Source organism: Mercenaria mercenaria, chromosome 7 (genome assembly GCF_021730395.1).
Source record: "Mercenaria mercenaria strain notata chromosome 7, MADL_Memer_1, whole genome shotgun sequence".
NCBI classification, from domain to species: domain Eukaryota; kingdom Metazoa; phylum Mollusca; class Bivalvia; order Venerida; family Veneridae; genus Mercenaria; species Mercenaria mercenaria.
The window spans coordinates 87,787,494-87,859,582 of NC_069367.1; the positions used below are offsets into that span (position 1 = coordinate 87,787,494).

Genomic DNA, 72,089 nt, shown 5'->3' on the forward strand with positions numbered 1-72,089 from the left:
AAAATATGTACTCGAACGAAAGGTGCCGAATGTATTTACGTGTCCACTGCTTTAATACCAAAGCGTTCTGATACATTTTAGTTTACAACATAATTATAAATTATTATATTTAATAGTTTAATTAAAGAACACTTTTTAGACGCCCATTTTGAAAAAAAGACAACAAAAAAGCGGATATATATTATGGAAATGGTGATATCCGTTCATTGTTTGTAAACATTTTCGTTTCCGGACCCTAAGTCGCTAAAGCTGTCAAATTTTTCAGGATAACTAAGCACCACTGGAGGGGGCAGTAGGTCAAAGATCAAGGTCACAGTGACATTTTAGACTGAAAATGGTTTCTGGACACTCACAAAATATAAAGCTACGGCTTTCAATTTTCACAAATAATTGAGTACCGTAAGAGAAAGATATCCACTGGTTCAACACTTAATTTCTGCTGTGTTTTTTTTTCCAGGCTATATGTCATGTAGTATTTAAGCTACAGCTGTCATACTTTACGAGATGACAAAGCACTACTTGAAGAAATGATTAAGTAACACTTAGAAACTATATATTCCATTTGGTCAATAGGTCAAAGGTAAAGCTCACAGTGACCCAGATACTGGAAATGGTGTCCGGACTCTGATTCATTAAGTTCAACAGTACGGTTTAAAACTTTATACAATGATGGAAAGTCCTTACTGATTTTGGGGTCAGGTGCTCAAAGGTCATGGTCAAAGGGACCTGATTCGAATTCTGGTAACTGTGACTATAAGTCACAAAGTATATTAAAAATAGCAGTACTTGAGGAGGATCCCTATTGTTTTCAGGCTCCATATGTTAATGGCCAGGCCACAATAATTGGAAGACTGAAATGGTTTCCATATTATAAATCATTAGATATAACAGCTATGGCTGTCAAACTTCATACAATGAATAAGTACCACTAGGGAAAGTTTCTTATTTCAAAAATACACAAAGGTCTAGGTTACAGGGATCGTTTTTACTTTCTGTGAACTATCTTGAAATTGTCTTCCTGCACTCCCTTCTCCATAACCTACAACCCATCTCAAAATACATTTGTTTTAAAGATCCATTTTAACCGGCCTGTCCTAATCTGCATAGAGCAAAATGCGTATCCATTTGCAAGTGATAGTACTTACATTCAACTTTTGTCGAAGCATCTATCTCCTGCCATTTGTCGGAATTCAGGTTGTCTATAAGACTGTCAAACATCTTGAGTAGTCTGAAAATATAAAGTAAGATCATATACAGATCTATACCGTGACAAAGATCTATACCGTGACACCGTGACACAGATCTATACCGTGACACAGATCTGTACCGGGACACTGTGACACAGATCTATACCGTGACATAGATCTTTACCGTGACACAAATCCAAACCGTGACACAGATCTATACCGTGTCACATATCTATACCGTGACATATATCTATAATGGCACATATCTATACCGTGACACATATAGATCTATATCGTGACACATACGTCAAACTCAATTTTACTTGTTGCGTTATGACAGCGGACGTTCATGTGCATGGTACGGCGATAATCATATTGTTTCACAAAACGTAAGTACATTATCCTTTCTTTGTCATGGCTTGATGTTTTATTAAGTTTCATATTCACCACTGAGAAACTACCCGTGTGGGAACCTCAGAAAGAAATCTGTATAGATTCTCAGATCGTGTCTTCCGTTATTATATTTCATCAGTATAGTGCAACTTTCAAAATGAAAAAGGTGCATAATATTTTTTACATATTTTCACTTAACGATGAGGTTTAAACAATGACAAGCAAACAGCAGGAACAGTCACATTTCAAGAACCTCTCACAAGCAAAACCTTTGGTAGTTTGTGTATGGATGTGTAAAGGATGGTCATTTACACAAAATACATACACAAAGTGAACAACCAGACCATAAAGAAACAAAATAGATAAATATATGAACTGTGATCTATGATATTTACTCGTTTCTAAAGGCGTTTGAGAGCAGTTATTGACCCCGCTGTACAGGTTCGTTGGTTGGTATGATTGGCGTTGATAGTCAGTTAGCATAGATCACTCCGATAGTATGTATGATAAGCCAAAACATGTCAAAGCATTGTGCTATCAACGAGACGTAAGATACAACTTCACAACAAAGCTACCCATTTATCTCATACCAAAGCTGTAAATTGTTTCAAAGCAAATGTCAAATTCGTGGCACCAACTATGTTTAGTCTTACAACACAAATCGCTTTTCATAGACTTTCGGGCGCAATATGTGACATTACGGCAAAGGTATACATTGATTACATGACAGTTTCAAAGCAAATGTCAGTTAGGCGGAAACATTTCGCGTCTTAGATTTTTAGAACAAATGTTTACATATATACAATACCTGTGTTGTCGAAATATTTCAAACAGAATGTCACTATGGTGACACTATCATATCTCAAACTTCTGTTTGGTTTTTATTTTATTATATTTACACCATTCATTTTTGTCACTACTTTACGGTGACCAGTAATAGATATGGTAGCTCCGGACTAGGCTGGCATAATCTCTTATTATTTCATATTTCTAAGAAAAAAATGGTTTCCATTCTACGATCGTTGTAGTCTTTATCACAATATTTTCTAACTGAAATATTGTTTGCATACTAACTTGCAAAAGCCATTATTGTATTATCACTACATATTTTGACCCAGCCATTGCAATAGCACATTTACAGCTACGTTAACTTCCTGTCATGATAATCTGAACAGAATACTCGTAATTGAATCATTTCTACAACAATTTGTCATAGCGTCCGCAGGAAAATCTAGCGAAATACATACAAGTTTACTTAGATATAAAACTTCATGTCTGATAATAACATTAAAACATCATCAGGTCTTCACCAGGATTTGAATCTGTAAAGGAAGTCCGTGTTTAAAATGGAGCTTTAAATTCATTACTATACTCGCGTCACTCGTTGGCTTTGTTTTATTACTTATTCCACTAGTATGTTTTGAGATGGATCAGTCAGTTCACAACTTGTTGCAAATATCTTTTTAAAGATTCTTCTTGTTTACACTTTCTTTTCAGTTTTGAATTGTTTTCTTACCCCCAGGTTATCTTGAGCTTTCACATCGTTTATTATTGTGATAGTCTTATCAGAGCAGAAACCACACAAACTTTTGTTTACACATCTCAAAAAAATATCAGTATTCTGACAGTGATAAAAACGTATATCGAATTCTACTTTCGCTGCTGTGTAAGCTGGGAAAGAAAGTTCTTATTTGTAGGACTTCATCCCCAACACCATTATTATCATTATCATTTTTACTGTTGTCCTTATATTAGTGATATTGATTTTAGAACAGCAATAATAATAACTGTAATGATTACGGTAATACTGATAAAACAATAACAATTATTGTCAATAAAAATACAATAAAATCATAACGACAATGGCAACGGTCATCAATTTAATTCACAATTGGTTTTGATTATTGGTTATGTTTTATGAGGAAACAAGGTTCTGTAAGACACAACTAGCAGAAAAAGAACCTTTAACTCGTTCATAAGTATTTGTAGTAAAATTGATTCATTTGCACAAACGCAAAATTGCTTACGTTTTAGCCTTTCCTACAAGACGTTCAAACTAACGTTCACTGTCAAACATTTTATAGGATACGAACTTGATAATGCTAAAATTCCACGGTGGAATAATTCTAATAGTTTGCACCTGTCGGTTCATTAAAAAAATCTTTACTACACTCATCACTTGAAAGTATGTTTCACATTTTTGGGTTACAAATCCGAGTTGACAGTTATAAACAGGCATTGTATGACCTACATTGGTTGCCAGTGAAAGCATGAATTGAGTTCAAGATACTTTCTTTCATGATTGGCAGAGCACCTATATATTTAACAGAACTGCTTACAAAGTATATTCCTAGTAGACAAGGTTTGAGATAGTCAGAAAATTCTGAATGTCGTTATGTTGTTCCATACAACAAGTGCAAAACATTCAATGATAGAAGTTTCTGTACTACTGGTCCAAAACTGTGGAATGAACTGCCGTTAGAACTATGCAAAAGTAAATCACTTGACACAGTAAAAAGAACTTAAGACTCTGTATTTCAGAGACTTCGTGTCATTGTTTTAAATTTTTTGATAACTGTTTTATATGCGATAACAACAGGTCATAGTTTTTAAATTTTTGTAAAAGGTTTTAAATTTCGACATTGATGATTTCAAGGTTTGTTTAATTAAACGTACTTGTTGGTATAGGCTCTATTGGTAGGGTAGTGTGTAGTATATCTTTTTTTCAAATAGTCTGTGATGGCACCATTAACCAGGGGGATTGAAGCTGTATATGCGGCCCGTCTGGGTGTACCATGTAAGGCTCTAAGCACTGGTATTCGCAATAGGGGTAAAATGACCTCAGGGGGAAGGGTGCGGTCATGACTTTTTGTTTAAATAAGGCTGTTATTATTGTTATTATTATTATCATTATTATTATTGTCGTTATTATTACTGTTATTACTATTCTCATTATGTACAACGCCATTCAATATGACATTGTATAGAATTAGGCGTTTAATCAAATTATTCAATTTCAGTATTTTTTATCCGATCGACTCTCGTTTGGCCGAGAAACGAACAAAAATGTGAAGGGGACTCAATGACAGTCATCCACTCGTTCGTATGTCTGTCTATAACTGAAAGTATTAGAAAAAATATACATATGCCATGCTTGTGATATCTGGCAAAACGTTTTACATTTACATAGATCTACATAGCCCACCAAAACTTCACATTTTAAAACAACTGATTCCACTTATGTTATAATAATTTTACTTTTATTTTCATCTTGTCTTACCTATTACGCTATTATAACTAAAGGATTAAATTGGATTTTTTTTCTCTCTCAGCCCATGAGAACTGGTTCAAAATTGTGTTTTAAAAATGTCTTTTAAAATCTTCTCATTTTGGGTGGTATTCAGAATCATAACAAAAGCTCTTTTGTATTATTCATCTTTTCCGTAAAGTAGAACAATATCATTTACATTTTACCGCCGGTTCATGTAATAGGAACATCTTTATTTGTCAAAATATCTCTGTTGTGGTGTTTGAAACATTTTGAATTTTAAAACTATCATGATAAATCGTAGCAATAGGAACATTTAGAATGGTGGTAATAGGAACATCTTCAATTTTCATTAAAATGGGACACAGATGCCCCCACTACATGACATTAAAATGACAATTTTTTCCCAGGTCAGGGGCCATAACTCCTACAATACTGAATGAATCCGGACGCGAAACCTCAGGTGCACAACTGCACATGCTGACCAACATTCCTGTAAACTTTGGTGACTCAAATACTTTTGGAGCTACGCACAACACAACATTAAAATGACCATTTTTTAACTAAGTCAGGGGCCATAACTCCTACAAGACTGAATGAATCCGGACGCGAAACCCCAGGTGCACAACTGCACATGCTGACCAACATTCATGTAAACTTTGGTAACTCTTTTGGAGCTACGCACGACACAACATTAAAATGACCAATTTTTAACTAAGTCAGGGGTTATAACTCCTACAAGACTGAATGAATCCGGACGCGAAACCCCAGGTGCACAACTGCACATGCTGACCAACATTCCTGTAAACTTTGGTGACTCTAGGTCAAATACTTTTGGAGCTATGCGCGACACAACATTAAAATGACCAATTTTTTACTAAGTCAGGGGCCATAGCTCCTATATGACCGGATGAATCCGGACGCGAAACCCCAGGTGCACAACTACACATGCTGACCAACATTCCTGTAAAGTTTTGTGACTCTATGTCATATACTTTTGGAGCTAGGCGCGACACAACATTAAAATGACCAGTTTTTACAGTCAGGGGCCATAACTTCTACATGACTGAATGAATCCGGACGCGAAATCCCAGGTGCACAACTACACATTCTGACCAACATTCCTGTAAAGTTTTGTGACTACGTCAGTACTTTTGGAGCTAGGCGCGACACAACATTCTCGGAAGGACGGACGGCCGGACGGACAAGGCAAATCTATATGCTCCTCCCACCCCCCACACCCAAAGTGGGGGCATAAAAAATGATTTGTTTTTATTTAAGAAAAAATTATAGCAACCCTAGGCCTGTTTTTACACTATTTATACATGATGGGCGGTTAAACGTCGGGCGTAATAATTTCACGAGAGCGCAGATTCTAATATGCCTTTTATAGTAAAATTTAGATCAAGTATGATAGAACGTTTGTTCGCGCATGCATGGTGCCACATGGTAGGTCGTCACGCTCCTTTGTTTATACACGCCAGGACTGGACATTGTTACAAGTTTTGCGGAAAGGTTCAGCTTTAGTGAAAATGATGGCGTATTATTCCAGTATTCTGCAAACTGAATAACCAACTCAGTATATGTGTGAATTAATCAAGACAGTTATGCAATGTGACAAGTAAAATATTTGATGAAAGCGCTATTTCTATATATAATATCGTTGTGATGATTTAAGCATTGCTAGTCATATTAGAACAAGTCAAATGGTTTATCGCGGCCAGAAATTTGTACAAACCGGACAGAAGTTGCGAAATTGTCATTTGTGCAGGAAAGAAGCGTTTACCATAATGTCCAGTACTGGACAGGTATAGTGACCATGCACGGGCACAGCCAATTTTCTCAGAGGGGGTCCGATCCCCTGCCCCCCCCCCCCCCCCCCCACCCTGGAAATTTTGAAATTTAGCACTTCATTTTTTGCATTCTGGGACAGTTTTATGGACTAACCTGTTAAATTTGGGAAAATGATAAAATCAAGCTTTCTTGAAGGTAAAATTCTTATTGCTTTTAGATAAATAATATGAATTATGTCGGGGTCGTATGTAGCAGCAGCCGCATATACTTTACATGCAGTCCTAATGTTGCCTTTTTCGAAAAACATTTTCTTTCCTTCTTGTCTTCTTTCCTTTTTTTAAAGATTTTCCAGAGGGGGTCCGGACCCCCCCGGCCCCCCCCCCCCCCCCCCCCCTCCTTCTGGATCCGCGCATGGTGATATATCATGCTTTCAGTTTATGCAGGTAAACTTGTGTTTGGTTAAATTTCAACAGAGCACAATTGTCGGAACAGTGTACAAACTCATTACTGTTTTTTCAGGCAAGGGTGGAAAAAAGTGGTAGACAATGAAAGCAGTAACATTTTTATTAAAAAAAAAATAAACAATGAGGCAAACATTTCCAACATCTTTGGACGGTTAAAAAATCCCATGTTAAACATACGATAAAGCCCGAAACGCGTGAAAATGTTCCGAATGTAAATCGGGTGAAGTAGGCGCTCTATGTATAGAGTTAGATTATGCGTCTAGATACTGTACCAGAGGGGTCGGTCAATTATTGGTTATTGATTAAACTGGGCGAGTCTACTTACTTATTACTTGAGGATGAAAAAAAATCGTGTTTTTTAAATGTTGCTCTTAAACAAGGGTGGCGGTTGAACTACTAAAAGTACAATTCACAACAAATCGTACGGTATGTTTTATAATCAGTAGAAGCTAGTCGTATTTACGCTTATGAGACCTGTTTCACCCATAAGTAAAGAATTCACAGGTCCACCATGAAATATTTTCCCCAGCGCGCATATACTTCACCTATTCAATATGATCGCGGCGCCGCGATCAATAACCATTCTAGCACGACCCGATTTATTTTCATATTATACAAAAAAGGCTGAATACTGTTTATTATACAACAATTCATTTTTCTGACGTCAGAATTATTACGTCATAGCGTCGAACGGCGTAGCGGACTGTTGTAAAAAAAACCAAAGGAAAACAGGCAAATATTTAATGAATGACGTCAAGGATGACCTTAAAAATCCTCGGTAACGTGTTAGAATCGAAAAATGTACTTCATTTAGTGCTTTGCTGTTGAATAAAATCATTGTTTGTCGTTCAGACGCGTAGAACTATACCGCTCGGGTTGCACCGTCGTGATGTGATATAATTCCTACGCATCTGAACTCCAAACAATGATATTATTCAGCGACAAATTACTAAACGATGTATATATTATTTCTTAATTAAAAAAGATTTTTAATATGTTTTTTTCCATTTTAAATTCAGCCGTCTAGATACCAAAAAAGAGTGTTTATATAGATCTATAGAAAAACTGCTAGATTCTATCAAATTTGATGCTCACTTTATCAGCGGAAAAAACAAGCTTATGTGTGGATCTTACATAATACAGCAGAATTTCGCGCTAAACCCTGCAATACAGTTTTCTCCAATTTCATTTTCTTTCCAATTGTTTTCATTGTAAAAAAAACTCTGTATTATACTATATAATAATAGTAACTGAACTTAAGTCCACACCAAATTGATAATTTGCTCATCGGATTTTTTTTTTGTAAAAAAAATGAGGCGGCGAGCGAAAAAATAATTAATTTTTTTTTTTTTTGGTTTTTGAGAAATCCCCGGGGATTGAGAAAATCTGACCTGCAGACACACAACAAAGCGAACTCGTTAAAAAAGGTAATAACATTGTCAGTACACTGTAATCAAATAATGCATGCTTTTGAAAATGCTGTTAGAAAATATGTAATAAACAATAATTCATAACCTTACACCATACTTATCACATACATATGTGACTTGAATATTTACTGCTATGAAACTGTAGCATTTTAAGCTGACTTTACAAAGCTTTTGATACATCAGATATCTCTGTGAGTGTTACTAGGTCTATTAAAGCTTTTGATTTGAAACTTTGAATAGTTATTTACTGTCAATGTCTACACCAGGAGAAACAATACTCTTAAGTCTGAATCTAGACAGAGTTATGCCCCTTTTTAACATAGAATATTTTTAATTCAGTTTTATATAATGACCAATAGCTCTGTTACTTTCAAAGCTTCTGACTATTATGCCCCTTTTACTGGCAAAGCTCTGATTCAGAAAAATCGAGATGATGTCTTATGTACAGCTCTTTTTCTAACTTTAAATTTTCATAACATATTAAATTTGTTGAAACAAAGTCTCAATTAAGGTCTGAAATGGAAGTTAACGTGCATTAACATTAGTCTACAAAATGATTAGAAAATTTGAAAATCGAAACTGTTCTGAAAACAACTCATAATGTAAATTCCTTACCCACCATCTTTCGTATGCAAATGCTGATCATTTGGACAGTAAAAACAGAAAACAGAAAAGTGATATGCAACAATAAGTATTTACCCTTACCAAAATAATGTAGATTGATGATATCAAATAAATTAGTATGTTTTTCTTCATCCAGTTTTCAATGAAATAAATCGATTTTTGTAGCAAGAAATTTGGTAAACATTTGAAGAAAATGGCGTAACTGCATAAAGGGGAAATAAATTGAATGCAACTAAATAAAAGTGTTATGACTTATTATAGACGATGTGTGCGTAGTATGTATTTATTTTGATTAAAATCCATTTGAGAAAAATCTGGGACTGGAATTATAAGCATTTATACACTTTTACGTCCGTAAAAAGTAGCGCACCAAAAATTTTTGGATTGATTTTTTTCAATGGGGCAAGCGCAAGCCGAAAACAAAAAGAAAAATGTTTTTGTTTTTCTGAAAATACACGTGCGGCAAATCCGATGAACAACTTTTTAATTTGATTAGGCCTAATGTATGTTCTATTCTGTTTTTGATTAATACGAAAATACTAAATGGTGACTTTATTTATAACCCTTTACTGTTACCGTTACGAGAACTTTTCTCTGAAATTAGGCCTGGCTTAATATATCTAAATTAAATGAAGAACGTTTGATATTAGAGCTAACTGGGAATGATTAAACACCTCTTCAACGCCTATTTTCTGTTTGATATTATTTATTTCCAGCCGACAGGAAGTATGGTACCTACAGTGTCGGCTTATTATCGTTGAGTTTGAAACAAAAAGAAAAAAACATGAATTACCTCTGTCTTGTACCGTTTTTTTTTTCTTGTTTTTTGTCAAAGATTAAGTGCTTTCTGCAACATAACGATACATACAAACCTATCTTATTTTTCCCAATTAAGCCCGTCGTAAATGTTCAGTGCTGACTTGTTCTTGATAAGCCCTGATTGTATCTTAGACAATAAACTAGACAGAATTCCCTCGTTATTCATATACTTTCTGAGTGTAGCAGGAAATAATTGTAGTCGCTTATTGCTATAGTAAATAGTTAAACAATGGCTGCAGTTGGCGCTGCATATCACACCTGCCAACTTGTACTATTATTCAATTATCTTATTCAATATTTTTGCATTTTGTTTCGTTATGATTGGTTGCTGTCAAAGAAATGTGCAATTTTGAGAAATAGGTTCAGCTGTGTTTTAATTGAGATTGCAGCGCAAATCTTGAGTTATACTGTCACTGTACCGGCTTGCTATACATTTTAATTAAAGATAATTTCGTTTTTACTAAAACATAAAGACGTCAAAACTATACTGTAGCAATGTATTCATGTTTTGGTAATAGTCTGGAATTATATTCATGTTTTGGTAATAGTCTGGAATTATATTCATGTTTTGGTAATAGTCTGGTATCATTTTACCCGTGTGAGGCCAACAGAAACCTTACTTGAACAATAAAACTGCAGCATATGCGTATCATAAAGTCCGAAAAGGTAGAAAAACTAATAGCCGCAAATTTATCGCTGATAAAAAAAATATAAATGCAACTAGGTCTGTCGCGACAGAAAAAGCTTGTTGAGGAAATATTAACTTTCTACTTCAGATGAAGTAAAGTGTAGAAAAATACTTTTAACGGAAATAGTTTTTTTTATATTTAAATATCCACTTGTCTTGCAATTAAGAAAAGTGTGAGTAAAAAGAACAAAGAAGTACCGGTTAAACTATATCTTTTGTACATTTTATTCACTGCTAATCCGGTTGCATAGCATGCTTTTCCATCAAATATTATAAAATCTTCATATTCTATCAAAACTTAGAAATTGTTTATCTGAAAGTACACGCGAAAATTCTCAACTGCCTAGTATCATAAATACATTGTATTAGGTATGTTGGTATTAACATTTTACTGCTATCAAAAGCAGACAGTGAAAGTTTGAGATTTGAAAAAAAAAATGATATAAATGACTCAACATATATTTTACAAATCTAAAGAATTAAAATTAAAGTCTTACCAAAATGTGATAAGCCGTTGACAGATTGTAAGCCAGAGACGTAATAAACGTTATGTACTTTATCAAGAAATATATCCGCGAGCGTTCTTTTTGACGCTATATCTGTGCGCAATACTACACGACTGCCAAATTCCCGCCAAAAACTGACACTACTTTTTCTGCTGTTTCTGACTGCGCACTGACATGAATACCAGTAAAGATATTCTGAACAATACATAAACTAGTCCTATACGTTGATGATAACAAAAATATTTTGGAAAGAATTAAGCCCTCAACAGACGGTAGGTTTTTATTGTACAACACCAATTAAATTTAAGATGTACAGCCAAATATTGTCGTGTGTACGATGCTATTCCTTGATTTCGTAAATCTTAAGTCTTGACTTACAGATAAGGACATGTTCTATTTCGTAAGTTTTGCCTTACGTACCACCCACGTTGACAAGCAACAAATTGGTAAATAATTAGTTGATAAGAGGCAAGTGAATGAAATACCAGAAACAATTGCTCAAAAAATAAACACAAATCTGAATATAAAATGGCTCCAATGCATAATGGAAAAATGATGACACTGAAAAGTTAAATGATTTGAGCCGCGCCATGAGAAAACCAAGATAGTGCGTTTCCGACCAGCATCCGCGCAGTCTGGTCCATGCTGTTCGCTAACGGGTTCTCTAATTGATCCTGACCAGACTGCGCGGATGCACAGGCTGGTCTGGATCCATGCTGGTCGCAGAGCCACTATGTTGGTTTTCTCATAACGTGGCTCATTTGTGTCATGCGTGATCAAATTCATGGTACATAAATATATTTTATACATAAATATTATTTTTTATTATTAATGGTTACATTCTTTTCAGTACCTGATGCACTATGTTTACTAGGTAAATCTCTGTGATTTATATTGGAGTGGAATACTGTCTGAATGTGAAAGATGTACAATTTTAAAATTGTACATCTTTGAGATAATTAGTGTTGTACAACCAGAACCTGGAACAACTGATGCGGGGACTGGAATGCGGCATTTATCTTATCTTTTGCTGTCGTCCAATCGAAGCGTATGCCGTAGGTTATTCTGTTATTACTCACACACTTACGCCTTATAGTTAACTCGTCCTTTCAGTGAAAATCTGGGAAAGCATATGTTGAATTTTTTGTTGAAAACAAAAAAAGTTCTGTCATGAAATTATTGCCTACATCTGTTTTTAAATGGAAAATATCTACATTAATGTTACATTTCGCCCTGTAAAAATGGCTAAATCTAGGCTTGTCCTACCCAGAGAGAAAGATGTCGTTTTTACATGATATTTGCCTTGTTGATTCAGAGTGTTTAGAACAATAAAATTAGGACATATTTTAATGAAAATAGCAAGTCGAAACTGTAAACTGTCGCCTGAAAATATTTGTTTATGATATTGCTTTGTTCTACACCATTTAAATGCGTGTTAAACCTACAACAATTTCGTTTGAAACATTCTCTGCGTTCAAGAAGAATGTTTGTTTTTGTATGTAGAAATCGGACATTATAAACAGTAATTATAGTTATGGCTCTACAAATAACCAGTGAATGCTATTTTGATCATACATGTAAAACAAATTTTCTTTAATTTTCATGTTTTAACTAAATTTTACACATGCTGCATGTATCTATAGTTTCTTATGGGGAAAAGTTATAATGATATTTTTACTATATTCACAGTAAGAACTGAAAACATACAACATAAATGTGGAAGTAAATTAAGAAAAGTAGGGTAAACAGTATCACAATTTTCCACAGTCTACCCAGCGGGAGATCATTGATCTGCAAGTGTTTTATTGCCTGTTAATTATTAATCCCTTATTATCAGTTATTATGCATTATTTACACTTGCTATTTTTTAGCAAGGCAGTGTACCTTGTGCAAAGAGGTATGTTCAAGCAGTCTGTAAAACTCAAGTGAGCAATCTAGTACCATTGTGGCTCTCTTCTTATATTGACATACGGAACTTTAATATCACTAGTCCAGTCAAAATCGTAAACTTTTGTTTTTGGCTTCTTTAAATAAATTGAATATTCAACTCTTGAGACAAAAGGCATATCAAAATGCCTATATTTTATAGTCTTGATGAGATTAAAAATTCATATTAGTTTTATGAAAATCTTCAAATCGAAATAAACAATATTGTTGAGGTCAGACTCTGAGACTAGGTTTATCCAAATCTTCCCACTGGTAAAGAAGAAATGAAGCGGAAACTACGGACGGACCAAAGAAATGGACATGCGTGACTCCAATATAACCTACATATGCTTTGTATCTAGTGGTATAACGAATGTAAACTGAAACATTATAAGGATTAGTTTTCAGTGAAGATGAAACTTTACATGTATATCAACCTTTCTGTGGAAATTAAACAATAATAATGAATATATATTCTCCAAATACAAGGTCTTGATGTTATCAAATTCTGTGATCTTTTGGCATCATGAAGTACATTCATGTTTTGCATTGTGCAGAGGTCGGTGGTTCTACCCAGGTACCCAACAGTGATGAAATAATGTACGGAGGGGCACCTTGGGTCTTTCTCCACATCAGAACTTGAAAATTACTATATGACATATTATTGTGACGATGCGATGTTAAACCCAACAAAACAAACAAACAATCATTGTGATCAAGCCACTGGCGAGGTTGATAGGAAGGTTTTCCAGTCTTAAGATTACAACAGGAATATTGGTTCGAACCGTATATGCTGCGTTTTTTACTGATGTTTTTTCTGAAACATGTTTTTACCTTTTTTCTTCTGAAAACATTTTCCTCTATATTTTACCTATTTCACATTGTTCAGTTGTTATACTTTTTGCTTTGGTTCAGTATGTCTAAAAGACATGCGTAAGACAACAATTTGTTCGTACTAATATTACATATTATTGATGCTAAGCTATCAAATTGCATCTGTACAATAAGTAAAAATAATCATAATTAATATTTCCGTAATGCCTTGTAAGCGTTGTAGTTTAAATTAAAAACTATAAAATTGGGGGTTTGCGAGTGTGGCGTATATGCCATTATGAAATTTAATTATTTGATTCGTGAAAAAGAATTTGTGGTCACTAACAACCATGTTACATCAGTAAAATTGTTTAACTATTTACCTCGAAAAAAAACACGTAAGTGAAATTTCTGTGAATGTTATTCTGTGTAATGTATTTTCATGATTTGCTTATTTTCCAAAGGAAGGAATAATGAGTTACAGAGGAGCAACAAGCCTTAACAAAACCATCATCCGCAAACGTCGTACATGCTATAGGTAACGTAGTATACTGATGTGCAACAAAAATAACCGCGTTTTGGAAACAGCAATTAGGACAAAGTTCTTCCTGAATAAACATTTTCATATTTATGCGTTTAGAAAATCTTTTACAGTCACTTTAACTTAAGAACTGCAGTCTTAAATCGTCATGCCACAATTAGATTATTCTGTTACTTGGGGATCATGAAGTCCATTTAATAATACTGTATTACACAATTCCGATTATACCAGTGCTTTGGGGTATGACATGTGTCGCATATTTCTTTTCCTCTAATGAACAAACTCTTTTGAAACAGAGTCTGATATTTCTTTAATTCGTTGCATTCAATAATTCTAAAGGGTCATTGTACAGAAATACCAAGACAAAGTAAACATAAACAAAGCAAGGAACACGGCATGGCACTGTCGTGGAAGGTAAGTGGTAAACAACATCATTGGAGTGTTTAAACTGGTTAAAGGTGTCATTTCTAATTCATGTAAACATTTTTTTTTTCTTTCTTTGCGTATCTAACTTACACTTTTTCAGTGACTTATTCATAATAGCATGACATGGAAAAACAAGATATCTAAACAAATTTGAATGTGTTTAATATATTGGACACACTGAACACTTTATATAGTTTATTTGCGCCTCACACAAGATTCAAACAAGCAAGTACATTTCCCAGCGTCTACAAAGCTACCATTAGATACATTTTCAGTTTAATCAATCACAGGAATTGGATTAAGTAGAATCTGTAAGTAGAAAGATGCACATCTGTACATCTTGCTTGTAAAATACCTGCATTTTTCTTTGTGATTAGTTTGATTTCATTATTCCAAACTGGTATACCTATTTATGGAAAGTATCAAATGAAAGAGAATGGTGACTTATACCAAGGTTGTTTGCAAAAAAAAAATATTGTATAACTATTGATCTCGTAAAATATGCAACCACCAAATTGTACATAACAATATAATTACACAACTTATTTTGATTTGTTTCTTTTTTTCTTTCATATTTTAAAGTGAATCTGATACACAACTTTTAAATTGAGCAATAATCCGAATGACAATGAAATGTATGAGGTCACTGCGAAAAGAAGTCAAAATCTAAAACATGAAGATAATGAAAAAAAAACATAAAAAACAAACACTACGTCTAGAAATAAATATTTGATAAATAGGTTACTCGGAACTGATCTTAAAGTTTCAGGTAATACTGAGTATAAACCAGTTTGAATATTTCTGTTATTGATTGGAGAACTATTTGTTTGATTTATAATAAAAAGAAACTGTCAAGTCATTCACAAAAGTATTTTATCTCTCGATGTATATCAGGATACTGTTGTAAGGGCTGAATGGTCTCAATCCATTATAGATACAGTCTATCACACATATAGAGCAAACAGTTTGATACATTCATGATTTATTAGGGGAACGGGACATTGATGTGAACATATCTTAAAAATCAAAACATACTCAAGCATTAACATTGTTACAACAGGGGAATGGCTTATGAAGAAAAGTCATAATGTACGTTTGTAAAACCAGTACACTTGTAAAGTCAATTGCTCAATCATTTTCTCACAACAACGTCTCCATTCAAATCTAATCCAACTATTTCAGTTTCCTCCGCATTCAGTTTGATTTCTATGGTACCAATTTGTTTAAGTGCATCTTTCTTTGGCAAGCAGTCTTTAAGTTCTACATTTTTAAGTTCCCCGTCATCTACGGCTATCATTAAGCCAATTGTTGTATCGTTCAATTGCTTATGGTGAAGGTTCACATGATATTCTTTCCATTCAGCTGGAAAAGAAAGTAATGCAGATCTATTAATACACACCCTTTCAGGGCTCATATAGAATTAAGATTGTCATGTAGTACAACAAACGGTACAATTACATGTAAACAAGTAAATTGTTACAGTGTAAAGACGACGTTTTAAAGCAGCTGACCATTTATGGCAATCGAAGATGTTTGTGCGGTCACGTGGTGCGGTCACGTGTTCTTCGTATGTTATTTCGGTATCTTTCTGCCGCGACAGAAAATTCATATTTTCATAACAAATGGAGAATGTCAAAATTACATCGGAAAATATGTACTTGAACGAAAGGTGCCGAATGTATTTACGTGTCCACTGCTTTAATACCAAAGCGTTCTGATACTTATCTGAAAACACTCCAGATTGTAAATTTTAGTTTACAACATATAAATTATTATATTTAATAGTTTAAAGAACACTTTTTAGACGCCCATTTTGAAAAAAAAAGACAACAAAAAGCGGATATATATTATGGAAATGGTGATGTCCGTACATTGTTTGTAAACATTTTCGTTTCCGGATACTAAGTCAGGAAGTACAGTAGCTACAGCTGTCAAATTTTACAGGATAACTAAGCACCACTTGAGGGGGCAGTAGGTCAAAGATCAAGGTCACAGTGACATTTGAAACTGAAAATGGTTTCTAGACACTCTAGACAAAATATAAAGCTACGGCTTTCAATTTTCACAAATAATTGTAAGACAAAGATATCCACTGGTTCAACACTTAATTTCTGCTGGGTTTTTTATTTCCAGGCTATATGTCATGCAGTATTTTAGCTACAGCTGTCATACTGTACGAGATGACAAAGCACCACTTGAGGAAATGATTAAGCAACACTTAGAAACCCTATATTCCATTTTGGTCAATAGGTCAAAGGTAAAGCTCACAGTGACCCAGATACTGAAAATGGTGTCCGGCCTCTGATTCACTAAGTTCAACAGTACGGTTTAAAACTTTATACAATGATGGAAAGTCCTTATTGATTTTGGGGTCAGGTGCTCAAAGGTCATGGTCAAAGGGACCTGACTCGATTTCTGGTAACTTTCACGCTTCCGGACTATACGTTACAAAGTATATTAAATATAGCAGTACTTGAGGAGGATCCCTATTGTTTTCAGGCTCTATATGTTAATGGCCAAGGCCACAATAATTGGAAGACTGATATGGTTTCCCTATTATAAATCATTAGATATAACAGCTATGGCTGTCAAACTTCATACAATGAATAAGTACCACTAGAGAAAGTTTCTTATTTCAAAAATACACAAAGGTCCAGGTTACAGGGATCGTTTTTACTTTCTGTGAACTATTTTGAAATTGTCTTTTAGTAAACCTCATCAGCATCCTGCACTCCCTTCTCCATAACCGACAACCCATCTCAAAATACATTTGTTTTAAAGATCAATTTTAACCGGCCTGTCCTAATCTGCATAGAGCATAATGCGTATCCATTTGCAAGTGAAAGTACTTACATTCAACTTTTGTCGAAGCATCTATCTCCTGCCATTTGTCGGAATTCAGGTTGTCTATAAGACTGTCAAACATCTTGATTAGTCTGAAAATATAAAGTAAGATCATATACAGATCTATACCGTGACACAGATCTAAACCGTGACACAGATCTGTACCGTGATACAGATCTATACCATGACACCGTGACACAGATCTATACCGTGAACCGTGACACAGATCTCTACCGTGACACCGTAACACAGATCTATACCGTGACACAGATCTATACCGTGACACAAATCCAAACCGTGACACAGATCTATACCGTGACACATATCTATAATGGCACATATCTGTACCGTGACACATATAGATCTATACCGTGACACATATCTATACCGTGACAAATATGTCAAACTCAAGTTTACTTGTTGCGTTATGACAGTGGACATTCATGTGCATTGTACGGCGATAATCATATTGTTTCACAAAACGTAAGTACATTATCCTTTCGTTTTCATGGCATGATGTTTTATTAAGATTCATATCCATCATTGAGAAACTACCCGTGTGAGAACCTCAGAAAGAAATCTGTATAGATTCTCAGATCGTGTCTTCCGTTATTATATTTCATCAGTATAGTGCAACTTTCAAAATGAAAAAGGTGCATAATATTTTTTACATATTTTCACTTAACGATGAGGTTTAAACAAGGACAAGCAAACAGCAGGAACAGTCACATTTCAAGAACCTCTCACAAGCAAAACCTTTGGTAGTTTGTGTATGGATGTGTAAAGGATGGTCATTTACACAAAATACATACACAAAGTGAACAACCAGACCATAAAGAAACAAAATGTATGAACTGTGATCTATGCTATTTACTCGATTCTAAAGGTGTTTGAGAGCAGTTATTGACCCCGCTGTACAGGTTCGTTAGTTGGTATGATTGGCGTTGATAGTCAGTTAGCATAGATCACTCCGATAGTATGTATGATAAGCCAAAACATGTCAAAGCATTGTGCTATCAACGAGACATTACGGCAAAGGTATACATTGATTACATGACAGTTAAAAAGCAAATGTCAGTTAGGCGGAAACATTTCGCGTCTTAGATGATTTTTAGAACAAATGTTTTACATATATACAATACCTGAGTGTGTTGTCGAAATAGTTCAAACAGAATGTCACTATGATGACACTATCATATCTCAAACTTCTGTTTGGTTTTTATTTTATTATTTTGACACCATTCATTTTTGTCACTACTTTACGGTGACCAGTAATAGATAAGGTAGCTATGGACTAGGCTGGCATAATCTCTTATTATTTCATATTTCTAAGAAAAAAATGGTTTCCATTCTACGATCGTTGCAGTCTTTATCACAACATTTTCTAACTGAAATATTGGTTGCATACTAACTTGCAAAAGCCATTATTGTATTATCCCTACATATTTTGAACCAGTCATTACAATAGCACGTTTACAGCTACGTTAACTTCCTGTCATGATAATCTGAACAGAATACTCGTAATTGAATCATTTTTACAACAATTTGTCATAGCGTCCGCAAGAAAATCTAGCGAAATACATGCAAGTTTACTTAGATATAAAACTTCATGTCTGATAATAACATTAAAACATCATCAGGTCTTCACCAGGATTTGAGTCTGTAAACGAAGTACGTGTTTAAAATGGAGCTTTAACTTCATTACTATACTCGCGTCACTCGTTGGCTTTGTTTTGTTACCTATTCTTCTAGTATGTTTTGAGATGGATCAGTCAGTTCACAACTTGTTGCAAATATCTTTTTAAAGATTCTTCTTATTTATACTTCCTTTTCAGTATTGAATTGTTTTCTTACCCCCATGTTATCTTGAGCTTTCACATCGTTTATTATTGTGATAGTCTTATCAGAGCAGAAACCACACAAACATTTGTTTACACATCTCAAAAAAATATCAATATCCTGACAGTGATAAAAAGGTATATCGAATTCTACTTTCGCTGCAGTGTAAATTGGGAAAGAAAGTTCTTATTTGTAGGACTGCATCTCCAACACCATTATTATCATTATCATTTTTACTGTTGTTCTTATATTAGTGATATTGATTTTTAGAACAGCAATAGTAATAACTGTAATGATTACGGTAAAACTGATAAAACAACAATAACAATTATTGTCAATTAAAATACAATAAAATCATAACGACAATGGCAACGGTCACCAATTTAATTCACAATTGGTTTTGATTATTGGTTATGTTTTATGAGGAAACAATCTTCTGTAAGACACAACTAGCAAAAAAAAACAACCTTTAACTGGTTCATAAGTATTTGTAGTAAAATTGATTCATTTGCACAAACGCAAAATTGCTTACGTTGTAGTCTTTCCTACAAGACGTTCAAACGAACGTTTACTGTCATACATTTTATAGGATACGAACTTGATAATGCTAAAATTCCACGGTGGAATAATTCTAATAGTTTGCACCAATCGGTTCATTAAAAAAATTTTTACTAACTCATCACTTGAAAGTTGTTTCACTTTTTTGGGTTACAAATCCGTTTTGAATTTTAAAACGGGCATTGTATGACCTACTTTGGGTTTGCCATGAAAGATAATTTGGTTAAAAGTACTTTTTCATGTTGGCAGAGCACCTATTATTTAAGCCGCTTACAAAGTATTCCTTAGAAAAGGGTTTTTAAATAGTCAAAAAATTTTGAAGGGGCGATGTTTCCATAAAACAAGTGCAAAAATTTCAATGAAGAAGTTTGAAATTTTTGCCAAAACTGTGGAATGAACCCCGTTAGAACTACTAAAAAAGTAAATACTTGCACATTAAAAAACTAGGAACTTTTTTTCAGAGACTGGTCATTTTTAAAAAATTTTTGAAAACTGTTTATATGCGAAAACAACGGGCATAGTTTTTAAAATTTTTGTAAAAGGTTTTAAATTTCGACTTTGAGATTTAAAGTTTTTTTTAAAAAACGTTTTTTTGGTACAGGCTCAGGGGAGGATAGTGTTTTTATATTTCTTTTTTTTTTTTAAAATAGTCGTGATGGACCATTAACCAGGGGGGTTTAAAACTGTAAGCAGCCCTTTGGGCGTCCCAGTAAGGCTTAAGCCTGGTTTTCGCAATAGGGGTAAATGACCTCAGGGGAAGGGTTTTTTGGGGTCATGACTTTTTTTTTAAAAAAAGGCTGTTATTTTTGATTATTTTTATATTATTATTTTTGTCGTTTTTTTCGTTATTACTTTTATCTTTATGTACAACCCATTAAATTGACATGTGAGAATTGGGCGTTAATCAAATTATTCATTTCAGATTTTTTCCGATCGACTCTTTTTTGGCCGAAAAACGAAAAAAAACGGGAAGGGGACTCAATGACAGTCATCCACCGTTCGTGGTTTTTGTTAAAACTGAAGTTTTGAAAAAAAACATACCATGCTTGTGATATCTGGAAAAACTTTTTTACTTACATAACACTCGCCCCCCCAAAACTGCTTTTTAAAAAAGATTCCATTTATGGTATAAATTTTATTTAATTTCATCTTGTCTTACCTATTACGCTTTTGTGATTAAAGGTTTAAAAATTGGATTTTTTTATCTCTCAGCCCTGAGAACGGTTTTAAAAATTTTTTGTTTAGGCTCCCCAAATTAAAAAAGTTATCGGATTTCCCGCTCGATTTTTCAGAACTTTGGCTTGGCGCCCCATTGAAAAAATTCAATCCAAACTTTTTGGTGCCTACATTTTACGGACAAAAAGGGGTTAAAAAGCTTATAATTCCAGCCCCAGAGGGGCTCAAACGAATTTTAAATCAAAAAAAAAAAAATACTACTACGACACATCGTCAGTGGGCGCTGGCATACAAAACCGTTAACTTGGCTAGATCACCCGATTCACTGAGTGTCCCGAGAACAAGGGTATCCAAAGTTCTATCGAGTAACTGAAAATGAGGGGAAACGTTACCTATAGCTAACTTTAAAAAGCTTTGAGCTGAAACAAAAATAAAGATGGTTGCTACTTTTGCACATAATGACTTCATTTCAAAATAAACTGCTGATAAAACGAGACAATATTCCTATTCAGAAATTATGTTGAATTGGGGACTATATTTTTTATTTATGCTATAGTTTTTTTAGTGTTTACATTGCCGTGCGTGTATTTTAAATAATGATTTTTTGAAGAACCTAATATTTTTATTTGATGACCATAGTGGGAATACAGTCTGGTACGTTGTAAGGGGGGGGAACGGGTACGATTTCGTCAGATGAAAAGTAACAGGATTATTACAATCGACTTTTAAAATTCTGGATAATAACCCTGGAATAAATGTTCAGCCCATAATGTTTAATAACTAAAAATTTTCTATTTATTTAATTTATACTTAAAATTTCTGAAAAAGGTACAACTTATTTAACCCTTTGAGGTCTACAAGATCAACCCCGCCCCTTTTAAAATTTAAAAAGGGTGTTGGTAAACTATTTTTTTTTTTTTTTTCATTGTTGTGCAAAATTTGGGAAAAACCGTGGAGACCCGCCACATATCTGTTTTGCGGTGTTCAATTGCACTGTTTGCTAGCCCCTTTATGGGAACTGGGGCAAAAAATCACACTCGACGGAAACCCATTGCCGCAGGTGTGAAAGAATCCATTTTCCCATTGAGCTGAATGCCAGGGACAGTTGCTGATACATTGACCTTTTAACTACTTTTGTATATCTTGAAGTGATCGAACCCCAAAACCTTTAGCCAGGGTTTTGATATCTTTACCCCTGTCCATTGAAAAAAATATTTTTCAAAAAAATGAATAATCAACTCTGCGTCTCTTTCCCCATGCAAAATGTTTTCTTTCTTTCGTTTTTTTTTTTTTAAAAAAAAAGTTTTGTTTAAAATGACATAACTGAATTCACTTTCCACAATACAAAAACAAACATCGGTTTTTTCAAACTTTTAATGTTTAACGCCATAAAAGGCTAAATGTATTTTGACTTTTAAAAGACCAAGTACCAGTTCTTGATGTTTTTTATTTTGGGTTTTAACACTTTTTCCAACGATCTTTTGTATATACATGATAGTCACAAAAGGGAAAACAATATCTTCTCCCTGGCAAGCTTAAAACCTAAGTGACTTACCATACATTTTGAAAGGAACTGACGGGTCTACATTTGTATGAACGGGGAAATTTAAAAGACCGGGAAGGAATTTTTTCGCTAACCGAAAAAAACCCGGACCTTAGAGGTATTTTAAGTGCAAAACCCACGGGGTAATAGACAACAGTATCAATGCGGGGAAAAGAAGGTTTGTCGGCGAGTGGGGAGATGATTTTTTTATTTTTAACTTCAACATCGGTGTGGCCTTTTGCGGTTTTATTGTATATACAGGTAATTTCCGAAAACCGAACACCTCCGACCAGCTAAAAAGTTGGTTTTTGGAATTTCCCGGAATTCAAAGTAGGAAAGTTTTAGGCAAAGGGAGGGGTGACAAGATTTATTTTTTAATTTTTTTACACGTAGGTAAAGGAGATTTTTATCCTTTTAATTTTACAATTTCATTTTAAATTTAAATTTAATTTAATTATCAATTAGAAAATTAATAATTTTTTAAAACTTTAAAGGATAAAAAAACATAAAAAACAATATAAAAAAAACCCAAAAAGAATTTTAAATAGCTTTACGAAACATTTTCATTTAATTTTTACCATTTTTTGGGATCCCGTTTTTCGTAACAAAAATTTTTAAATTTAATTTTGAAAGCATGTTTTTTCGTGTAACTAATTTTTTTAAAAAATTATCTTCTTTGTTCAACATTAAGAAAGTTTTTAACACATAAGAATTTAATTCACACCTTTTTCAAAAATGAATCAAATGAAAATAATCGCTATTTTCCTTTTTTTGCATCAAATGATCTTTTTGATTATTAGCGTTCAAAAAAAACGCGCACCGCTAATAAATAAAAAAAAAAACTGTTGACAGCGTTTCGGATTATAGGTGACGCTTTTAATCCAGCAAATATTTTGCGTTCGGTTTTCAGAACATTTTCTAGTGTTAAAAATAAACGGGCTTCAAAAATTGCCGGTTTTCAAAATCGGAATTTCCCGGTTTTCGAGGTTAAAAAATATATAAAGTAAGAACAGAAAAAACGGGACCTTGACTTTCTTTTGCGGTTTTCAAAGGTTTCGGTTTTCAAAAGGCCCTTTTTCGAAGTTACACTGTATATAGGGGGGTGCGAGCTAATTTTGACCCCCCTGACCCCCTTGCCCCTTTCTAAAAAACCCAACCGGGCAATTTAAAACCAAAAAATAAAAAAATTTTTCATAGTATTTTGAAACCTTAGAAAAATATGTTAAAGATATTTTAAACATTTTCCACCAAATTTTTTGCCAAAATCCTGCCAAGTGGGCAGCAATGTGGCGTCCTCCCAACTTGACAAATTTTTTGGCAGAACTTTGACAAACACAAATTAAACCCAAACAAAATCTGCCTTTTTTTCGCCAGGAGCGTGACAAGTCTGCCAACTTGGCAAATTTTTGGCAAACTTTTTTTGGGTTTTATTTTTTTATTAAAAATGTTAAATTTTTTTGGATTTATTTCAAAATAAAATTTTTTTTTTTAAAAAAAAAAGGATTTACAAAATAAAATTATTTTTTTAAAAAGAAAAATTTTTGATAATTTTTCCCTCTTTTTTAAAAAAAAAAAAGGGGAAAAAAGTAAGGGTTTTTTACTTTAAAAAAGAAAAAATTTAAAAACATAATTTAATTCCAAAAATTTTATTTTTTACCTAAAAAGTTTTTAACATTCCAATAAAAATTTATTTAAAATCCCCTTAATACCCCTTAAAAACGACAACCCCCTTTTTCCCCAAAACCCTAAAAAATAATGCAAAAAAATGCTTTCCAATTTAAAAAAAACTAAATCAAAAACTTTTGGAGAAAAGATTCAAAAATTTAGTTGTAAACCCCCAACAAAATACACATTGGGTCTCGGACAAAAACAAAAATAAAAAAAGGGGGGAAAAAAGGGGTGAGTATACCCCCAAACCGCAAGCGGGTAACTCTGGCTACCGTGGAGGGGTTGAATTTTCAGAAGAATTACACAACCAATAAAAGAAAATTTGGGAAACGAAGATGAAGTTAATGATTGTGATACTTGGTCAGCTGATTTAGTCACTGCAAGTTTTTTCAAAATATAATAAAGGAGTAAAATACTTTTTAACGTTATGATATATTTAAAATATGTTGGGTTTTTCCATTAAAAAATAAATGGAAAATCTGTTACTGAAGCATTTAAAAAAATAATTTTAAGATAAATTCAGGGACAAAGTCCCCAAAGACTGCAAGGTTCCAAAAAAATTTGGGTAGATGAAGGAAAAGAATTTATAATAAAAAGTTTGAATCATTTAAATAAAAATAAGATTAATATGTACATACTTTAAGAAAAAAAGGCTGTAGTTATTGAAGATTTAATAGAATTTAAAAAAAAATGGGGGAAATTTTTTTAAGCAAATAATACTTATACTTATTAGATTTTTGCGGGAATTTGGTTGATAAATTAAAAAAAACAAAACATCGTATAAAAAGACCCCAAACCGAAGCTAGTAAAAACTTAAAAAAAGGGTCTTTTTACTTTAATTTTAAGGGCGTTTAAAGATACCAAAGAGAAAAGCAAAATTTAAAAATGGTGATCGGTTCGCAAAGTAAACTTAAAAGCTTTTTGAAAAAGGAATACACCAAACGGGGACAGGGAAATTTTTATTTTTTAAAAAAATTTAAAAAACAAATCCCAGAACATACACATTAAAGTTTAAAAATGATGAAATAATTCAAGGTTATTTATGAACAAGAATTTTTACACTACACAAGAATTTTTTTAAAATAAAAAAATTATTAGCGGACTATAAAAAAAAAACTTAGTAAAAGGGAAAGGGTTTTTATAGTGAAAAATTTAATATTTGGGTACCATTGCGATTTTAAAACAAATTTAATTTAGAAATAAAATTTTAATTTTATAAAAATGAGCAATAAAAAATCTAATTTTAATAATAATGGAAAGAAAAAAGATCAATTATTTTTATTTAAAACTAAACTAGCTGCTCTCAAAAAAAAGTTATAAATTTTGGGGAGAGTAAAATACTGGATTATTTTACAGCAGGTTTTTTTGGTTGTTCAGTGCATAGTACTTTTTCCCAGCTTTCCTATTTTTGTAGCAGTTGCGGGCGCTGTTCCATCAGAAATTTACCAATTTACTAACAGACTAAAACTTGCGAAAAGAAATTTTTTTTTAAAACACATCTCATAAAAAAACAACTTATAACAAAAGCACGAATGGGAAAAAAGTAAATAAAGAGTCCAAATAAAGTTTTCAGGATATTTTTACAATACTATTAGAAATGCAGAAAAAAAAAAATTTTCAAACTCTTGAAATGCATATAAAGGAATTTTAAACTTAACGATAAAAAATAAAAAAAAGAAGAGCGTTTTAAAATTTTTCGGTGTTTTTTAAAGATTTTTTTCTATAAGATTTTATATATAGAGGGTTTAATAGAAAGGTAGATAAATGATTATACCAAAATTATCTAGCATTTTGGAGAAATAATGAATCCAGACAAAATTCATATAAAAATTTTAAAAAAGAAATGTTTTTTAAATAAAAAACTTGACAAATAGAGCGATAAATATAAAAATCATGTATTGTAAATTACAAAATGTTATGTCCTTATTTTTTAAAAAATTTTTATTTGAATGGGACTGTGGTTCTATTAATAAAGAAGAAAATGCTGAAAGATTATTGATTGCCCAGAAAAATAAAAACAAAACCCAAAAAAAGTTATTGAAACCCGATTGTGCCTAATAAGGGAAAAACATATAAAACATTTATGCAGCTCCAAAGCCCTTTAAATTTTAATTCGGGTTAAAACAATGTGCTGCAAAGGAAAAAAACCAAGTTAAAAGGGGATATCAAAAACCAGGGGAAAAAGTAAAATTTTTAAATTTTTTTATTTTTTCTAAAGAAAATTTAAAAACTTTTTTTTAATTTATTTTTTTTTAACCCCTTTTTCCTTAGTGTTTTTTTTTTAAAATTTAAAATAATGATGGAAAACGAGAGATCTTCAAAACAAATTAAAGAAATTGAAAAAAATAAATAGACAAGATCCAAAAACAATTTATTTAACTATAAACATCTTATAAAAATTTTAAAATCGAACTTAAAATTTTTAAAAGTATAAAATAAACGTTGTTTTAAAAAATAATTTTGCAAAAATGGATAAAACTGAACAATTTAAAAATCAGCTTTTTTTCAAAAAAGGGCTTTAGAAATTTTTAAAAACAAATGAAAAAAAAAACTTTCATCAGTTTTGATGAAAAATAAATAAAATTGGAAATTGGGATTTCAAAGGAAGGGTGGAGAATAAATATTTTGATGCTCTTATAAAATAATATAAGAAGTCCTTTGGGCTGCTTCAAGTTATTTAAAATTCCCAAAACCATTACAAAATTCAATAAAAGGTTTAAATAAATAAAAGAATGATAAACGAATGTTTTAATGGTGTTTTTAGCTTTAAATTTCCTGTAAAAAAAAATTCTGAAAAGTTTCAAATTATAAAAACAATAAACGACTGTTTATACGGGAAATTTAAAATTTCGTTACTTTAAAATCAAATACCAAAAATAGAGTTTTAAAATGAAATATTTTTAATATTTTTTGGATTGAAGAAAATAGTTTTTACCATTGTACTTTTCAAAATTCAATACGAAGAACATGGACATGTTGCTAATTACAATGATAAAATAAATATAAAATAAATGACGATACGTAAGCCTCAAGAACTGTAGCCCAACATTTTTTTGGATAAAAGATTTTAATAGATTAATTTTTTAAAAAAAACCAAACATAAAAAAAAAAACATTTTTAAAATGTTACAGAATTTTCACAAGAAAGAATATTAAATGAACATTTTCCCAAAATTTTTTTATATTTTGGTCCCCAAGGTGTAAAAATGCCAAAAGGGAAGTAAAACATTTTAAAAATTATAAAAAGGTTTAGCAGTACCTTTGAAAATTTATGTTTTTTGAATAAATAAAAAAAAAATTTTAATGCTTTCCCATAAACTGAATTTCATTTACTAAACCATATCAAAATCTATAGATTGGGGGTTACGGCAAAAAATTTGTTTGTTGTTTGACGATAAATATACAACCAACCCAGTTTATAAGGCCAAATGCATTTTATAAGTTTTTTGAAAAATGTTGAGGAAAAGGAATTTTAAAAAAAAATTTTAAAGAACATTTTAACAAAGAACTAAAAAGTCAAAAAATGATTAAACCCAAATTTTAAAAAAAACAAAGTTTTGTCATATCTGTGAAAAAGAAATATAAAAGGGTGAAGTGCCATACGTGACCTTTGCATATAACGGGAAAAAATTCGGGGAAATCTCACCAAAATGTAAAATTAATTTTAGACAAACATACAAATTTCCTGTTATTTTCAAATTTTAAGGGGTTTAAACCGGTCATTTATTATGCAAAAAATGGGGAAATTTAAAAAAAAAATTTAAATGTTTTTCCTAAAAATAGGGAAAGATATAGGGTTTTGTTTTCTGACTTGGTCTTTATTGATTCTTTCCATTTTATGTTCAATCTTTGGGGAAAACCAAAAAAAAAATTTCCAAATTTAAATACACATCAACAAATTTAATTTGAAAACTTTAAATTTTTTAAAGACAAAGGGTTTATCATTATTAATGGTTTCATTTAAAAAAATTCAAAGAAACCAGAATTACCTTCAAAAGAAGATTTTTTTAATTTTAAAAGAAACACCATATCTGACAAAAAATTGGACATGCAAAAAATGTTTGGAATAAATTTAAAATTTTAAAAAAAGGGAGAATATCATGACTATTTTTAAAAACTGATGATTATTTTTAGCTAGTATTTAAAATTTTAAAAAAAATTATTTTTGGGAGTACTACAAATTAATCCTTGTATTTTTTTATTAGCCCGGGTTTTAGTTGGGATGAAATTTTAAAAAATGAGGAATTTAAATTAGTTTTTAAATGTTTTGATTGTACTTTTATTGAAAAGGACGAGAGGGGGAATAAAATTATATTTCAAAAAGATACAGTAAAGCAAAAATAATAATGAAAATTATAAATTTAAAAGAAAAAAGCAAATACATTTGTACCTCGACGCCAAAAATCTTTCGGTTGGGGGAGTGAATTTCCCCGGAAAAATTTAAATTTTTTTTCCAAAAAAAAATTCAAGAAATTTAAATTTCAAAGGTAAAAGTAATTTTAAGTTTTATGTGATCTTTAATATCCCAAAAGAATTACAAAAAACCCCAAGATTTCCTTTTGCCCGAAAAAATTAAAATACCAATCAAAGCTTTTTGTTATAGTAAAAATATTAAAAAAGAATTTTAAATAGAAAAAATAATGTAAAAAGTTGGGTTCCCAAATTTAATGAAAAAACAAAAATGAGTTATTATAAAAAATCTTTAACATATACACAATAGGGTTAAAAAGTAAAAAAAAATACTAAAATATAACTTTTTATTCATCTCCTTGGTTAAAAAAATTTTTGATTTTAATACTCAAAAAAAATTTTAAAACAAAAAATTTATTTGAAAAAGGGCTTTTTTAAGTTAATGAAAAACTCTGTATTCGGGAAGACGATGGGGAATTTACGCAAGAGGGTTAAAAATTAATTTAAAACATGATGAAAATATTTTATTTAAAAAAACTAGCCAAACCCTTATTTTTATTTAAAGATGTTTAACTCAACCTTTTGTATTTTATGAATAAAAAAAAGTTTGTTATTAAACAGACTTGTTATGTTGGAATGTGCATTCAGATTTTTTCAAATATTTAAATTTTTTGTTTTTTATTATAATTTATTTAAAGGAAAAATACAAGGGGGAATTTTAAATTTTGTTATGACAGATTTATTGTTATGAAAAAAACCAAAAATGCATATAAAAACTTTTAAAGAAAAAGATTTATTTGATAAATATTTTGATAGTAATTTAAAAATTTTTTTTCGAAAAAAAAAAAAAGTAATTGGAAAATTTTTAAAAACGAAGCTGCCGCATTCCATTTTTGAATTTGTCGGATTAAGAAGTAAAATGTATCTATTTATTAGAAAAAAAAAAATTTAAAGTTAAAAAATGTAAAGGAATTAAAAACTTTTTGTTAAGAAAAAAAATGTTCCAAAAAAATTTCAAAGTACTTTGTTTAATTAACCCCAAAAATAAACACCCTTTAAAGTTATCCGTTTGATAAACCAATCTTTCCATTATGTTTAAAAAAAACATCTTTATAGTTAGATGAAAAAGAATATCTTGATAATGGTTTATACATTACTTTTTCTTAAATTTAAAAATTTAAATTATAGAACCATAAAAGTTAACTGAATATTTTTTTAAGTTTAAAGAATTTAAAAAAATAACATCATTTTTTTTAAATTTATTTGCAAATTAATAGAAAATTCATTTTTTTTGTTATTTTTTTCATCGTAAATTTGAAGAATTTTCATTTCTTTATTTTTTAAGTAATTTTTTTGCTTTTCCTTATCTAATTTAAATTTCATCAACAAGAATAATTAAGATGCAATTTTGTTTAAAAGCCCAAAATATTACCACCCCGAACCAAAAAAAGGGCTAGATTTCAGTTTGCCATTGAAAAAAATCCACCCCAGTATTGGGTAAACTTGTTAAAAACAATGGAGGGTTTTCTTTTTAATTGGCGAGTTCCCGCTCCAAGGACGAGTCCATCTTTCATTTATTTTCTTTTTCATTATTTATTGAAATTTCCCCCTTAATTTTAAATTTTTCCAGTTTAAAATTTTAGTTAAAAAATGTCCCTTTTTTTTTAAAATAATTTATAAAGTTTGTTCATTTTCTTTGATTTTGAATTTTTTGTTTTTATACAATAAATCTACAACGGTACTTTATTTGTAACATTTTTAAAGAAAAATAAAAAATAATACCGCAAAGCATACTTTTTTTGTCTTGATATGAACATTGTTTTTTTTACATTTGGTATATACTGAAATTTCTTTTTTGGTGGAGGGGTCCCAAAAGGTCAAAGTACATATTTTTTAGATAACAAAACCAAAGGTTCCCGGACCAAAAGAGTCGTCCAAATTTATAATCCACATTTAACCTTTTTTTTAATTTTAGTAAATTATTTTTATAAATCACCCCCAAAAATTTTAATTTTATTTTTTTCCCCTTTTCTATTTTAAAAATTAGATATTGGGTTTTTTTATAAAAATTTTTTTTTTTTTTACTAAGGAATTGTCTTAAGGTTCCCCTTGGAACAATCTTTAATCCCTTTCCATTAACAAAGATGAACAAAGGGATTCCCAGACTAGCAGCCACATACCTAAAAAACCACCTTTGTTTTGTTTTGGTTTAATTTAATCCTCCGATCCTACTAATTGTTTTTTTGATTTTGGGGAAGATATGGTGATATTATTTTCTTTATCATTTGCTACTGAAAACATACATTTCCAAGTATTTTTCTAACACCAGTAGGCTAGCCCCGACAAAGCACCAAAGCCCAAAGGGGGCCCAATATTTTTGGAGTATTTTTTTGCCCTTGGAAGAAATTTTTTTCCTAACAAACCAGCCCAAAACCCTAAAAATCCCCCATTTTGACCCTTTATGGGCATCGTTTTTTTAAATTGAATTTCTAATCCCCTTTTATTTGCAACAGCTTTTTTTAATTTTATTAATTGTGTTTTTTTTAAAAATAAAGGGGAATTTTCCAGAATGTTAGTTTTTTAAACTAAAAGTATTTGGAAATTTTTTTGTTTTAGGGGGCGGGGTAAATTTTCTTTGTCCTCTGAAGGTTAATTTTTTCAAATTTAAATTTTTTGAATTAATTTAAAATTTTTTTTATTTAAACAAAACAAGTTCATTTCCAATAGATTTTTTTCAACTTTTCCTCATACAATACAATTGTAAACACGGACATTTTGTGCCGGCCGAACATTTAATTTGTGTTAATGTAATGTTTTAGGGTCTTCGTTTTTGCTTCCTTTTTATATTCCAAGTTTAAAAGAAAAATCCCAAAAAAATTTGAAAATTGATCATTTAAGAGACCCAGAGTTTATTATTTTGTTTAAATAAAAAATTAATTAATCATCATAATTCTGATTACTTGGTTTTTTTCTGGGTAAAAAAACACCCTTAAACCCAAATTCAAGACGACAAGAGCCAAAATAAAAAAAAAAAAATTTTCATCTGCTGCATAAATTTAAATGTATCTAATAAAAAGTGGATTTTGTCTTTGGGGCATTACTTTTTTCAGGTCGTTTTAAATAAACAAAACATTTGTGGGTTTTTTATACCAGTGTTTTCTAAAAAATTTTGTCCTTGTCGGTATCAGTTATTGCTCTCATTTTCCCAAGGTATACCATCTTTTTTTTTTAAACTTTCGTAGCAATTAGTCAAACCCAAATTTTTTGAAAAAAAAACGTGGGAAACCCCCTAGAATTAATTTTTTTACAATTTCTTCCCATCAGCAGCATTTTCCTAAAATTAATTTATATCATCTGTCAGCCAGTGTTTTTGAATTTTCTTGGGGTTTAAAATTAGTTTCTAAACCCTGAAAAAAGAATAATTTTTTAATGGAATTTTAGCATTTACCTTTATTACCCCTGGATAAAAAACTTCTAAAAACCCCGAATTATATTTTGCTGATCCTTCCCCTCTCACATTTTATTTATATCTAAAAAAAATAAATCTTGTTCCGTTATTTTGCTAATCTTCAGATAGTTCAACTAAATGTTTTAAATTTTTTATTTTTAAAATTATACAATCATAACAATTTTTCCCTTTTGTTTAACCACTAATGACAATTAAGAACGCATTTTAATTAAAGCAATTTGATCTCCAAAATCATAAATACTACCATCAGGCCCGCATTTACTTTAAAATTACTTCAAAATAACCATTAAACCAATCAAAATTTAAAATTTTATCATTAAAATTTTAAAATGATTCCTTTTTTTTGTTGTTAAATTTTTTCCAGATGATATTAAGGCTGTATCTAATTGATAGGATAATTCATACTTTCACAAATTGTTTTTTCTAAAAAGTTATATATATATTATTTTATTTTTTTTTTTAGTTTTTTAGTTTTATAAATTAATTTTTAAAACGTTTTGTTGAGCTGAAAATTCCCGTCCGCAATTCTATTTTTTCTCATATGAATACCTCCTCCCTTTCTATTTTTTTCGTTATTCTTTTTTTTAATTCCTTAGCAATTAAATTACCAAATGCCGGAGAGGTTTTTTTTTAATTTTTCAACAATTTTTGCTGCAGTAAATTCCAACTTTGCCAACCTTTTTTTTTCCACTTTTAAGTGTGTTTTTCCCGTGTTTCCAAGCTTTTTTCCCCTGTGCTAATTGAGGATTGAATTAATTTTGTTAAAATGTCAAGATACCTTTCCGTGTATGATTTTTTCTTCGGTCGAGCATCAAAATAAATAAAATTCTTTATTTTTGCATAAACTTTTTTGTAATAATAAAACTAAAATTAATAAAAGTTTTTAAATTTAAATTTTAAAACTTTTGTTTTTAATTTAATTTCTTTTAAAAATTTTGTAAACTTGTTTCAACCCCATTAAAATTAATTTTTTTACCAAAACATCTGTAATATTATTCTAATTGAATTTAAATAATTTTTTAATTCAGAAAAATCCCAAATCTTTGTGGTTCTTTTTTAAATGGTAACTCTTGTTTAAATCTGCAGTACTTAAAGCATAGATAATATTACAAATTACCATCAACAAGGAATTTTCAAAAGAACAATGAATATTTAAATTTTATCCACAGAGTTATTATTTTGGTGTTTTGTTCCCCCTTCGTTTTTGTCTAAATTTTTTTTCTCAAAACCAAGCAATGTATGAAAATTTGGGTTTCCAAATCCAATTTAAAATTTACTGTAATGGGGTCAAATTTAAATAATTTTTAAAACAAATTCCAAATTATTGGAGCAATTTTTATTTATCAAAAATAATATCTTACATTAAAGTTTCCCTAATATAATTTTTATATCTGTTAACGAAGAAAAAATTTGAAAATAATTCTTTCCAAACCTTCCATTATGATAACGAATTCTTTTTGTTATTTATCCAATATATGCAAAGGGTCTAGTGTTAATACTATCCAAACCCACAAAATAAGTTTTTTTTTTTATCTAAAATTAAAGAAGATAAATCTGATTGTAAACATCGGGGTATTTTTATTTCTTTAACTTTTAGAAATTAATACTAATTTGTTTCCCTTTTATAACTAAAAATTTAATTAAAAACTAAATTCAAGAAAAATAATTTTTTTTAACATTTCATGTTTTTCTGTAAAAAAAATTTTATTTTTTTAAAAGTTCATCAAATTTTTTAAAACCTTTATTTTTAGTCTTCTTATTTTTTCCGCATTTAATTTAACCACAAATTAACTCTAAATCATAACCAATTTTTTGGATTACAGGAAAACGTCATAACCTTGTCCCCCAATTACTTTTTAAATTTATAGTCTTTTTTTGAAGGGAATCCTGACTTTTCTGTTTAAACTTTAAAATTTTTTGAATGATTTGAATTTTTATTATTGTTATATCTTTTATTAATCAAATCAATTAAAACATTTAAAATTTATGTTTAAAGACTTCTTTTCCAGTTTTCTATCTAGAATAATTTGTTTTTACCAAAAATTTTTTAAGTTAATAATTAAATTTCCATATTGTCCATTGGGAACTTTATATGGGGTTTGAATTTATTCCTTTTTTCCCTTTTTTAATTTTCCCCTGATTATCAATCATTTTTTTAAAACGTTCCCATAATTTAAAATTTTTTTTTTTGATTTTAAAATCGAAACATACCCCCTACAGTAAGGTTTTGCCCCGAAAATTTAATTATTTCATCTGGTTTTTCTTTACTATATTTTTTTATATCACGATCATCTCTTTAATTTTTGGTAACCTTTTTTTTGTTTTTATCCCAAACATTTTTATCTTGTTTTTACAACTCTGAAATACTTCTGTATTACTCTTTATCAAAATTTGCATTAAATTTATCACAAAATTTTTTTCTGATTTACAGTTTTTTCACCTATTCTTTGAATTTTCAGAAAATTTCTAGGTCTTCAAACATCATTTTAAATCCCAAACCCCTATGACCTTGGGGGCAAAACCCCCATTGGTTTTTGGAATAGTGGGACACCCGGAGTTTTATGTCTTTCATTTCACACCTGTAACGCAATTCTCCTAATTAGGGGATGCTTTTAATGACTTGGAAATTTTTCTTTTTGACTTTTTATTTTTTTAGTAATTTGGGTTTTAAAAATTTTAGTATACATTTTCCCCATTTGTAGCTTTTCTTTTTTTTTCTCATTATTCTTTTCTAAGATTTTCATCTTTTTCCCAACTAATTTTTTTTTTATTATCATTTCATTTAAATTTTGATTGCATTTTTTAAAAAAATTAAGATAATGAAATATGTAAAATAATGTAAGATAATGTAAGAAATTTAAAAAAAAGTAATTTATATATTTAAAAGGAAATCCAAATTATGATACAAAAAATGGGAAATCCAAAACTTAAACAATTTTATCCTTTTTTCCCAATTATGTTTTAGAATGTTAATATGTGGATCGTCAGGATCTGGAAAACAAATACATTAATGCATATACTTCGAAAAACCCCTTATATATTTTGATAAATTATAGGTATGCTAAAACCTTGAACAATCAAATATCAAGATTTTAAATTTAAAAAATTAAACCAAAATTTCAAAAAAGATTAAATTTGATCCAAATGAAATATTGAAATTCGCTGATCCCAACCAATTGAACCTTGTGAAAAACTTGAAACGAAAAAAAAAAAAGTAGTAAATTTGATGATTTGTATGGAAGATAAAAAGTCAAAATGAAATAAAAAAAACTTTTTTTCAGGACGCCACAAAAACTGTTGTGTTATTTATTTTAAATAGTCTTACTATAAAACACAAAAAATTCGAAATTTAATGTTACATTTTATTTTATTTTAAAGTCCCCGGTAAAAAGGAAAATAAAAGGATTTGCGATGAACAAAATTAGTCGGATATTTTTAATGCAAAAAATCAAAAAAATAAATTTTTATATATTTACAACCAAGGAATTTAAAGAAAAAACTTTACTGGGAATATATAATAATTTTAAAATGGAGTTTTTTAAAGATAAAACAAATTAAACAAACCCGACAGTATAGTAAAATTAAATTTTATATTTATTTAAGTGTTATGTACTAAAAAACAATTCAAAAAGCTTAAAAAGGAAAAGGGAAACATTCTTCACAGAAATAAGGAAATGATAACAATAATAGAGCATTAGATATGGGAGGTAAAGAAATAATCAACCTAGGGGGTCCCGTAACCCAAAAGATGCAGTTTTCCCAAAACGGGGTTTTTTATAAAAAAATTTAAAGTGTAAAGATACATAAACTTTTAAGAATCAAAAGTATAAAACAAACACAAAAAGAAGTAAAGAAATTTTAAGAAAAAACAAAAATTTTAAAAAAAATTATTATTAAATTAAACAATTACAAGGTAAATTTAAGAAGAAATGAAAGCTATACTGATTCTATTAAAAAACTTTAAGAGAAATCGATTTTACAAATGAAACATAAAAGAATATTTCGGTTAATTTAAACATTTTTTTTTCACTCAAGTTCAAGAAAAAAAAGATAGTATATTAAACAGAGAACTAAAAAACAGAGTTGAAGCTGAGAAAAAGTTTCAAAATATTACATTAGAAATCAAAAAGAAATAAAAAAACTAAATTGAAAAGGCAAAGGGGGTCAAGATTTACTCGATACTTTTCAAATAAATTTTGGAGAATATAAACTGAATTGGAAAAAGGGAGTTTACAAAAAGGTGATGATCTGTACAGCATTAGATAAAATTAAAAAAAAAAATTAAATTTTAAAATAGTGACTTTTAAAAAAAAAATTTGAAATTGGATAGTATTGTTGACAACCTCACAATTTAAAAAAGCAAATAAGTAAAATTTTCAAAAAAAAAATTTCAAGAAAATATTAATGAATTTTAAAGTCAAAATTAAAAAATAACAAATGATTTTGGGCTCGTAGTTTTAAATTCAGCTAAACAAAAAAAGAAGCAATTAAGATAATTAATGATAAAATTTAAAGATAAATTAAAAAAAAACAAAAATAACAAAATTTTGGGCTTGTGTTGAAATACGCTAAACAAGGAGAATCAAACACTGCTAATACCCCAATAATTTCTGCTAAAAACTAAAAACAATAACCCCAATTCGAATAATTACCCCTAATACCCAAAAAATTACAAAAAATAAAAATGTTTTCTTTAAAAAAAAGAAACCAAATTTGCTAAACAAAAGGTGTTGTTGACAATTTATTCTTCTGAAGTTGCTCAAAAAAAACGAGTTTATAATTTTTGCTGAAATAATTTTTAAAAATTAAAAAAAAAGACAGGAAAAAAAAAAAAGGAGAGGAAGTAAAACTGAATGTTTTCTTTGAAACTATATAATCAAACTTTTTATTACAACAAAAGAAAAAATATTTTTTACCCTCGTGGGCCTGGGTACATTCAACATATAAAAAAAAAGGCGATTGAAATATTTAAAAATATTGAAATAAAAACCCAGAATATCTTTGATTTTAAAAAATTTTTTAAAACATAAACCAAAATATAAAATGATGTACTAAATAGCTTTTTAGTGGTGGTTTAAGTCGGAAAAACCAACTTTTATAATAGATTTAAGTTTTTTTTAAAGGGGGGGGAGCTCTCCCGGGGGAACCTATAAACCGATAAAGCCCAATATCACATTTTTTTTAGGTGGCGGGAAAGAAAGGGCCCCAGGAGATGTTTTATTTGAATTTTTTTATAATGAAAATAACAGCTGAGGCAGCTGAGGACTTTTGACCTGATAAATTAATATTTTATAAAAAAAAATTAAATTTATCTTAAAAAAAAGGAAAAATGTTTATATTCACCCCTATGACGATTCAGCATTCAAATTAAAATTAGGAGGGGGTTACATTAGATTCTAAATCGGGGTGAAACCCAATCCCCGGGAGAAGCAGACTTTTGGATTTAAAATTTTTTAAATTTCTAGTGTACCCAAAATTTTAAAAATTACTAATTAAAAAAAGCCCAAAAAAAATTTCATTTTTTAATAAAAAATAAACTGCCAAAAATTTTCCAAATTTTCAGACATTGTCACATGCTCCATTGGGAGAAAAAAGGCAGACTTTTTATTGGTTGGTGGTAAAAGTTCTGCCAAAGTTTGTCAAATGGCGCGACTGCCCCATTGCTGCCCCTTGCGGATTTTTCAAAAATTTGGGGAAGTGTTTAAAATTACTTTTAAACATATTTTACTATAGGTTTTTATAAAGTACTTTAAAATTTTTTTTATTTTTTTTTTTAAAATTTTCCGGCATTGGGTTTTTTGAATAGGGCAAGGGGTCAGGGGGGTCAAAATTTAGCCGCACCCCCTAATATAACTAATTATTTGTCCTTTCACTCGTTTTTTGTTTTTACCCAATGTTTTTTCAAATTGTCCTTGTGAATAGAAAGAAAAATTACAACTGTAGAATCAGATCGAGAACCCTCGAAATATGCTTGACATGGATGTTGCTGTAAGAAGCAGATTTCTCAACCTCTGTCCTATTCAGCAGTATTTACAGATGGGGTCATGAATGCCAAAAGAGCATATCAAAGTTACTCTGCATTTAGAAGAAAGTGAAAGGTTTTAAAAGAACAATGACAGCACGCTCCACTATTCGAAGGCAATTGTCAATATGAATAATTTTCGGTTCTAGAACTGAAATAATGATTCAATGATTATTTGACTTGATTCTATGATCTCGCTTTAAAACCCCGAATAGATATAAGAAGTTTTAAACTCAGAACCGCCCTTAGTTTTGACAAAAGCAACTTGATGGTAAAATTTTAACCCTCATTTTCTTACTGCAAAATGGAACATAACTTTGCCAAAATTGAAGTAAGTGTTACGGAACTTGATGCTTTTACCTTGCTTTACAACCCTGAAGACATGTGAGAAATGTTAACCCAATGTACCCATTAGTTTTGGAGATAGCAACTTGCATGCAAACACAACAATATCTATGCACAAGAAAGAGGGCATAACTTGTCCAAAATTAAGGTTATGAGAATTGATGCTTTGACCTTCTTTTACATCACTGGAGACATGTATGGAAGTTTCAATCCAATATCTGCATTAGTTTCCGAGATAGTAACTTGCATGCAAAACTTTAACCAGCTTTTTCTTAGTTTAAACAGTGGGGCTTAACTTGCCAAATTTCAAGTAAGAGTTATGGAAGTTGATGTCATGTCCTTTACAACATGGAAGATATGTGTGCAGTTTCAGCCCAGTATCTGCATGAGTTAAAAAAAAAATAACTTGCATGCAAAACTTTAACCCCAAAAAGGGGTCTGGACTCAAGTAAGAGTTATGAGGCTTGTGATATGTTGAAATGACCTTATTTTACAGACCCGAAGAAATGTGTGAAGTTTTAACCAAACATCTGCATTAGTTTGGATATATACTAACTTGCATGTTAAACTTAAAACTGCATTTTCTAAGTCCAAAAAGGGGCATACTTTTGTCAAAATACATATTAGAGTAATGGGACTTGATCATCTGCGGTAAGTTAATGACCTTAAAAAGTAATAATAGGTTTCAAAGCAATATGCCTATAAATGAGACCCATAATTTACATTAGATTCGACCAGGAGTTATCTAGATTGATAATTTTGGTAGGTTTGAAGAGTGGAAAGACTTGTTTGAAGTTTCAATTCAATATCATCTGTGGTTATTGAGAAAAAGCCTTGATAGTGATTGCACCCAAAATTTTACCAGTCTACCAACGACGCCATGTTTAAAGTGTTAATGTATTCGGATACGATCACCCGCCTTTCCCAGCTTCAGGAGGTGGGTAGAATTCGGGTGACACAACTACTATCGCCCGGGTTACACGAGTTATACTCGAGTTATACCCAGGGTGACTCGGGTTAGCTCGAGTATGTATGCCGAACGCGCCCTATAATAAATCAAAACACTTATATTTAGTTGCATTAAAGTTATTTCCCCTTTATGCAGTTACGCCATTTTCTTCAAATGTTTTTACCAAATTACATGCTACAAAAATCGATTTATTTCATTGAAAACTGGATGAAGAAAAACATACTAATTTATTTGATAACCTCAATCTACATTATTTTGGTAAAGGTAAATACTTATTGTTGCATGTCATTTATCTGTTTTCTGTTTTTCCTGTCCAAATGATCAGCATTTGCATACGAAAGTTGGTGGGGTAAGGAATTTACATTATGAGTTGTTTTCAGAACAGTTTCGATTTTCAAATTTTCCAATCATTTAGTAGACTAATGTTAATGCACGTTAATCTCCATTTCAGACCTTAATTGAGACTTTGTTTCAACAAATTTAATATGTTATGAAAGTTTAAAGTTAGAAAAAGAGCTGTACATAAGACATCATGCTCGACTTGTATGAATCAGAGCTTTGCCAGTAAAAGGGGCATAATAGTCAGAAGCTTTGAAAGTAACAGAGCTATTGGTCATTATATAAAACTAAAAATATTCTATGTTAAAAAGGGGCATAACTCTGTCTAGATTCAAACTTAAGAGTATTGTTTCTCCTGGTGTAGACTTTGACAGTAAATAACTATTCAAAGTTTCAAATCAAAAGCTTTAAAAGATCTAGTAACACTCACAGAGATATTTGATGTTTCAAAAGCTTTGTAAAGTCAGCTAAAAATGCTACATTTTCATAGCAGTAAATACTCAAGTCACATATGTATGTGATAAGTATGGTATAAGGTTATGCATTCTTGTTTATTACATATTTTCTAACAGCATTTTCAAAAGTATGCATTATTTGATTACAGTGTACTGTATGACAATGTTATTACCTTTTTTGAACGAGTTCGCTTTGTTGTGCGTCTGCAGGTCAGATTTTCTCAATCCCTGGGGACTAACTTTTTAATTTAAAAGGGCTATACATTCTATTTTAAGGTTTTTATTAGACAGTCGAGAGCCAAACGAAGACAAATATATGTCTTCGCTCTTCGCTCGCTCCTGATTTTCTCAAAAACAAAAACAAAATATTTAAATTGTTTTTTCGCTCGCCGCCTCAATTTTTTCAGAAAAAAATCCGATGAACAACTTATCAATTTGGTGTGGCCTTAGTTACACTTTTTGTTTTGATAAAAAGTAGCTGACACATTTCTAAGACAATCAGTGATTGATATAAAATCCTGTTCAAGCTGAAACGTTCAGACACTGAAAAATAAATCAACAGAAATCAGGCACATATTTGATGGTTATTTGATGTTTGATGACTGCGCCCTCGTGATATAATTCCTTCGCATTTAAACTCCAAACAATGATTTCATTCAATGACAAATCACTAGATCTATTTGAGATATATTATATCTTAAGTCTCATTCATGTAGCAGACAAGATTAAAAGTTGTCACTAATTCTGTGCATGGCAAGACGATGAACTATACCAGCAAGGAAGAAGCAACAGTTCTTGTTAAGTCCTTTCAAGAACTAGCAATATCTTCAATTCCAGCCAATTTACAATAGATCTAGTAATATTTTCTTTGCGGCAGGTTAGAAAGCTGACTTTTACGTTTTTACGGGAAATTAACGTGCATTTCAGTGAGGAAAAAACGGACATTCCTCGGATACTTTCTGATAATTGCAGGCACAAAATGTACTCAAAGCACAGTAAAGCTAATTGAACAATATGTGTTCCATTTCCTATAGGTCGTTTTCTTGTAGCCAGTCTGTCATTCAAAACATATGTCTATTAACAATAGAATTACTGTACAAAACAAAAAGGTTAACTGTCTTGATGACAGCGAAGGGGAACTTACTCTATAGTTGAAAGACTAAACAATAGACTTGTACAACCCTAACTTTTATATTCTTGACCACACCGAAGGATAATTATGTTACAAACCAATTATTTAACATTCAATATGTTTCATTTATTAATCCTTGTGCATCAATTTGTATTTATAGGTATCAAATGAGGACACACATCTCCGTTTCAAACACCCGCCTGAGTTTTCGTATTTGTTTTTTATATCTATTTTTACAATGCATATATATATGATGATCGTGTCTCTTAAGAAATAATAAGTTCCCAAACGTGGTTTATCGTAGAATAACCCGAGTTCTGAGTTCTTATGCGTAAGAATATATCACGAAGGCCGTAGGCCTGAGTGATATGCTGTTTCGCATAAGAACGAAAAACTCGGGTTATTCTATGATAAATCACACTTGGGAACTTATTAGTTCGATTATAACACGACATATTAATATAAACAGCGTTAGATAAAATGGTAACTACTTTTTACGACCGTGGTAAGCACCTGGATCGGATGACGTCATTGCACGCGAGTGGTTTATTGCAGAATAACCCGAGATATATTTTGCTCTACATGTATGTAAGTTATTTGCTGGTCGTGTTAGAATTTAAAATAAACTTTTTTATACAAACACAAAGTTTCTAGCATATCCCAGGTGAAGCTAATAGTAACTGGTACACGAGCAATTCTTAGCTAAACGTCTCCTACATGGACAGTATTTCTACCAACTTACCATTAAGTATACAACATAAACTTTATGTGTAAATTCAACATTGTTTTGTATGTTCTACACGTCTTCGAAGAAGGCTATAACTGACAAAAACGTTTATCAGCATTTGTGATATTTCGTATTTCTGCAGATGAAAGAATCTTTTCTTTCATAACGGTAACTGAATCTACTTTGGCTGTAACTAAACAGCAATCAAAGCTGCCAAAGACACGAGCATTGCCAAATATATGTAACGTGGTTCCAACTATTCTTATCTTTTCCAGCCAAGTTTGATCAATGCTTATCCCAAAATTACACACAAAAACCAAGAATGCTATGTTGCTGTCAAAACTGAAACACTTAAGCGTTAAAAATGTTATAAACATAATGCATACAGTCTGCTACTGTAGCTAAATTAAGAAACTGATCGTAATTACTTATGAGCGTTTTGACTTTATTCAATAGTGGAAAACTACTAGTATAAGGCTGTTTAAATGTTATAAATAGCTTATACAATTGGTAAATTACTTAGGAGTTAATAGTCGAAAACAATGTGGGCTAAAGACTGTTAAAATGCCATCAGTATAATGCATTTAAATTGTGCTTGTACTATATCAGGAACTTGACTTGTAATTAGTCTTGAATGATTGACTTTTGTTAGTAAAAAGCCCTGTGGCTGAAAACACTTAAATATATATATTTAATGCTAAATGGGGAAGTTGATTGTAATCAGTAATGAGATATTGGAATATAACAGATATTGGACTATAACAGAAAACTATCTTCCTAAAAAGACGCCCTAATTAAATGCGACGTAATGTTATGTATCTATGCCATCACATAATAATTACTTGAACAGTCGTGTCAACTATGCTGTTGTAGATTAAACATGACACACATATATTGGCACTACACCTGTTTACCTGTTTATCTGTTTACCTGTTTACCTGTTTATCTGTTTACCTGTTTATCTGTTTACCTGTTTATCTGTTTACCTGTTTACCTGTTTATCTGTTTACCTGTTTACCTGTTTACCTGTTTATCTTTTTTGGAAAATGTACATTTGGTAACACTGCCCCTTGTAAATGTAAACTGTACAGTTTATAATACCTCAGTGGAATAATTCGAGGGACGAATGCGAAAGAGGTCAAAGTGCATTTAAATAAAGAAACAATTAGAATTCTAAAGTAGCATACTAATTTATGTCTTGCTGAGTAACGTATTACGTCAGAACTTTATATTTTGTAGAATTTTTGACTACGTGAAATATACACTATGTAATATTAGATAATCATCAGTTTAGATGAGAAATTTTAATAATAAGGCAGTTATTAAACTATTTTTAGTAAATTCAGGAAAGAGAATGCCAAATTGGAAAAAACAGCCTGTGCTGACGTTCCTCCTCATTCGTTAATATCATAGAATTAACGTAGATCAAAATAATTTCTCACAGTATGCTTCGTAACTTATCATAAACAAAACTTCTGTTTCAGATTTATCTTTGATCTGATTACAAACATCTTTTTCTAGTGAAAAGCCTGTCCGTAGCACAGGCAGAACACTGAACTTCCGATCACGAGATCCTAGGATCCAGTCCCGGACAACTGAACTTTTGTTGAAACGACGTTAATCACACAAGCACAACAACATACATACACATCATTAGTTTATGTCTGGTCATTTTGCGCTATATTTTCGAGCAAACTACCACAAGAGGTGTTCAGCTAACGATATCATTTACACTCGCATCTTTTAGAATTGAGCTGGAAATTGAAGAATGAAACGTGCACTGTATCACTGGCTGAAAGTTGGGTGGAAATATCTGGTATCTGTTTATCCATAATCGACAGATCCACGCTAACCCTGGGTGAGATATTCATCCAGTGATAGATTCTTACAGTACAGCTCGAGCACGGATTATTATGACGTGGTATGTCCGGTTCTGATACAATCGCGTGTAATCAGTGATTAGGAAATTGCTGATAAAGCTCGAGATAATGATTAATTATTGACACTTGCATGACATGGATGTAATATGTTATTTATTTGTTATCAGATGATAAACAGGCGCCGAAACTAGTGTATATATATATTTGTAACATATGCTTTAGCTATAGTAAAATACATCATATAGTCATGCCAAGTCCAAGGGTTAGACCATTAACCGGTTATGTTTAACAGTTAATGGTCAATTACTATTACATAACGGCAAGTTGACAGCTGCCTGCAAACATAACACGTGCTTACACAAAATATACTTGAATATATACGAATAAACAAATGAAAAGAACATGGCATATAAAGACGTGATAAATAAGTGAAATACGATACTATAATGCTGTTCTTTTTCAGTAATTATTGCAATACATTTGTAATTAATAAAACAGAAAAGTGAATCAGTGATTGCAGACAGTACTTTACAGTACAGTACAGTCTATTACTACCATGGCCTGATATCACTGGAAGTAACGGGAAGTAACTAAGCTATACTCTTATAATAAAATATCAACATGGATACCAATTTATGCCATTGTATATTTTAAAATCATACTTCATGTCATATTCATATAAAATATCGGCTTAGTTGATAGTGAACAATGAGTTTGTGCATTCCTGGTTCTAACGAGATGCACATCTTTACCAAAATTGGAGTGTGGGCACATTTTAATCTTCAATAATCAATTAAATGTGGAAAGTCAACATATGACTGACTTGACGGTATGACTTGAAAACCAAAATATAACAAAATAACGCTCACAAAAGAAATCTAAGCAGAACGTTTGTCATAGATCAGAAGCCAATTTTTTCTTTACTTTTATCTAGTGAAAGAAAGATGTTGATCGAAAAGCCAGATTCCTAATCACTATACAGTTCTGATCAGCCTTGGAGCACACAATGATTTTTTTTCTCAAAGTTTACGTGAAGTTATCAACAATATCCCACGCAGTTCGGAAGAAAACGATGTTAATTGTAATTGGGCATGTTATGGTTCTTCAAATATGTAGGTGTTAGAATTTCTAAGATACCTTTCATTCTTGTTCTATTTTGTAAGCTATCCCTAATGTTTACTCATCTTTCTGTAGAATATGACTGGATTCGTTTAATTATAACTGTTGTACTAAAAGTTATGCAAAATACCTACTCTCCTCCTTGCTTTCCACACAAATTCTTAAGTGCAGTGCTATCAACAACATTGTAAACATCATAATATTATTGTCTGGCTCGTTTCTTATTGCAGCATCCTTTAAAATGTCCTTTAAAATCTTGATCATTTTGAGTGGTACTCAGAATCATTATAAAGCCCTGTTGTTTTATTCATCTTTTCCGTAAAATACAACAATAGCATTTACATTATACATTGTAATATGCTTGTCTCTGTTAAAACACGCTTACGCTAGAATGACGTCACGTTAACGTGCGGTGACGTCAAAGTTTTTGTTGCGACCAAGAAAGAGCGCTTCTATATTTTATCTACTGTTTTAGATTAAAAGCATATTAAAATTGAAATAATTTATACTCGGGCGTTAATACGTCGTACAAATAACGTATAACCACCCATCGTGCATAAATAGTGTTAAAGCACTCTTTTGCTATACAATTAAGAAATAATGTATAGCAAAAGAGTGCTTTAACACTATTTATGCACGACGGGCGGTTATACGTCGGGCGTAATAATTACTTGTACGACGTATTACCGCCCGAGTTGGGCATTGTTCTTGCAGCGGGATCATTGCAGGCTGTTCAATAAGTGCAAAATTGATGATTTTGGCATGCTATTTTTTATGGATGTTGTAAAACTTTCGTTTTGATAACTTTCTTTATTCTTGCATGAGAATCATGATCTTGCCATTAATTAAAAGCACAAAACATGCATGCAATTTATAAAATGGCCACCCTGAGTCTGTTCATAAAGGAAGTGCAATATTGTGACTCGCGACATGTAAGACTGTCCGTGCCCAAAATTTTCGAATCTAAGTGTACTCTGTCTACCTTACATAATACAGCAGACATTCGCGCTAAACCCTGCAATACCGTTCTCTCCAAATTTCATTTTCTTTCCAATTATCTTTATCGTAAAAAATCTCTGTATAATACTATATAATAATAGTAACTGAACTAACGTTATGTTCTGCTCTATTCTGTTCTTGATTAATACAAAAAAAATACTAAATGATGACTTTATTTATAACCCTTTACCTGTTACTGTTCTCGAACTTTTCTCTGAAATCACGCCTGGCTTAATACATCTAAATTAAATGAAGAACGTTTGATATTAGAGCTAATTGGGAATGATTAAACACCTCTTCAACGCCTATTTTCAGTTTGATATTATTTATTTCCAGCCGACAGGAAGTATGGTACCTACAGTGTCGGCTTATTATCGTAGAATTGGAAACAAAAAGAAAAAACAACATCCATAACCTCATAATTCTGTAGTATAAAAAGCACAATGGAAAAATCGGTATGTGAATTGCCTTGTACCGTTTTTGTTGTTGTTGTTGTGGGGTTTTTTTTGTCAAAGATTAAGTGCTTTCTGCAACGTAAAATACACACAAACCTATCTTATTTTTCCCAATTAAGCCCGTCGTAAATGTTCAGTGTGACTTGTTCTTGATAACCCCTGTTTGTATCTTAGACAATAAATAACAGAATTCCCTCGTTATTCATATATTTTCTGAGTGTACAGGAAATAATTGTACTCGCTTAGTGCTATAGTAAATAGTTAAACAATGGCTGCAGTTGGGCGCTGCATATCACACCTGCCAACTTGTCTATTATTCAATTATCTTACTCAAATTTTTTGCATATTGTTTCGTTATGATTGGTTGCTGTCAAAGATATGTGTAATTTTGAGAAATAGGTTCAGCTGGTGTTTAATTGAGATTGCAGCGCAAATCTTGGGGTTATACTGTCACTGTACCGGGCTTGCTAAAACATTTTAATTAAAGATAATTTCGTTTTTACTAAACATAAAGACGTAAAAATTTATACTGTAGTAATGTATTCATGTTTTGGTAATAGTCTGGTATTATTTTACCCCTCTGAGGCCAACAGAACCTTACTTGAACAATAAAATTGGGCAGCATATATCATCAAAGGAATTTTTTCGCAAATCTTGCACTATTCGGGAAACAGTTTGTCTGGAATAACATACCTAAATATATACGTTCTTCAGACACCCTGGAGAAATTTAAAAGATCGTACCTTAAAGTGGCAATACTCTGACAGTACAATAAGCCATAATTGCAATTAAATGTCAAGGAAATACTGTCTCTACCATCTCTCTCCATTTTCATTGTATATAGTTACTTCTGTTATTAAATACAGTGTCCTGTATTGTATATAATCTTTCATTCTCATATTATTTTTCTGATAACATATAACTTTGTGTTTTTTATTTTGTCATAATTTATCAGGGTTGTATATAGCCATGTATATGTGGACCATATTGTAAATTGGCTTAGCCAAATATGTTACCCCATTATAAATAAGTCGTTTTTTATTATTATTATTATTATTATTATTATAGCGTATCTTTACGTTCGAAAGGATAAAAAAAAAACTAACAACCGCAAATTTATCGCTGATAAAAATATTAAAATTGAAACACTTTATAAATGCAATACGTTTGTCGTGACAGAAAAAAAAAACTTTTTGAGGAAATATTAACTTTCTTATTGAGATGAAGTAGAGTGAAAAAAATATTTTTAAAGGAAATAGATTTTTAATTTTTAGATATCCCTGTGTCTTGCAATTAAGAAAATTGTGAGAAAAAGAACAATGATACCTGTTAAACTATATCGTTTTACATTTCTTTCACCAAAAATCCGGTTGCATATCATTACTATTCCATATTCAAAATTAGAAATTGTTTTTCTGAAAGTCCCCCAAATTCTCAACTGCCTAGTTTCTTAAATACATTGTATAAGTTTTTTTGGGTATCATCTTTTTGTGCTTAAAAAGCCTACAGTGAAAGTTATTTTTTGGGGGGAAAATTTGATTTGAAAAAAAAAAGATATAATGATGTATATATAATTTACAAATCTAAAGAAAAAAAATTTAAAAAGTCTTACCAAATTGTGATAACCCGTTGACAGATTGTAAGCCAGAGATGTATAAACGTTGTATTTTATCAAGAAAATATCCGTGAGCGTTCTGTGCGCAATACTACACGACTGCCAAATTCCCCCAAAAACTGGCACTATTTTTTTCTCCTGCTTCTGACTGCGTACTGACACGAAAGCTTGTCTCTGTCTACCAGAAATATTCGGACCAATACATAATACCCTAACGTTGCGGATAAAAGAAATTTTTTTGGAAAACAATTAGGACCAAGAAAACCCGTCTGCTTTCAGTGATAGACACAATTCGTTTTAGCAGTTGTAGATCGGTATCAGCGGGAAAGCCTTTTTCTTGCATAAAACCCGTCTGTATCGCTAATAAAGATAATAGTTCTCAGCTGAAAGATTGCTACGGACGTGCGCTGATAGACAGTTGCATAATCTGGGTTTGTTTAAGCATTATATCTCTGTTAGTTAGTTTTGAATCGTACAGTGTTTTTTTTTTATGTAAACAATATGGGTGGATGGGGATTTTTAACATCTGGGTAAGAATTTAAAAAGTAAAGGTAATAGAAAATACAGTTTTAAAATAAAAGAACAAGGCTCGGGAAAAATTATGAGATGATTGTTTTAAAAAATGTTTACCTTTAGCCCAGCTTTATTTTATATCATTAAGAAATGTGTCCAAATCCTGTTGATATAATACTTTCAAGCTCCACGTTTTTGAAAACTGTTATTTTTCATTACCAACAAGCTCGTGACCGCATAGCAAGCAAACATAAATTATGACGTCATTAAAGAGATTTTTAAACTATTAGACCCATAAAAGAGTACCTCCATTTTGGGAAAAGTATTTTTAAATTTCCCACCATAAACCTTTTTGAAATGAAATTTTCAGGGAAGGTTGGGGTGGGGGAAGATAAGCGATTTCTTTCTCTTCAAATATAACTTACCTCTGAAATAGAAGTGGGCAGAGTCAGACATTTTTGAAAAATACCGAGTTACATGCTGTAAAAGTTGTCTATTTCGCTTTTAGATTTATTGTGGAAGAAATGTAGGAAGGTTTTACTTCTGCCCCAAGTTATTTTTGAATGAAGTGAGCAAACTTTAAAACAGTCCCACAAGACTCGACTTTACTTTTTTAAAGTTGGAGTTAGAAATTTTTTTCTATTAAATCCGTTTACTTGAGGCGCTCTAGAAAAAATTATATTGGCACTTTTATTTGTGTTCTATAATTGTTTACCAATAGTTTGTGTTTTTTTCATCAAAATTAATGGGAAAAAGTTTCTATGCAAACGTATAAAGACAGTGGCCATCATTTTTAATATTCGTCTCTACTTAAGCTTGAGGAAATACCATATATATTATACAAAATTTATAAAAACGGCACGGTAAAAGTTGTTTAAAAATTGCAACACAGTGCGAAACACGGCCATTTTTATGGATATACCAAGCAAATGTCATTTTTTAAACATTACAAGAGAGGCGCAGCTATGTTGGACTTTATTTTCCCAAAATTATACTCTCACACACGCGAGTGGATTCATAATCTTGATTCTACTTATGCAAAATAATATGTTTGTCCAAAAAGGGGATTTAAAAATCATGTTTTTCGCAGATTCTGTCCGTGCCTGTTGGTGTTGCAAACTATATAAATATTTACTTCAAAACAATATGAACTTTAGAATGCACGTGTGTATTAACAATTTGTATTCTGCCATATACAGTTGTCATAGAACAATCGACATTGACAGGGATTCATTTGTCCAAATTCTTAAACTATCTAAAGTGTAAACAGTTCTATGGTAAGTTTGTTTTTGCTTAATAAAAATTATGGTAACACTTCACCGTGACGCTCTGACATACCGAACGTTCATCCTCGCTTCTCTTCTAAAATTATCTGATTTTATCATAAATATCCAATTTATTTCTAATGCTATCTTATTCTGTAAACAAGATATCTCGTATTAAATTTGATTTTATTCCATTGTTTTATCCAACATCGATGATTGCACATTTATTATAAAATTAGTTTACCAGCTTTTTTATCAAAATACATTTATAATGATGATTAGTAATATGGTTTAATATGATTTATAAACATAAATGTAAGATCAGAAGAGAAGAGAAGAGAACAGAACAGAACAGAACAGAAGTTTTATTTCAACTTGTGCACATGGTATCTCTTTGTACATCACAATGCAATATACAATATATAGGGTCAATGTGGTTGGAAATACTATGATACGTATCATAGGAAAATAAATAGATTGTAAACACGTTATTATACAAACGTACTTACATCTGATATCGCTGGCAATATAGAAAATGTTATTATAGTCACATACTCACATACTTAATTATAAATTGCTGATAGTTAACGACAATCATAGAAAGCAAAAATTTAGTAAACTCTTCGGAGAATGAACGAGTCTCGGAAGTTGCTGTAAAATAGATGAAGATTTACTCCTGGACACTTTTATATTTATTTGACATTTTTCATTAGTTTGACATTTACGTTTAGATTTATAAACAAAACCAAATTATCTTGTTTCCACTACACTGGAGATAATGGAGCATAATATGTTACGTTTTTAAAATAGTATCACATTCTATCTGTTATTCGGCATTGTGATATTTTTATGTTGTGTGTTATGACCGAAGAATACCGAACTGTCTAACGGGAATATGTTACCTCACGGACATTACCGAACTGTCTAAGGGGAATATGTTACCTCACGGACATTACCGAGCTGTCTAACGGGAATTTTGTTACCTCGCGGACATTACCGAGCTGTCTAACGGGAATATGTTATCTAACGGGAATATGTTACCTCACGGACATTACCGAACTGTCTAAAAGGGAATATGTTACCTCACGGATATTACCGAGCTGTCTAACGGGAATATGTTACCTTAAGGACATTACCGAACTGTCTAACGGGAATATGTTACCTCAAGGACATTACCGAGCTGTCTAACGGGAATATGTTACCTCACGGACATTACCGAGCTGTCTAACGGGAATATGTTACCTCACGGACATTACCGAACGTTTTTACAGATCCACGGTCTTCCTTACTGTTGCACTGTTATTTTTAAACAGGCTACAGGCGAATTACTGCAGGCCTTGCATCATTGTGTCCGAACAGAACATATATTTGATGCTGATTAACAGAAATGATACAGCGCATTTAGTGGTAATTAAATGCATCAGTTAATAATATAAGTTGGCATTCTTAATCGTTTGCTCACAGTCATGCTCCGTGTGTGGTTGGGCAAATTATTTCCAGATTTATCCTTTAGCAATGATTAATTTTATTCATTTTACGTTTGGAGGACATGCTCCTCCTAGCTGCTGTTAGTTTTTTTCCCATAAAAACTCTTCATATATAGAAGGTCCATAGCTTGTGATTACCCGACTATACGCAGGGCATATTAGTCAAAATTTAGAAAATAAAATGATGAAAATTAATCTGCAGGCATGTAACAAAGAATTTGTCCCGTATTTGATGTCTTGGCGGGCAATAGTAAAAGCTATTGATCCTATGTCCGAATAATATAGGGCAATCATTTTGACTATAGACCGACAACTCATTGAATACGTGTAGAATATTTTTTGTCTATACTGAACTTATTTCAACAATATTTCAGTCACGTGACAGGAAGAATTTCCATGATAATAAATGACACACCCTTTAAACAAACCTTGTGACGTATACGTATGAATATACCTAACGTAAAAATGTATGAACATCTATCTTACGGATAGAAGTAAAATAAATCAATTAGAGAAGAAAACAAAAGAATAAACAAAGAATTAATTTAAGGGCGTATACACCTACTACTTCCAATTTCTCTGCCTGCCGTTTTGTAAGAACATGATCTCTGCAAGACTAAAAGCAGGACAAATAAATAATTGTCCTTGACAGGAAACGGAGGTCTCAAATCTTCTGGCCAGATGATTAGTATGTTAATAATCTGCTGAGCCAACCGATGTCTGCCAGAAACTGCAATGAATCAAATTTGTGCCACGTGAAGGGCCATGAAACTACAGTAAACAAGTGGGAATTGTTTTGTTTTTCCCCTAATTCTAGGGTCATATTGAAGCATACTTATTGTGGGGTTAACAGTGTATTATATATAATCACATATGTATATACTAAACACCCATAATATAAACTGGTAATAGGAACAATTTAGATATTTTAAAAATTGATTAATTTTGAACAGTATATTATTCCATTTTAAATTTCGGCCATTTAGAATACCAAAATTTTTATTAAATAAAATTTTATCTTGTTTTGGATTACAATACAATTTTCAAGATACCTAAACCATGTAAAACTACTATCTCCAGTTTTATTTTTATCACATTTGAACTGGCATATCATAAAATTGTCTTTAAATTTAAGCAGATACGACAGTATCCCATTGTTTCTCTTCTTCAATCTGATGTGACAAGTATTTATTCTTACTAAACATCTTTTTGCTTCCAAATGTGTTTTAAAAATACCACTATCATTAAAATTTAGCCAAAGTAAACAAATCTTTAAATCACGCCCCCGTCTTAGCATCAAGAAAAACGCCCCCCCCCCCCCCGCCCCCACCCTACCCCCCCCCCACCCTACTTCCGCTTAGCAATTTGATAAATCTGGCCCCGGAAGCTATTAAAGGCTCTTAATTTTGTAATTTCTTAAAGTGTTTTTGTCAAGACAATATTCGCCACAAATATCCGTGTCGCAAAGTATCTTTTTCGGCCTTTTAAAAGGGTTAATTATTGAATTTGCGGAAAAGTTCCCCGTCTTTACATCCTCAAATTTGTTCACTTCAAACAAGCGGTTGCATATTAGAGAAAAATGAGCGGACTTTGAAACAGAAAACTTGTAGCCGAGTGTTGGCTTTTCATATGAGACGGCACTCATCTATGTTTTTTAGAACAGGTTTGTGAAAAGCTATTTAAGAAATGTTACCTTTATCGAAAAATCCGCCATGTTTTTTGGCACCCCAGATTAGCAAAAAACGTTACTTGGAACATGCACCCTTCTTTCCTCTATGTATGATAAAATCCTGTAAAAAGAACCATAACCCTAAATATTGACTTCTATGGTAAACCTTGCAGTTTACAGTTATCTGACAACAAACAAGTATCAAAGCCAGTTAATAAAACTGGCAATCTGTAAAATGTGCGTGGTGTTTTAACTAACATGCATGTTTTTTTTCCTAAGTTTTTTTGAATTACTGTTTCCTTTCCAATGCCTATGTAAAATACCATATTGTTTAGTTTATTACTTTATTTAGAACACACTTCTAGGCATGAAATTTAAACAAAAGTTCTGTTACGTGGACAAGAGCATTCAGACTAAATGGGAATATATGTATCTTCACATAAGTCTCGTTTTTTTTGAGGAAAAATTACTATACATGTTTTTTTCCATAAAGCTCGTATATAAAAAAATCATCGGATTTCAATGTTTAGCCGTCTTTTTAAATGGCGGACTTTAAAGGTTCAAAACAAAGAAAAGAAAAGCTGATGTCTTCATTTCTGTTATATGAAAACACGAATTCCGTAGTATCACAAGCTACATAATGTTTAATTTTTTTAACAGAAATGTTTTATATCTTTTAAGAAAAAATAGTTCTATGTAAATCTATAAAACAATCTGATTTATATTTATTTTTAATATGCGAGTTTTTTTTTCAATGTATTGCCCAAAAGCAGTATAAACCCTCAGTACGAAATTTTGTTTAAACATATTATTCTCAAAACAGAGTACTATATATTGGTACATAGTCACTGTGGTGAAGGCAAAACGGGAAAGGAAAGAAAAAAAAACAAGTCTTATAGAATTCTTTTCCTTTGCGGACAAAATATAACTGTATGAGCATGAAATGGCAAAGGTGTTTCTATAGAAAGCGATGACATGCAGAGCCTTATCTGTATCTCTATTGTATATTTCTCCGTCTTTTACGTTAAGTGACCAATAAAAGTCTTAACAATAAAAAATTCAAAGCTTAAATCTGTAATGGGGCTGGGGGAATATATTTCTTAAAATATTATAAAACAAATCGTTTTTAATGTAAAAAATGGAAAGGGGACAATACAAAATTATTGATTTGGGCCAAATTGATACGACTTAGCTAATCTAAGGGAGCCAATCCAATTTGAGAGAATTGCTTTAAAAGGCTCATAATGCCTTTGTATAAAATGTGGCTGTCGCATTTTCCGTTATGTACATAAACAAAATTAATTTCTTGTTAAATCCTATTTCCGATAATATTTTCTTTAACATTTGTCAAAGGTTTGAATATTGTTGAATAGACTAGAATGTTTTATTGAGTCTGTTGTTTTATTACCTCCCTTTGTGGCTCTAACTATATAACTGTTCATGTGCAATATTTAAAGGAGTTCTTTCCTAACCATGAAAATTATGCATAACATCTATTTGGAAAGCTTTTGGTTTGTTTGTAAGATAAAAGTTATAAAGCAATAAGGAGAGAATCCCCCGATTTTTCTCGTTAAAAGCTGACCTTTAATAATAATCAGTAATCTGTAACTTCGCGGATTTTACACAGGGGAGATATATTTTCATATCATATTACTTAAGATATGTTAAAAGCTCTATCGGTTCTTACTTGGACATTGAATAGCTTTCAAGTAATTTATACCTTACGAGTTTTTCCCAATCTTTCAAAACAAAGCCAGAAATTCAACTGCACGAGTAGGTTGCTCAAAACGGCAACATAGCTTATGTTTGGCAAGGCACCGGGCCAGCTGGTACATGCGATGAACACATGGGACGTGTTTCTTCTATTAACTTTGTCATACTGAAAAATAGCTGATTTTACTGTAAAACTGTACTTTACATATTTTCATGCAGTTATTTAAAGTAATTTCTCATTGTAATTAAATGTTTTCCACGATGCAACGGGTAAAACTAATTTTAATTAACGCAAAGATATGTTAACTATCAACCATCTCGTACTCGATGTACCGAATTAATGAATGAAATGTTTCAATTATTAAATTTTAATGACTATAAAGAAAGCATTTTGTACTGATCTTCTTAGTCAATAAGCTATCTTTATGTCTTAATAATTACGGTAATTTACCCTCATCACATAAAAGCATGCTGTATCCTCAATTAGCTGCAACTGTGGGCCTTTTCAGTTACACCAAATTACATAAACAATGGTAAATAACAAACTGCTTTAGGTACAAGCTGCATCGTGGCGCCGAAAAAAAAAAACGAATGCATTTCTGTATAGAAGCGGACTGGCACAAAGGGAGAAAAAATACATGACGTCATAAGTAAGAGAAATAAAATCACATGTACGACTAGATTTTTGTAGAACTCCCTGTTGCTATACATTCGCCTTTATAATTGTCATACAGAACAAAAATTTTGTTTTCAAAATATGCATATTCTTCCATACATAAAAACGCAGGAAGGTCCAGTCATGAAGGGGTAGCATGCCGAACTCTTAACTCGAGGTTGTAGCTTCAAATCCAGACGAGCGCGGTATTTTACAACGGTCTCACCAATAGCTTACAGAGGCTTGAATACAGATGAAAAAAGCACATGAAACAGTAATCAAGCGTAGTTAGCACCAAGGCACAAATACCGTTAAAAAGTACAGGAAACAGTAATCAAGCAAAGTTAGCATCAAGGCATAGATACAGATGAGAACTACAGGAAACAGAAATCAAGCGTAGTTAGCAAAGAGGCACAAATACGGTGAGAATTTACAGGAAACAGTAATCAAGCGTAGTTAGCATCGAGGCGCAAAAACAGGTGAAAAAGTACAGGAAACAGTAATTTCAGGTGTAGTTAGCAACGGGGAACAAATACAGTTGAGAAATACAAAAAAAAAAACAGTAATCAAGCGTAGTTGGCACCAAGGGGCAAATAGAAGTAAGAAGTGCAGGAAACAGTAGTCAAGGGAAATTTACACCGAGATATGTCCTGGAAACAGTAGTCAATAATAGTTTAAACGAGGTGCAAATTAAAAGTGTGAAAGTACAGAAAACAGTAAGCAAGCAGTTAGCAGGAGGCACCAATACAGATGAGAAGTACAGGAAACAGTAAGCAAGCTAGTTAGCATCGAGGCCCCAACACAGATGAAAGTACAGGAAACAGTAAGCAAGCATAGTTAGCATCGAGACAAAAGTACAGATGAGAAGCGAAAACAGAAATCAAGCGTAGTTAGCACCGAGGCACAAGTGAGGTGAGAAGTACAGGAACAGTAATCAAGTGTAGGTAGACCAAAGCGCAAATGCAGTGAAAAGTACAAGAAGCAGTAATCAAGCGTAGTTACAAGAGAGGTCCTGGAAATAGTAGTCAAGGGTGTAACACCGAGGTGCAAACACAAGTAAAAATTAAAGGAAATAGTAGTCAGGGGTAGTTAAAAAACTGAGGTGCAATTACAGGTGAGACTACGGGAAACGTATTCAATCATAGTTTGCACGGGGCACAAATGCAGGTGACAAGTACAGGAAACACTCATCAAGCGTAGTTAGCATTGAGGCACAAATACAGATGAAAAGTACAGGAAACAGTAATCAAGCGTAGTTAGCAGCGAGGCGCAAAACAGGTTAGAAGTGCCGGAAAAAGTAATCAAGCAAAGTTAGCACCGAGGCGCAAACACAGCTGAGAAGTGCAAGAAACAGTCATGAGGCGCAAAAAGAGGCGAGAAGACTAAAAAACGGTTGTCAAGGGAAGTTATTACCGAGGCGCACATACAGATGTGAAGTCAAGAAAACAGTAGTCATACGTAGTTAGCACCGAGGCGCAAATGGATAGAAGTACTAGAAACAGTAGTCAAGGGTAGTTAACACCGAGGTGCAAATCAAATGAGAATCGCAGAAACAGTATCAAAGGGTGCAATTAAAAGTGAGAAGTCCTGGAAACAGTAAAGGGTATTTAACACATAGAGGCACAAATACAGGTGAGAAGTACAGGAAACAGTAATCAAGGTAGTTAGCGCCGGGCAAAAATACGGGTGAGAAATGCAGGAAAAAGAATCAAGCACAGTTAGCAACCAAGTTGCAAATGCAAGTGAGAAGAAACAAGAAACATTAATCAAGCATAGTTAACACCGAGGCGAAAATACACGTGAGACATCCAGGAAATACTAGTAGTAGTCAAGAGTAGTAACACAGAGGAGCAAAACTGTGAGAAGTCCAGGAAACAGTAGTCAATGAAAATTAACAACGAGGTGCAAATACATGTGAGAATTACAAGAAACAGTAATCAAAAGAATTTAACAACGAGGCCAAAACAGGTGAGAAATGCAAGAAACAGTAGGCAAACATTATAAGCATCGAGGCGCAAATAACGTGGAAGTCTAGGAAACGGTTGCAAAGCTAGAATCACACTGCCCTGATGGGCTTGCGGGTGAGTACCGGATTCCCATCCCCGGGTTGCTCCGAATGTGTAAGAAACAAAGGGGTTTTGCGAATTATAAATCTCTAATGCAGTCGTAAACAGAACCTTAATTAATCTTATTAGAAAACCCGAATGAAACCATAATAGCTCGTACTTGTTTTACAGGAAACAGTATACAAGGGTTTGTTAACGCCGAGGCGACAATACAAGTGAGAAGTGCAGGAGACAGTCATTAAGAGTAGTTAGCACCTAGGCGCAAATTTCAAGAGAGACGTACAGTAAACAGCGGTCAAAGGTATTTAACACCGTAGCGCAAATACAAGTGAGAATCGCAGGAAACAGTAGACAAGGGTAGGAAACAGCGGCACGCAAATAAAAATTGAAAAGTGCATGAAACAATAGTTAAGCGTAGTAAGAACGTAAAAAGTAAAAAAATAAGAACGTATACACAATGGCCATAGCTTTCGCAGATGCGGTGGTTCCAAAGCCGCGGCGGTGGAGGATTCGTAGCAGAAGCGGTGGACAAATACGACCGGGTGAATGTAATCGGTAATTTTTCTAATGAGTTTTACCTTATTTTTTTCACCTTTAACTGAAAACAACAAGTGAGACAGGGGCCCACATAGGCGCTTAAACACTTCTGTACAGTTTGATGAGGATCTGCCGTTTTCTGTAGAACTTCGATTAAAATTGAAGTATTCTGTATAAAACGACCCGTGATTGCTTTTGCCCTTTTAGCGTTAGTATTTACACTACAAACAACAACTACTTCCTCGTAATCGCCGAAGTCAATGCAGAAATACTGAATAAAACTACCAAAAAAAGATTCCCAAGCAGGGGGCGGTGGGTACACTTGCAACGCATTACGGTGTGTCCGATTCCGTTAGTAACAATTTTGGACTTTCTACTTATCTAAACTGCACTTTTCCCGGGTATTTTTACTCGGGTTTAACCATTGCCTTATTTTGACACATGACAGCAGTAAAAATTCGATGTTTAGCTATATTTGTCAAATATTTTTCCTCCTGTTGTAGCAGAGATATCTAATTACCCTTTGAGAAACAATGATAACTATGTAACAATAGCTCGAAGAACTCAGATTTATAGTAGAGAGTTTGAGATTTCAACCTTCGCCTTCCCCTTCAACGTCTCTTGCGGAGTTAACGTATGAAGTTGAAGTTCGATTAAAATTCCTTTAGATTTCAAAAACATAGAATGAACCCCTTTCTTCTTTAATCCGTCCATTCAATTTATCCGTAATTATGATCGTTTTTGTTTTTTTTTTCGTGCATTTTGATACCAATTGTCCGAAAGGGCAGGAATTTTACAAGAGGTTTTAAAAATGAAAAAAAAATGAAAATTAAATTTAAAAAAAAAACATTTCAATTAATATAATCATCGCATGGATATTAGAGCGATTACCAAAAAAAAAAACAAAAAAAAACAAAAAAAAACAAAAAACGATAAAACAATGTGACAATGTAAAAACTCGTTAGTGTTGCTCCAAACATATAGGTTTTATATAAAATTATGTCAGTATAGTCAGTATACAATGTACGATTGTAAGTCATACATGAGAGGAAATAAAAATGATTATTACATTACATAAAATTATTTTCCATTGCGTTTTCAATGGACCGCGATCGTGCAATATTTTTCCATATCATGGGCGTTGAAACGCTTTCATATCGGACTAGTCCCAATCCGTGACTCTAGTTACCTCCCTGACGATCTGTCCATTGCGGATCTCGTTTCTTTTAGATTTTTGTTGCTATTGTGTGTTTGTTTAATTTGTAATTTATGCAACATTTGATTAATCTGACCTATTACATACTGGCACGTAGTAATTTATCAGACTGAAATGAAATGAAAGTTATAATTACGTCATGAGTTGGACTAATATAGGACGTGGAATATTTTCTTAGGCTGTTAACGCTGTAATGGAAAGAATCGCGTGACGTCCATGGAGTCCACGCGCACGTTGCGACAACAAGTTGACGTCATTTTCGCGGAAAATATTAATGCGCGTCAGTTTGATTTGTTTATTGCGTTTTCGGAGATTTTGTTTTCGTATTTTTTCCTGTCTTTCGTGACAGAACGATAATTTAGATATAAATTAATCATTTGATAGTGGATATGTAATAAACAGGTTATCAACTTTGTATGTGGAATATGCACTCGTTCTTACGCGGACAATATTGCTCCTAAAGTCGCGCAATATTACCGCTGCAGAACTCGTGCATATATCCACATACAAAGTTAATAACCTATAATGATAATATCAACGTGTAATGACACTCTGTATGACTCTGTAAAAGGCCAAACTCTCAGACAGCACAATATGATTTTTTAAAATACTATTTTATAAGTAAGATCTGCGGACCAGGAATTTGGTTAGAGGGACACCAACATTAAAGAGGGGTCACCCATTTCAGGGGGGGGGGGTGGTTTTGGGGTAGGATAGGGTCACACCGAGTTTCTAGACCAACTTTCTTTGTAAAATGTAAGAATCAAAGGGGAATTAACCCACAATGTCCCTCTGCCGGCTCTGGTTCCGTGCATTTAAAGAATGGAGTTTATCCCATACGTGTAACAGGAAACGTCTCTCACATGATATCATAGATCTGAAATTTGTCTGATACTTCAGAACATTTTCCGTCTTTCTAGTACCATTTTATGTTATAATTAAAACGCAGTTGTCGTAAATTTAAACGTCCGACAGAAACAGATTGATTTTATTTGGATGTGAAAATAAAATGTTTCACCAAAGATAATCCCGCGTAATTTTTTATTTTTCAAGTAAAAATGACGTCATGCCATGTGCCTCCCTCCAATTTCAGTCTTTGATGCCGAGTATGTTTGGGCAGAGTAGATGTAAAAAAAAATGAAGTTTCGACTTTCGTGAATCAATTTTTCGGGCGTTCAAAAATTTACTTCATACGACAAAAAGGCCCATCTGGTAAAATCGACACCGCCTGGGGACACAATATATGCCGTAGAAGTTAAAGTTTGAACAAAATTTCAAAGTTTCTCAAAATCAGTTGATAACTTTTTTACTTCCAGGTTCAATTCAATGTATTTATTTAAAATCATTAGCCATTACAAAACTTCATTATTCCCTTTTACCTATTGATAGTGTTTCGCATCAAATTTAGTCTAATTATATATATGGATAATCAAATAACTTAATAAGCAGAAATCCTGAAACTAAGATTTTTTATTTCGCGTAGTAATAAAGAGAAGTCTTAGGCTAACGTGATATTACATGGAAAACTTTAGTAGCAACGTGTGATATAAATAAAATACACGCATATCGGTGACTTTTACCCAAAATATATAAGAGACGTTGAAGGGGAAGGCGGAAGTTTGAAATCTAAAATCTTAGTAACTAATTTATACCGTCATCTACCGATCTATGGAATTCACGATTATATAAATATTAGAAATTTTGAATCCCTTAATATATTTAAACAAGGCTAAAAAGATTTGTTTAAAGCACCAACAAATCCCGAAACACTTTTTAATTGGAAAAAGAATGCCCTCAATATTACATGCAAGGTTATGTAAATATAAGAATGTTGATAAGAAATTTTAGCGTTTCGGCAATCGTGTTAATAAAAAGGGCCTTCAAGCGAATTGACAAGCAAGTATCCGTGGCTGCTCAAAAACTATGTAAACTCCATGTGCTAGCCCATGCTTACATGATTTACTTCATAAAATAAATATACGAATATACTTGTGTCCTGCTACAATAAAAATAGGTTCAAATACATACTGAAGTAAGTGAATTATATTTAAAACCTGTATATAGGATAATGCAGACCTTTATCAAAATATTAAAGTGTTATTTCATTATACGACTGTGCAGAGTAACAGGTAGTTTTCAGGGTGTTAGAATATTACCCCATCATTTTAGTTTGAACTGGTTATTGCCTAAATTGAACTGGGTATTCTAAAACACGTTACCTCATGATTTCTGCTTTAAAATTTGCATTCATGCATTACTGCGGGAACATGCTTTCATCACGGATGGAACTGTAGGACAAGAAATAACAGAAAAGGACATTCGATCGCTATGAGTATTCAGTTGAACTGTTTTTTTTTTTACAAGATATTTTATCTAGGCAAAAACTTACAATATGCACATTGCAGAAATGGAATATAACACTGTAATACGATGGTAAAAAAAACAAAGTTTCAAAAAGTTAATATATGATAAAAGTATGAAAAAAAAGAATACCAGGATATAGGTTACTACGAAGATAGTATAATATTTAAATTGTTAAAATAAGCACGTGTTGAATTAGACTGGTCACATTACAGCACAAACTATGGATAAGTTGTCGTGCAATAAGAATACTACTTCTTAACGTTGGAATGGTATGGCTGTCTGGTGTCAAAGTGATGTATGGTCATAACTAAGTCAAATCCCGGGAATAGTGCACTTTAATAAAGTTTAAATCCCCGAACTGATATTAGGAATCGGAAACACAGCAATGCGTTGCAATTGTATCCACCGCTCACTGCGCTAGAATCTTTTTTGGCCGATTATTTTATGTACCTGCATTAAAAGTTCCCCGATCACAAGAAAAGGTTTGTTGTTTTATAGTGTCACACTTACGTTTTAATGCTTACGTAATCAGAGGTTGGTTTGTACGGGAAAATTTAACCATTTTAATCGAAATTCTAAACCCAAATCAGCTGTTCCTCATAAAAATGTACAAAAGTGTTTACATTTATGGCTAAGAATTGTTATGAACAAGTGTTTGTGGCTGAAGAGTACATATGTGCGCTCCTGTCTCACTTGTTGTTTCCAGCTAAACATAAAAAAAATAAAATAAACTCATTAGAAAACTTACCGATGACAGTGGAAATACATATATCCGGCCATATTTATCCCCTGCTACTGCGACGAATTCTCCACCGCCGCGGCGTTGGAACCACCCCCAACTGCGAAAGTTACGGCCAGTGTGGTTTTATTTACAATAGATAGAAAAGTGCTTTCCCTGAATATGTTTATAATTCATCAAATGGTATGAAATACGAATTATTCAAACCATGAAACAAATCGAAAAAAAAATGGAAATCTTTTTAGTTATATAATGAAAGGGTCGAAAATATTAATTGTTTAGATTACGCAGTAGCGGTAACAATACTTTTCCGTACAGCCAAATTAAGCCTTTATTTTTTAATTAAATATCACATCATCAAAGAAAATATTAAACTATAAATTCTTAGCCATATGAGTTGCGAACAACTAGATGTTTCCGATAATTTGCGCATATTATGATCGTTTTATCTTTGGGCGGTGGATGATGGATGAATATTTCCGGATGGTCATCAGTACATTTTCTAATGATTTTTTACTGGGGCAGCTTATTTTTTCGCTTTTAGCTGGAAACAACAAGCGGGGAGCCTACAAGAGCCTGCCAGCCATTTATACTTGTTCAGTGCAATAGTGTGTCATTAACGCAGGGAATGCAGTTATTGCGGAATTTCAAATATAAATGGTAGATTTTGTACAAAACGACCCCTAATTGAGTTTGCATCAATACTTAAGCCTGATACAATCAAAAAAACAACCACTTTTTTGAAGTCGGTGAATTTTCATTGCGTTCATAAAAAACGGCCAAAAGATTCCAACGCAAAATGGTCGTAGATACAGTTGCAACGCATTATGGGTGTGGTTTTCGTAAATGATTATTTAAAGGCTTCTAAAATGATTGAATTTCATCATTTTGACACCAGACGGCTTTATTAAATTTTATTTCTTCTGTCAATTGAATGTACCGAGAGTCCGATATAACCATAGAATACTCTATCGTCTTCCGACGAATTTCTATACGAAACTCAAAGTATGGGACCACTGAAAACGAAATTACTTTTTCAAATTTTATATATTCAGTTGTTTAAATGGGCTTATAGCTCTATATCTACAGTAAACGAGATTTAAGCTCAGGTTTTTCTTTAAGATGGGAAGAGACCTGATTTTGTGAGAGAGTGTGTGTGTGGGAGGGGGGATAGAATGACTGGGTAAATAAAGTCAAAATTAATACTGATGTGAAGGCAATATTGAGGAAAATCGACATGACTTGAAAAAAGAAAAAATTCTGTAAGGGGAAGAATCCAAGTAAAGGCTCCTACCACAGAAGAACAGTGTCAATTTTTCATAACTGTAATGTCACATCAGTTTTTTCATGATATATTGATATGACAAAAGTATATATATACAAAAGCATTTTGGTAGTCACGGCCGAGTTCTGGTAGCGACAAAATGCGTTGCAAGGGTACATATGATGTGTTAAGGATCGTGGAATGGAATGTATTTTGGTAGTTATTTCTACATCTGGTGCTATCCTCATTTTTACATTACGCACAAAAGAGAGAGATAAATGGTGGGGGAGGGGAAACAAAAATCATTCCCTTTCGTTAAAAATTAATTGAATTGATTCTGAATCAGTGACTTGTATTCAAAAAATATCATTTTTCATTTTCATTTTTTGAAAGCATTCGGTCGTTATTTTCAGAGAAACCTGCTTATATACAAACATCCGCCATCCGTGAAGTATATTCAATGTATATGTTGAGCGCAAATAACCAATCTGCGCAATTTACCAAACGCGCAGCGCATATAACAAATATTTGTACGTTGGTTATATGCGCAACGATTTACCAATCGTTGCGCAGGATAAATTTAACCTGCGCGATTTACAAAATGCGCAGCGCAAATAACAAATGTAACTTTATATATCTGAAATTTGCATTTCGTGTTTGATAAATCATGCAGTTGGTCAATTTATCAATAAATATTGATGTCAATGCTGAATATCTTGGTACTTAAATTATATGTCATGAATTTGTTTCTACATCAGTAAATTCACGGCAGTCAGTCACCAGGTTTCAATACCTCCGATCTTATACACGATGCAATAAAACCCAAACATGCGTGAAGGTGTGATTTCCTCCAGCTTGCACAGGTCGTCCTCTGGTATGTTTTAGGCTATTTTTATAATTTTCTACTTCACCCGAGCACACACTTAGCAAAATATCGTTTTTATTATATTGAAATTTCTTGAAATTTCACAATAATATTCTTTTTACCAACGGGAGCATATCTCTCAACATGTCTAAGATAAAAGATGAAATAAAAAGTCACAGAATTAAAAGAAGAAAAAATCCCGATGAAGGCGTAAGCGCCGAAACGTTGATAAAACGTTGATAAAAGATAAATATTCACGTGTTGTTGTTGAATTTTACCATCGTACTGAATTAAAAGAAAATTCTTACAGATCTTATCTATATTATTATTATTATTTTATGGTACAAAATCGATTGAATAAAGAGTAGACCTAATTTTCATCAAAACGTAAACGAAATTTTATATTTTGTAGCTGCACAAGATATGTGTTCGGTGCCCTGCGCTAAATGAAAATCTGGAAATTACTCTGATAACTTGAATATCTTTTATAAATCATATTAACTTTTACTTAGATTTATGATAACAGACTAAAACTATATTTTTTTTTTACAAATCTAAATAGATATATAATGTTACACCTGTAACTTGCGTGGGAGGTCGGTCCTGCGCTAATAGCAAAGTTTGAAATTACACTGTATTTCAAATATATTTCATTCATAAAACATACTATTTATGTAACTTTCAAATGAATACTGTAAAAAAATGATTAGAAAAAGAGTGATTTCTGTCATAACGAGAACGAAATATTACACTTTTTATCTGCGCAAGATGTGTGTCTTCGCTAATAATAAATCTGGAAATTACTCTGTTAACTTGAGTATCTTTTATAAATCATATCAACTATTACTTTGATTTACAATTACAGACTAAAACTATAATTTTTCTAAATGGATCTATAATGTTACACCTGTAACTTGCGTGGGAGGTCGGTCCTGCGATAATAGCAAAGTTTGAAATTACACTGTATTTCAAATATATTTCATTCATAAAACATACTATTTATGTAACTTTCAAATAAATACTGTAAAAAATGAATAGAAAAAGACTGATTTTTGTCATAACGAGATAGAAATATTACATTCTTTATCTGCGCAAGATGTGTGTCTGCGCTAATAATAAATCTGGAAATTACTCTAATAGCTTGAATATCTTTTATAAATCGTATTAACTTTTACTTTGATTTACGATTACAAACTAAAACTATAATTTTTCTAAATGGATCTATAATGTTACACCTGTAACTTGCTTGGGAGGTCGGTCCTGTGCTAATAGCAAAGTTTGAAATTACACTGTATTTAAAATATATTTCATTCATAAAACATACTACATGTATTTATGCAACTTTCAAATGAATACTGTAAAAAATGAATAGAAAAAGAGTGATTTTTGTCATAACGAGAACGAAATATTACATTTTTTATCTGCGCAAGATGTGTGTCTGCGCTAATAATAAATCTGGAAATTACTCTGATAACTTGAATATCTTTTATAAATCATATTAACTTTTACTTTGATTTACGATTACAGACTAAAACTGTAGTTTTTTACAAATCTAAATGGATCTATAATGTTACAGCTGTAACTTGAGTGGGAGGTCGGTCCTGCGCTAATAGCAAAGTTTGAAATTACACTGTATTTCAAATATATTTCATTCATAAAACACACTATTTATGAAACTTTCAAATGAGTACTGTAAAAATGAATAGGAAAAGAGTGATTTCTGTCATATCGAGGACTAAATTTTACATTTGTTATCTGCGCAGATGTATGTCTATGCATGTTTATGCACGACGGGCGGTTATACGTCGGGCGTGATAATATCATGAGAGCGAATCCCGAGTGTTGTTTTTTTTGTACGACGTATGAACGCCCGAGTGTATAAAGAGTGTTAAAACATGGTTTTGCTATAATTAATTTCGAAGACACCTTCTATGAGTCAGTTAACTGCATGTCTACCCCCCAGCTAAAGTAAGTATTGTGTAACAGTGTTTGCTTACAGACGTGGCTTTCACCATAATAGTAAGCAAAAGTTCTTGACAGAATGACTCACACACCAGGCTTAATTGCTTGTATGGAAATAAATTGAATTTACCTACCGGCTTCTTTGTTCCGATGAGGTCAATAAACACCTTATAGACCACTTAAGAGGTCTATAACAATTTCCAGATCTGTCCTACCTTTACTGTTTACACGAAGATGATGAAAAGTCTCAAGTGCCTGTAGCGGGAATAGAACCCCAGTCGCTCGGATGATAGTCCAACGCTCTAACCACTAAGTCGAGTTGTTGGCACACGCACTTGTCAGAGACTAAATTTAAAGTTATGCGTAAGTGACCGAAACAATGCAGTAGAATCATGAGAATTCCGTGCCTGTCATTTAAGCTGAACGCGTGACTGACTCCATAAATACAGTACCACTAACTATGTTTCAAAATAAAGTACATTTTAAATCAGAAATTTCCAACTAGTTTTACGTATCTTGAAAATTGTTCTAAACATGACATTACTTAATATATAAAGTTTTAACATTAAATTCTAAACAGGTCTTGATATTTGAAAGTGTATACGGGCAAACTCGTCCGTCTAGGAGAAGAATGCTTCATGATGAAACAGGACATTTTATTTTACAAAGAAAAGTAATGACAATGATATAATTGCAAAAAATAAAAACAACACAAATTTCCTCCAGGTTAATCATTAATCTGCTATTGTAAATTATGATGATTTTCTGTACAATTACTTGGAACATAAATTTAGAACCGCCTCGGTAGCCTAGTGGTAGAGCGTCCGTTTCGAGTGCGGGAGGTCGTGTGTTTGATCCCCGGCCGCGTCATACCAGAGACATAAAAAATGGTACTAGCAGCTTCTTCGCTTGGTGCTCAGCATTAAGGGGATAGTGCTAGGACTGGTCAGCCCGTTGTCAGTATAATGTGACCTGGTGGGGTATCATGACATGTGTCAACGGCGTGATATTCCAGTGAGGCAGCACTATAAAGTTGGGCATTGTGCTCACTGCTACAAGTAGACACCGTCGTTTATATGACTGAAAAATTGTTGAAAAAGACGTTAAACCCGAACACACACACACACATAAATTTAGAAAATAGCCCAGTTTAATGATCATGATACATTCTAACTTGTCTGAAGTAAGATTGACAGTTTAAACATATAAGGCAGTTTTTAGGTAGTGGCAATAGATGGGAAACTGTTCAAATTACATTTCTTCTTTTGTTGATCTTTCATTCATGAAAACTGTCAGTTTCCTGTATTCAATACTTGTATTTACATCCACAAGTATCTGACAACTTTTTCACGTGAATCAGATTTGGAGGACTAGAACGACTTTAAACTATATAATATTTATTCAAGTCGTTGCCATGTCAATTAAAACAGAGGCCTGAAACTACAAGCCTCTTGATTAGTTGTACTCATTACTTTCATTGTCAAGAAGACTGAAGGTTTTAATATCTTCTCGATGGTGTGCGCACAGTTTTTGAACCGTCTGTCGGTCTGTCCGCAATTTTCGTGTCCGGTCCATATCTTTGTCATCGATGGATGGATTTTCAAATAACTTGGCATGAATGTGTACCACAGTAAGACGACGTGTTGCACGCAAGACCCAGGTCCGTAGCTCAAAGGTCAAGGTCACACTTAGACATTAAAGGATAGTGCATTGATGGGCGTGTCCAGTCCATATCTTTGTCATCGATGGATGGATTTTCAAATAACTTGGCATGAATGTGTACCACAGTAAGACGACATGTCGCCCGCAAGACCCAGGTCCGTAGCTCAAAGGTCAAGGTCACACTTAGACGTTAAAGGATAGTGCATTGATGGGCATGTCCGGCCCATATCTTTGTCATCGATGGATGGATTTTCAAGTAACTTGGCGTGAATGTGTACCACAGTAAGACTAGGGTTGGATACTGGTTCCCGGTATCGGTACCGTACCGAATAATCACTTCGAAAAGTACCGGTATATACCGTTTCGTAAAGAACCGGTTCCGATTTCAGTATTTCCATAAAAGTAAATAAACAAAATAAGTACCAAATCCGCGGCAAAAGAAAGCAGAAAATAAGCAAATAGTATTTGAAACACAGCAATAACGTGATCGACATTGTTTACTGTGACACCGCTCCGAATAACATGGAGAGCTGGCCTTGCGAATAATTTCGTATGCTAAATATTATTATAAAAACATCTTTTACCGTCGTTTTAAACTACGTAAATCATACTTAATTGCAAAATATACGACATTTTTTTGCTCTTTGTCATATTCTATCAAAACAAATGAAAACAAAAATGATTTGAATAAAAAGTTACGAAACTAAGCTGTAACCTACGTAAACAAGTCATCGGTTTTCGCGAACTAATAGAAATACGTTATTGTTGGTTGTTTCAAGCGTTTTGAGGGTAATTTGTCAATGAAAATTGTGTTGAAGAAAATGTTGCACTTTAAATACATTACTAGTTAATTTGGTTGAAGATTTATCATGAGTGACAATGACTCTGACTTGTTAAATGGGTTAATTTGAAGGCTAGTAAGTGTTGAATTTATCAGTTCTCGTCAGTGCTGAGCAAGCATTACCACAGCCAGTGAGTCCTACCCGTCTGTAGAATGTCCAGGGATTTCCATGGAAAAGTACATGGAATTATTCCATGGAGTATTGGAACAGATTTCCATGGAAAAAATCCAGTGTTCCATGGAAATTTTTAAAGGTTTAGTCTGTTAATGTTTCTGGAAATATTCCATAGTATCCCTGGAAATATTCCCTGGTACACCTGGAAATATTCCATAGTATCCCTGGAAATATTCTCTAGTACACCTGGAAATATTCCATAGTATCCCTGGAAATATTCCCTGGTATCCCTGCAAATATTCCGTGATACACCTGGAAATATTCCATAGTATCCCTGGAAATATTCCCTGGTACAGCTGGAAATATTCCCTGGTATCCCTGGAAATATTCCATGGTACACATGGAAATATTCCCTGATACACCAAGTTTCTTACTGAAAAATCATGTTGTTAGTAGCTCAGTCAGAAACAAGAGATTTCTAATGATTAATTTCTTGGTTCAAACTTTGACATTTGCACAATTTGTATTGAGTCTCAGGTCAGTCTGTTATATCTTTTCATCCTATAGCATTTTCATTGAAGCACTCAAATTTCTCTGACCATAAAATTCATACATATGTGTTGAGGACATACTTCTTATAAAACTTTATATGCACAAACTTTTATTTGAAAGGTAAAATTATAACATTTAAAATGCAATTAAGTCAGTGGTTCAAAGTGATTTAAGTACTAATTACCTAAATTATGTACTGAATATGTCATCAAGTATTAGGTAAACTGTTGCTAGAGAAGTATATTTATTATCTATCATTCACACATACCTGAACAGAAATTATCTGTAACCAGATGGAAGTTTATGCCATTGAGATTAATAGAGTTCCTGCTTCAATCTATAATTTCCTAGTTCTGTGACATATTATAGGTTTAAATTACATTTAAAATTAGAAAATACAATGTTTTTACCTCAGGTGTCCTTCTAAAAGCATTTTAGAGTTTCCAGTTAGATAGCTCCATTCCATGTGCCTCTAATAACAAGAACAAAGCACTTCCTGTTTACATTCAAATTTGTGGTATTCATGAGCAATTTTCTTCAGTACAATAAGTTACTGATGTGAATATCCAGAATGTTATGAAAACAGATATATAATACAAGAGTGAATTTGACCATCTTTTAGCACACAGAATTTTTGAAGATCACAGGAAAACGAACAGAAAAATTGGGACTATTTTTGTTAGGTCACAAGTAGCCTGCATTTTTATTGGTTCTTTATCTTTATTGGAATGTCCAGGTGTTACCAGCTATATACATGTATATTTGCAAATGCTACAGTGTCCAGGGAATTTTTCCATACATATTTTTAGTTAAGGGACATTTTCCATGCATATTTCTGTACGCCTGGAAAATTTCCAGTGTTTCCCTGGAATACAGGACACTTTTCCATGGAACACTTCCAGGGATTTACACTTTCCAGTGTCAATAGCATACTTTCCATGGAATTCCATGCACTTTATATGGAAAACCATGCTTGTCCATGGACATTCTACAGATGGGTAGATTTAAATTGCACAGTGAGCGACGTATCTACTCTGTTTTTTTTTTTTTTTTTTGGAAAACTCTAGTTTGTTAGATATGTTTATTTTTTTACTCTCTCATAGTTCTAGTACAACATCAAATTAACAGACTTAAAATGTTTTATATATCGAAGCAAATTTTCCTGCATAACTACTTAAAAGGGTGTATTTAATACTAACCAAATCATTACTTATGTGATGTACTTCAAAGCTTGGTATCGGTATCGGTATCGTTAAAAATACTGTATCGTTTCGTTGGTATCGGTATCGGTATCGGACCGCTTCGTCCTTAACGATATCCAACCCTAAGTAAGACGACATGTTATGCGCAAGACCCGGATTCGTAGCTCAAAGGTCAAGGTCACACTTAGACGTTAAAGGATAGTGCATTGATGGGCGTGTCCCGTCCATATCTTAGTCATCGATGGATGGATTTTCAAATAACTTGGCATGAATGTGACCACAGTAAGACGACGTGTCACACGCAAGACCCAGGTCCGTAGCTCAAAGGTCAAGGTCACACTTAGACGTTAAAGGTCATTTTTCATGATAGTGCATTGATGGGCATGTCCGGTCCATATCTTTGTCATTCATGCATGGATTTTAAAATAACTATGCATGAACGTGTGACACAGTAAGACGACGTGTCGCGCGCAAGACCCAGCTCCGTAGGTCAAAGGTCCTAAACTCTAACATCGGCCATAACTATTCATTCAAAGTACCATCGGGGGCATGTGTTATCCTATGGAGACAGCTCTTGTTTTTAGCACATTTCATTGTGTCTTCTTGGCGTTTGCCTGATCACAGTACATTATGATATCATTTCTTGTGAAAATGTAATGATAAATCTATACCCATACCTTTTTATAAGGCAGTGTATATTTAGGTAGCAAATTAAAATCAAATAAAAAAAAAGTTTCTTATAATAATTATGAAAAATAAGAGCTGTCACTATTGGTAACAAATGCCCCCTGCCCCCATGCGCAAAAAATCACATACTAGTATCATTTTGTGACCTTGGCCCTGCCCTAAAAAGCCTCAGTCATAAATGTGACACATCTGCTCAGTATGGTTAACATTTGTGTCAAATCATTTTTCAAATCCCTTGATAAATGGCAGAGTTATGGACCAGACAAGAAACA

General features: G+C 32.2%; 1 protein-coding gene across 2 annotated transcripts; it reads right to left on the bottom strand.

Annotated features, from left to right (window-relative positions):
- Positions 1-15,024: 15,024 nt before the first annotated feature.
- Positions 15,025-48,539, bottom strand: LOC123553731 (uncharacterized). Of its 2 annotated transcripts, none has more exons than XM_045343329.2 (3): positions 48,441-48,539; positions 17,733-17,815; positions 15,025-16,241 (listed from the first exon to the last, which is right to left on the bottom strand). In XM_045343329.2, the coding sequence occupies exons 2-3, from the start codon at positions 17,803-17,805 to the stop codon at positions 16,012-16,014; spliced, it is 303 nt and encodes a 100-aa protein (XP_045199264.2). In that variant the 5' UTR covers positions 17,806-17,815; positions 48,441-48,539; the 3' UTR covers positions 15,025-16,011. The 2 variants fall into 2 exon arrangements, with proteins under 2 accessions (XP_045199264.2, XP_053404847.1); XM_053548872.1 differs by lacking the exon at positions 48,441-48,539 and adding an exon at positions 48,155-48,174.
- Positions 48,540-72,089: the final 23,550 nt, after the last annotated feature.

What these genes read in the sequence shown, in the direction of transcription:
- LOC123553731 (XM_045343329.2), bottom strand. Translation starts at nt 17,805, where the DNA reads ATGTTTGACAGTCTTATAGACAACCTGAATTCCGACAAATGGCAGGAG. An exon ending in TGCTTCGACAAAAGTTGAAT is followed by an intron (nt 16,242 to 17,732) that starts GTAAGTACTTTC and finishes TTTCTTTTCCAG; the next exon opens with CTGAATGGAAAGAATATCAT.